Source organism: Panicum virgatum, chromosome 8N (genome assembly GCF_016808335.1).
Source record: "Panicum virgatum strain AP13 chromosome 8N, P.virgatum_v5, whole genome shotgun sequence".
Classification (NCBI taxonomy): Eukaryota; Viridiplantae; Streptophyta; class Magnoliopsida; order Poales; family Poaceae; genus Panicum; species Panicum virgatum.
The window spans coordinates 38,076,349-38,148,242 of NC_053152.1; the positions used below are offsets into that span (position 1 = coordinate 38,076,349).

The 71,894-nt window shown below is 46.2% G+C and overlaps 2 protein-coding genes, 1 long non-coding RNA gene and 3 pseudogenes across 4 annotated transcripts in view; 2 read left to right on the forward strand and 4 right to left on the reverse strand.

The window, feature by feature from the left end:
• The first annotated feature begins 11,745 nt into the window (after nucleotides 1–11,745).
• On the forward strand, nucleotides 11,746–12,878 carry LOC120684472 (annotated as a pseudogene).
• Nucleotides 12,826–14,473, reverse strand: LOC120684471 (annotated as a pseudogene).
• Nucleotides 14,474–17,716: 3,243 nt separating this feature from the next.
• Nucleotides 17,717–23,807, reverse strand: LOC120685020 (annotated as a pseudogene).
• Nucleotides 23,808–38,534: 14,727 nt separating this feature from the next.
• LOC120686342 (kinesin-like protein KIN-7L) lies at nucleotides 38,535–45,048 on the forward strand. The gene is made up of 14 exons (XM_039968540.1): nucleotides 38,535–38,769; nucleotides 38,894–39,102; nucleotides 39,227–39,340; nucleotides 39,425–39,506; nucleotides 39,596–39,663; nucleotides 39,767–39,829; nucleotides 39,926–40,068; nucleotides 40,668–40,770; nucleotides 40,882–40,962; nucleotides 41,996–42,064; nucleotides 42,151–42,210; nucleotides 42,344–42,493; nucleotides 42,712–42,942; nucleotides 44,300–45,048. The coding sequence occupies exons 1-14, from the start codon at nucleotides 38,613–38,615 to the stop codon at nucleotides 44,774–44,776; spliced, it is 2,007 nt and encodes a 668-aa protein (XP_039824474.1). The 5' UTR covers nucleotides 38,535–38,612; the 3' UTR covers nucleotides 44,777–45,048.
• Nucleotides 45,049–66,354: 21,306 nt separating this feature from the next.
• On the reverse strand, nucleotides 66,355–68,566 carry LOC120686581. The gene is made up of 5 exons (XR_005680260.1): nucleotides 68,475–68,566; nucleotides 68,230–68,396; nucleotides 67,976–68,105; nucleotides 67,326–67,868; nucleotides 66,355–66,677 (listed from the first exon to the last, which is right to left on the reverse strand). It is a non-coding gene; the product is annotated as an uncharacterized LOC120686581 (long non-coding RNA).
• A 2,887-nt stretch (nucleotides 68,567–71,453) lies between these two features.
• The window catches only part of LOC120686943 (probable phospholipase A2 homolog 2), a 1,611-nt gene continuing 1,170 nt past the window's right edge, over nucleotides 71,454–71,894 (reverse strand). For both annotated transcript variants that reach the window (XM_039969140.1, XM_039969139.1), the window contains one exon: nucleotides 71,454–71,894. This exon is cut by the window's right edge and continues 130 nt beyond it. In XM_039969140.1, the coding sequence (XP_039825074.1) occupies nucleotides 71,846–71,894 (49 nt within the window). In that variant the 3' untranslated portion in view covers nucleotides 71,454–71,845.

The window sequence follows — 71,894 nt, forward strand, 5'->3', positions numbered from 1 at the left end:
AGGGAAACGTGCAACGCTCTGCTGCAGTGGAGGCCTGATAACCCAACGCCCTGGCTGAGGGACTTTCGGAGGAGTTTGGGAAGCAACATTCTGCACTATGCGATACCTCTGTGGCTGCGCACTAGAGGGTCCAGCTGGCGCTTTCCTCTTTTTCTCAGCACGGTGAGCCATGATACAATCTTCTTGAGTGAGTGCGAGATTAACCAGCTCGTTGTATGTGTCTACCCTAATGGGGTTTAGTCGTTCCTTGAGCTTGGTGTTTAAGCCTCTACGAAAACGATCACGCTTCTTAACATCTGTGTCAGCATGATAGCCTGCATACTGACAGAGATTGTTGAAAGCTTGGGCATATTGGAGAACTGTGCGTGTCCCTTGAGTAAGAGCCAGGAACTCATTCAGCTTCCTGTCCATGAGTCCTTCTGGAATATGGTGGCCCCTGAATGCAGCCTTGAATTCATCCCAAGTGACAACTTGATCAGCTGGGAGCATGCCAAGGTAGTTATCCCACCAAAGACATGCCGAACCGCGAAGCTGTTGCGCGGCAAAGCGAGCTTTGTTTTGTTCTGAGCATGGTGCCAGAAGTAGTGAAAACTTGGACTCAATTGTGCGAATCCAAGCGTCTGCATCCAGTGGCTCTTCTGTCTTATTGAACAGAGGGGGCTGAGTTGCCAAGAATTCCGGGTAACCAGCCGCTTGAGGTTGATGAACATTGGGTCCACCCCGTTGCTGTTGCTGTTGTTGTTGCCCCTGGACGAGTTGACGGAGTAACTCGGTTTGGGCGGCCAGATATTCCGCAAAGTTGGGTGGCGGTGGTGGCGGTCGCTGCGAACTGCTACCATTCGCGTCCCCGAAACCCTCAGGGTTGCCACGTGTCGCTCCCACCATCTGGAATGGCAAATTCACTCATTAGTAGGATGACATATGACAATCCCCAAGAACAGAAGGGTAAGCGCGGAAAAGTAGAACTGAAAGGAGCACGATAACAATAGGGACAGCAATGCTGTTTGTTACAAGAAAATTCATAACTTGCACTCTGTTCATCGAAATGCGCCCAAATTTTTACAGAAGATAGATATTTTATCATACTACAACTTTGGTATTCAACTCCAAAGCTAAATCGACAGTTAAGGTGGGCGAAAAATTCAATTTCTACTGCTCTGTCCAATCTGTTTTTCAGCAGGCCGAGGTGCAATGTTCGGGCCATAACTTTTGACACACAGGTCTAAAAATGCTGAAATTTGGTGAGCACTTAGATCATGAAATTCCCAACCACTTTGGTATTCAACACACAGCCCAGAAATGCAAGGAAACATGGATAAAAATTCAGACAAGTTTCTGCAGCGATAGACTCCACTGCAATTAAACCATTACAACCATGCATCAAGTTCTTAGCTACAGCCTAAACGATTAAGATACTTTTACATAGGAGTGGTACTCTTTGACAAAAGCGAGGTACTCAACTCTTAGTTAGCCTATTACATCACCATCCAAGGTTAGGCTACCCTACAGAGGAGTATGCGCGAACGACTACTTAAGACATCATCTAAAAGTCGTCCAGGTTGTTGACGGAAGACTCGCTCCTCACTGGAGAGTGAGCTCCCGGAAGTGGTGGCAGGGGCACTCCAGACATAGTGTCAAGTCCTGAGATACCCTGAACCTCCTGGGGCTCCTCCTCCATGGCCTCGGGCTGGGCCTGCTGAGCCTCCAACATCTCAATGTGATCAAAGGCAGCATTCAACTGAACCTGCTGGGCGGTGAACTGCTGCTCCAGAAGTGCAAAGTCAGCATCCCTGTTGTCCAAGAGAACATCACGCTCCTCAATCAGACCCTCCAGTTGGCCAACATGGGCATCCAAATCCTTGATCTGCTCATTCTTAGCAATCACTATCTCGTGGCTAGTCCGTGCAGAAGCAATGATCTGGGTCATGGCCTTGGCCTGTAAAGTTTGCAAGCGGTAGAGTGCATTCATGCACTTCACTGTCATGGAGATAGTCTCTGCAGCTCTGTTCTGCTGAAGGTACCCAGTGTGTCCGACCCGACTAAGCCAGTTAGGGTCATTGGGCTGCTCTGCTGGGAAGAGGCCAATAGGAGCTAGTGTGACAGTTGCATAATTCTTTTCACAAAACTTGTTGAGTGCTGTCATGGCTGCAACTTCCCAAGTGTCAACCAGACGGTGTCCAACTACCTCCAGCTCCAAGGAAGCCCAGTGATCTGGAAAAGGGTGGGGAGCATGAGTCATGCGCACGCGACAGCGCGCAACTCCCATCTCATGGAACTCCTCGCCCACATAGCGCGGGGGACTGGGATATCCGGCATCACGCATCACTTCCCAAAGAATGGAGGGAAAACCCTGCCAGTGTGTGCACTCGGAGTGTGCACGCCCATCCTCATCAAACACCAGGAGAGCAGGGGCAGCCATCTGTACAAATAGATATGCACAAGTGAGTGATGGCTGAAACAGAATTTGGGTAGTGCACGAAAACGAGTATAACTGAAAACACGGAGCTCTAAAAATTCTCAAAATTTCCAGGAACATTCCTTAGGTTCTTAGAACAACTTTTCTAGTCAACTCAAGAGCTAGATCAGAGCCTAAGGAGGTCTTATCCTTATAGTTTTGCTTTGCTGTCAGCCCGAAATTTTCAGGGACCAGAGAGCCAGTAAACTGAGTGCTGAGGACAAATTACTAAGCCTAAAATTACCAAATTTTTACAGAAGCTTGGTAAGCAAATTTGGCACAAGTTTTGTGTTGAACACTTCTGCAGAAATTATCTCTAGGAAGGCCTAAAAATTCGTGCAACCCAAGTGCTCAAAGCTGACAGAAAAACTGGGTGTCAAAGTTTCTAATGTGCCCCAATATATACAAGTCGAAGAATTCCCAAATTTAAACAGCAACTAGTAGACAAGTTTTGGAGCAAAATTATCCACTAGCGCCTCTACAAATAAGGTCTTCTACTATGCCAAATAATTCATCTTCCACGATATAGCAGAAATGACAGATTTCTAGATAGACCTTAATTGAGAGAAGAGGAACCGTGCTCACGTGCAAACCTTAACCTTCCCAACTAACCCACATCTATTTTCATTGACTTTCAATTTTATGAGCATGATGCATGCATGACCTAATCGTCCTCCCAAAGAAAACAATTGCCAAATAGCTTTGGACTTACGGGGTTAGCACCGGTGGCATGGCACAATTTACGTCTCTCCCTATATATATATTTCAAGCCGAGTTCTAACCGTTCTTAACTTACGTAATCGCGGTTAGTGTACCTGCAGAAAATTGACAGATATATATATTCATTGAACCTTTCATGCCAGCACACATGAAAGCGTCCCCATACATTACCGCTCACTATAGAAGCGGCATCCATGCGTCCCACACTGCATGGACAGTGCTCATACGCTACCGAGGCGACGTATTCACGGTTTTTCTTTTACTCCCAATATAATCGACTGATGGTCGGTATATTGGCAGCAGCTCAAGTAGGCCACTGCTTGAGCACAGCATTCGGTTCGCATCACCGACGGGAAGGTCAAACTCCCTCAGCTGACTGAGTATACTTTACTCCCAATATAGCCAACTAATAGTTGGTATATTGGCAGCACCTCAAGTAAGCCACTGCTTGAGGGCAGCGTTCGGCTCGCATCACCGACGGGAAGGTCAGACTCCCTCAACTGACTGAGGATCCTTACCGTCTTACCTTAGCGTAGGTGCGTCGTTACATAATGTAAAGTACTGAATTTAAATACTGAAAGAAATGTGCTGGAAGTCAGTTGTAAATAAACCATAAGTTAATTAGCCACCTAGCAACTCCCATAATTCTCCCTAGGGCTTTACGTACTATGCACGATCCTTAACGAACCAACGTATTTACCAAACGTGATTATGTGGCTAAGTTTTAAGTAAAACTTTTATAACCTAGTCGCACTCTCGGGTGTGCGCTTTGTTCGGCTCTGATACCAGCTGTGGCAGTATCGCCCTAATTAATCTGGCTCAAGTGCGCTAACCATCATCTTAAAGACAATCCCGGCTAACACGCACTTCAAACGGAGTAATTCGGCAGTGCTGTCGGGTAAAGTCCCGAAGAATCCACCTGAGCGCCGATCGAACCCAAAGCTTACATGTAACCCACACGAAGGTGAGTCCAGAGAGTACAACATTTCACAAATATATTGAAAGGTACTTGAAATTCGAAAAGAAAGTAGTTCAGAGTTCACTGCAGCGGAAATAGAACGAGTTCTAAACGACGATACATGATGTCATGATGAAGCCCGTACATGACATCACTCGTCATTGCCATCGTTGGCCAGAGTCGTATCCCACTCCACCGACCAACCAGGGGGTAAGGTACACGGCCAAGTCAAGCTAGCAATCATGTCCTCAAAAGTATTACCTGAAATAAAAATTTAGCCACAAACAAGGCTGAGTATGCTAATACTCCGCAAGGCTTACCCGACTAGGATATAACTAACCCTCTAACTAGACATGCAAGGCTTTTGGCTTGAGGGGTTTGTCTTTGCCGAAAAGCAGTAAGTCCTTATTTTCCGATTTTAGCTTTCAAGTTCTATTAGGCTTAACCATTCTACATTAGCACCTATCCTAAAGCATACATGGTGGAAAGCAATTATTTTTCATCATTCGACCATATTTCTCATCATCATTGTTCCACTTCTTACTCTATGTGGCAAAAGGGTTAAGCAGTCTCAATATCCGTGAGAGACGGACGATTCGAATCGAATTTGTTAACCTGGCCAGGCAGACCTAAACACACGCATGGGGAATGCAATCACCCACGCGACTTTTCCCCTTTTTCCCCGGGCATGAAACAGGCCCACCGTCCTAGGGTGCCCTGCACCCGTGCGTGACCATAGACCAGACAGTGGGGAGTATGTTCCACGGCCGGTTCCATCAGGTACTTAAGCTTACCGATTACCATATTCTCGGCATGTGGTTAGTACGTTCAAACGCTTAACCACCACTACCACACACCGCGGCCTTATCCATTTTTACTAAACAGACGGGGTATCACAAGTACACAACCCCGCCCATAAACCTTATATTGCAGTGTGTAGTAATCATTCAACTCCTATAAGCTCGCGAGTGACAGGAAATCACTCGACTTCTACCGAACCATTAGCATAGCCAACTAGCGACCTACACATACTAGTGTTCAAGCATAGGTACCTAGAATCATGCAACTAAGGTTCCAAACAATTCCTGCAACTTAAATGCACAATAAACAGGAATACAAATAGTTGCATAATTTAAAATAGGTAGGTCATGCTCCGGGGCTTGCCTTCCTGAGCGGAGCTAGCCTTGGGCTCTTCTGAACTCGGGTTCAGGTCTTCAGTGGCTTCGGTTAGATTCACTTGAGCTTCACGCTGCTCACTCTCGGACTCTGGCACCAACTCGTACGTACCGTCAGGGAGAGTAGTCGAATCTATATGAAATGCATACGCGTGAGTTACTTTAGTGATAACGATGTATTCCATTCTTCATTTTTGAGTTGTAATCCAACGCAACTCAAGATGATTTATAAAATATTCTGTTACATTATTTGGGCAACCGTTTATAGAGTAATAATCATTATACTGACTTCACAAGGTAACTCGGATGGGTTTTCTCTTTTATCCTTATGCAGCAAAAGAAAGATTTTTCTTATTTATCACTAGGTTAAGCATGTCCTTATTATAAATAAAGTTACACAGAGATTCTGGGATTGAAATTTTTATGTAAGATACATATCTAAATAACTTGCCTACTGTGAAATTTTCAGCCCATTTCATGCAGCCTATTAACCACGAAAAATAAAACAAACAGCTACTGCTGGAAAAAAAATGAATTTTACAGGCCAAAATCTGCAAGTGCTGGTACTGAAATTTTAACTGACGGTTGTATACCTAAAGATAAGCCTACCATAAATTTTTCACATTCAAATAAGCACTGTACAGGGCATGAAAAATAGTACAATGTATTGCTGCATGGATCAAAACTAATTTCTACAGACTGTTCTAGCAAGTTACAGAGCCTCATATTTTACTAGAACGGTTACTTTCTCAAGGTTAACCCCTAGAAAAATTATTAGAATTTTTCATGCACAGAAACTATTTTTAATGATTTAGTGTAGCTATCCTCACCAAAAATCATTTGGTCCAGATTGACTTAACTAAAAATTCTCAAACTTTTTATGTATGCTCTTGGAACTAAAATACAAGTACTGTAAAAGTTTGAACCCATGAAACATATCATAACACCCTGGGTAAATAAAACTATCCCTCCTAGGCATACAACAAGAGTTAAATAAAATGATAGCTAGGCATGTAAACTGTCCACGAAATTTTTACACAAGCTTATACATCTAACATGTAACCTACCGACCAAAAATGGCTAATATCTCATGCTTGTAAATTGAGATCTAATATAAAGTACATTTTCTTTGTATTTTAAATGAAATAGAAACTATTGAGAGAATGAAAAAGTGCATGTAGAAAAAATTGTAGATCTCTTTGCAAAGATTCCAGAACAATTGAGTTTGCAGTTTTCTGATTTTTCTACGATTTTTAAAAGAATTTACTAGTTTGCTGTTTTTCAAAACAAAAAGAAAAAGGAAATGTAATCTTGCATTTAGGCCCCTGGAACTTTGTTTCCTTCTAACCCGTGGTCCCTGGGTGGCCTTGGAACAGAGGAGGGCACGGCGGTGCTTTTCCCGGCGAGGAGGGTCACCGGGGGTGGGGGCCCGTAGGGGGAGAGCAAGAGGACGTCGGTGCGAACCTAATGGCGGTCTCGGGTTGGGCCGGGATGGCCTGTAGCGGCGGCGCCGCGAAAGGGGGCGGCGGCGGTGGGTCTGTGCCGCGGCGGCGGCTCGCCGGCGGTGCAGGGATGGGGCGTCCGGGCTTGGGGGCTTCGGTGGGAGGTGAGGAAGGGGGCTGTGGGCTCGAATTGGGTTGAGGAGGGGCGGAGGCGGAGCTCCACGGGAGCAGGCGGCCGGTGGCAGCTCGGTGCCGCGGCGGCGGCTCCATGGCGATGGAGGAGGGACGAGGCCGGGCCGCGCGGCTCCAGTAGGGCGGTGTGGTGGTGGTTTGGAGCTCGGTGGAGGCGGGAATGGGGCGGAGGGGCGAAGGGGCGAGCTTGAGCTCGGTGCGCACGGGGGGGGGGGGGGTGTTCTGGCCGTTTAAAGTGACCAAGGGATGAGAGGAAGGAGGTTTGGGGGCCAACGGCGCGCGGCATTGATGGCCGGCCGCGGTCAGCGGCTCGGCAGCGGCAGTGCGGGGCAGCGGGCGGGGCAGGCAGTGGCGAGGCCGGTTTGGGCGCCACGGCGACGATGGCGGCGCGTCGCCGAGCGCTTGGCGCGGCGCGCGCGTCAACGGGCAGGGCGCGGCAGCGAGCGGCATCCGGGAGCGTGCGCACTCGAGTGGGGCAGGGGTAAGCGGCGAGGCCTGGCGGCAGCGCGCAGCAGCAGGCGCAGCGAGCGCGCCACAGCGGTGCAGCAGCACGAGCGAGTGCTCTCGAGCACCCAGCGTGCGCGGCGTCAACGCAGAGAGAGGAAAGGGGGAGAGAGAAAGAGAGTAGAGAGAGAAAGAGTGAGTCCAAGTGTTGACTTGATCCAAATTCAAAATTTTCCATGGGAACTCGAAAAATTTTGAACATAAAAGTTGTTCAAAATTCAATTTCCTACAACTTTCCTTTCAGGCAAAACTTCGTTTGAGCAACGATGTGGAAGTTTAAAATTTGAATTCAAGTTTAAATGAAAACCACTGTTTCTCGGGGCTAACTCAAAATTTCATGTTGTAACTTGAAAAACTTTGAACACGAAAGTCGTTTATCTTGTGAAACTCTACAACTTTCATGTTGGGCAAAAGTTCATTTGAGCAAAGGTGCGAGAGTTGACTTTTTGGTGTATTTAAACGGAATGTGGACTTTTAATTAAACACCAAACTAGGGTTAACGGTGTCATTTGAAGTTAATTGTATGTTTAAAACAATGCTAAACACCGGAGGTGTCACACTTCTGACCCACTGAACTTGGTGAACTCTGGGAGCCGATACTTGGGTGGCAACGGGATCAAGTCGTAATCACTTGGATACGGCTTAGAAGCCGATCGCCTTTCTCTTGGGCAGGATGCCGAACTGGTCCCTTAATATTGCACTGATCTGATGCATACTAAGAATTCCTGGGGTCGAGGGTTCAGCACTCGGCCCGGTAGCGTACTTCGCTAGCCATGCCTGCTTCTCTGCATCTGTTCCTGAAGCTCATGTACTCACCAGCTGTCCCGCACGCGTTGAACTGATGCTGTCAGGTATGTACATGCATGTGTAGCCGTGCGGGATCTCCTTAGGCGGCTCGTTCAGGAACTGGCCTTCTCCAGGGTCACCGCCGATCTTGTAGACGACGTAGATCGGCGAACCCTGCGGTCCTGGATTTGCAAGCGAGTACGATATTGGCGGCCTGGACTGAAGTGAGGCCTCTCCCCTGTGACTCCCTAGGATTGGTCCTGATGGGGAGTACTGGTTCTTGATCACCTCCTGGACAACACGATGTGCCACACGCTCGAGCTCATTCACCAGGCTTTCTGAGTGCCGATGAAGCGCGTGAGCCACCATGTAGTTCATCTCCTGGCGTAGGGCTCTGGTGCGCTCTTCTGACGGTACGAACAAGTCAACGTTGTCGAGAGCGCCTTCAGGTGAGAACCCCTTCCACCAGATGCCATGGTTGCGGGTCCTCTCGAAAGAGCCGATGAGATCGGCTTCGAACTGAGCTTTGACCTCATCATATTTTTGCTTGTGTTCTGGAGTCAGCTCTTCATACGTGACATGTTTGGTGACCGGCGGAATCGGTGCTTGGTCCTGAGGTCCTGTCATCTCTGCGGTGGGTGTTGTTGCTGATGAATGTCCCACCGGGTGTGCCAGAATGTGTTGTCGGTCAAAAACCACCGGCGAGTAGCGACAGGCAACACGAAGAGCCGGGAGGTCGCCGGGGCGCTGGCAGGCACTGCTCCCTCGTCAACGGCCGCAATCCTAGCACACGCCGCGGCTTTCTAAGACGCAGGGCGTGCCACCTGACCTATACCCGATCAGGAAGGTGCGAACGTGCTTGCAACGATTTGCCTGCATACACAAACACGTGGAAACGTAAGTCCGAGCCGTGGTCGGCTCCCCGGAACGACTCTTGCATCGGCTTTAAAGAGCCGATCGAGTCCCGGTGTCAGATTGGATATGCTTGTATCCGGATATTGGTAAATAACGCAAATAACTGTAAAGCTGCTTCAATTAAATCTAACTAATCTAATCCACGACGGTAAAAGCCTCACTGCTAGATCAGAACATCCTACACGTAATTAGGCCTAATGAGCGTAATAGATAACCAAACCTTAACCATAAAAGAGGCCTAAGAATAAGCGAAAGCCGATTACCGGATCAATCCCTATTAAGATCAAAGAAAAGCATCTAATACGTCACCGGATCATCCAACCCGTTTGCAAGGCCTAACCTAGCAGATATTACGCCAACTCTTGAATATAAGAGCAACCCATAACGGACTAGATCTACTAGATATAATGGAAGCAGGGTGTTATCTCCGTACAACTAATTCTATGCAACAAGAATTAGCATAAGATTGAAACGTGACTTGCAGAGAGATAACATGATATTCCTAGATGATAAGCAACAAAAGCACGATAGATCTACTAAAGCCATGTTACAAACATCAGGATAACTAGCATTACTCGCCATAAAAAATGCTTCAGTACGAGTAATACCAAGGTAAAAGCAAGAACAACGCTGCCCTGATCGCAAGAAGTGATCAGGGCAGCATGGCACTTACTTGGATGAAACCTTAGAATTAGGGGTGGCGGTGCGCCGAGAGTTGTTGATTGCAAACGTGATGACGTTTCCTTTTTACGAATAACATAAGGTACATATTTATAGTCCGGAGACTTGGGAAACAATCTAAACTAATATGTTCATATCGGACTCTAACTCAATCTGAACTAAATCTAAAGATACATGTCCCACATGGCCCAAATGCTCACGCAGGAGCTAATTCATCAGCCTCCTTCAACTTCTTTATTAAGCCCAACTCACTCGCAGCCCATTAATTAACCTGTTAATTTATGGCGATAACACCCGTGCGGGTCCATGGCGGTCCTCGTGCGCAGCCCTCCTTTACCCTCCCGGCAGCCAGTACGGCCCTCCTCCTCCCTCCCGGCGGCTCGCGCAGATCCATGGTGGGTGTAGCGGTCGGGACGAGGAACGGCGCACGGCCGCCGGCTCCGCCGTCCCCATCCCCTGCACGCGGGAGCAGCCGTCCCCATCCGCGCCGGCACGCACCTCGCGTCGGATCAACGCCGGCCACCCCCTTCTCTCTCCTCTCCCTCGCCGACGCAGGCCATGGCACGCGGCGGCGGTGGCGATGCACGTGGCGGTGGGGGTGGCCGGGCCACGTCGGCCAGGGCTTCCGCGTCGGTGGCCTCAGGCGGATCCAACGGCGGCACGTGCACCGGGTCCGGATCCTGGTCCTGGTGCTCCTCCCGCTCGTCGCCGAGCATGCGTTCCCCCTCTCCCTCCCCGGCGCGGGAGGAGCGGCCTTGCCGGGCGGCCGAGCGACCGCGGCTGGCCGACCGCGGCGCTGCACGGTCGAGAGGAGAGGCCTCGGCCCATGGCTCCTCCTCCCTCCCTCCTTCCCTTGCTCCTTTGCCGCCCGGCCCACCCCCACGGCTCCTCCATGCGGTGGGCGGCCGGCGGCCGACGGGCGCGGGGCCGAGCTACCGCTCCCCTGCTCCCTCCGCGGCGGAGCTGGGGAACCTCCTCACGTTGAGACGCGGAGCCTCCTACCTATTCCTTCCACCTGTCCTCGTGCGAGCGTTGACCAGGAGCTCCCCCACCTCCCTCCGCCGGCGAGGCTCGCCGTCTCCTCCTTCTCCCTTCTTCCTCCCTCTCGCATGGCGGTGGCGCTTGCGACGTCCTGCGCGGGACCATGCCGGTGGCGGCCATGGTGCCGGCGGCCGGATCCGCCAAGCTCGACGGGCACGGGCGGCGGGCGAGCGGCCGCAACGTGGCAGCAGCAGCAGCACGCGCACGGCGGAGCGCTGCGTCGGCGGAGGCGGGCGCGGGAGCAACGGACGGAGGCGGGCCCCATGCATAGCGGACGGCCGCCAAACTCCATCCGCAACAATAGCGGACCGGGTAGTGAGCGCCGCTGCAGCAAAATAAACGCCATATGCGTACGCTATAGCTTTTACTGTTCCATTTACCGTCACCGGTGCAGACAACCTTACTGCGATTATCACCACACACCCCAAATGCAGCCCCCGTTCCACAAAATAAGGGTTTTTTTGGATTCAAGCCATTACAATTCTGCAAATTTGGAAAAATGCCATTACAATTCAGGTATTAGGAGAGATGCCATTACAATTTTTAGTCTCCTTGATCTATGCCATTTTCTACGTATGGAAGGAGCTCAGGCCCACTGACAGTCCCGTATACGAGTAGAGCAGCCCATGGCGTTAACTCTCCGTGCTGCCAGTTTGCTTTCGTCATCCCCGATCACCGCGTTGCCGGCAGAGACGGACGCCTGGGCGGCGGCGGCAGCGGCCTCCGTCGAGTCCCGGGAGGACTTGCTGAAAATCCAGAGCTTGGCGCTGGTCGGCGGGGGCAGCGGTTGCTGGTCCTCCCGCTGGCGCCTCTGGTCTTTGGCCTGCTCCTTCTTGCCTGCCCAGGAAGCTGCGGAGGCAGCGGTTGTTGGTCCTCCCGCTGGCGCCTCTGGTCTTTGGCCTGCTCCTTCTTGCCTGCCCAGGAAGCTACGGAACCACCGCGTCGCCTTGCCCATCGCCGGACTTGTGGGCGGGCGGTCGCTGGTGTAGTGAGAGGAAGTGTGCGAGTACCACATCTTCTTCCCCACAGCTCTCCCCAAGCTTGCTCATCTGCTGGCCTCCTCCCGTCCCTTTCCAGTTTCCACCGATCGAGCTTCTTCTAGCTACCTGGTGCATATATGGGTTGGCTTGCGTGGACAGGCGGCGAGTGAGCCATGGAGATGGCCGGCATGGCGGCCGCGGTGGACAGCCTGGGCGCGGCGGCGGCGCGGCCGAGCCGGTATGAGTCACAGAAGCGGCGGGATTGGCAGACGTTCGGGCAGTACCTACGCAACCACCGCCCGCGCTGGAGCTGGCCCAATGCAGCGGCGCGCACATGCTCGAGTTCCTCCGCTACCTGGACCAGATAGGTAAGACCAAGGTGCACGCGCCGAGGTGCCCCTTCTTCAGCCACCCGTCCCCGCCGGCGACGTGCCCGTGCCCGCTCAAGCAGGCTTGGGGCAGCCTGGATGCGCTCCCCGGCCGCCTCCACGCCGCCTTCGAGGAGCACGGCTGCCACCCCGAGGTCTGCGACAGCCAGGCCAAGACGCGCGGCATCGCCTGCGAGAAGAAGCGCCGCAAGCGCCACCTGCCGTCGCACAGGCAGGCCAAGCGACAGCAAGACATCGGCCAGCACCACCACCACCAAAGGTTCCTGCATCTCCTCCGGTTCGAAGCGGCCACCGCAAATCCGCAGCTTGCCATCGCGGCTGCGGGACCTCCTGCGGGGGCGGGCGCGGGGCTCCTGCTGTGGTCAGGCCTCCGGCGATGGCTGCGGCGGCGCTGGGGTTGGCGCCAGTGGGAACAGAGAGGGAGATGTGAGCACCGGGTAAGGAGCCGTCGGCCGTCCGGGCAGACAGTTAACGCCGTGTCTTGGTCTGCCGTATACGGGCCTGTCAGTGGGCCCGAGCTCCTTCCATGCGTAGAAAATGGCATAGATTAAGGAGACCAAAAATTGTAATGGCATCTCTCCTAATACTTGAATTGTAATGGTGTTTCTCCAAACTTGCAGAATTGTAATGGCTTGGATCCCAAAAAAAACCCAAAAAAATGTACAGCACACGCTGGCACACTTCCGCCGCCGCCGTCGCCGTCACTGCGCGGCGGGGTAGTCGAAGGGCAGCGGCACGACGCTGTCGCTGAGCGGCGCGGCGCGGCGGAACCCGTAGGCGCGGAGCACCTGGTCGTCGGCGAACGCCAGCGCGCGGCGCATCCCCTCAGCGCACCGCCTCCGCGTGTACATCCGGTTGGGCTTGCCGCCGCAGGGCTGCACCCCGTGAAGTGCGCCACGAACGGCCGCCGCCACCCCTTCTGCCCGCCGCCCGCGGGGCCCGGCACGCCCGCCTCCCGCAGCGCCGCGCCCCGCGCCGCCGCGTACCGCGGGTGCTCCCGCTCCGCGCGCCGCCGCCGGAGCCCCGCCGCCGCCGCCGCCGCGGCGCCCCTCTCGGCGGCCGCGTACCACGCCGCGACGCCGTCTAGCCGCCCCACGATCTCCGCCCAGTACCCCTGGAAGTAGTACCCCGTCTCGAGGCGCGTCCGGTTGGCCCACCGCGCCACGCCGGGGCCCCTCGCCAGCAGATACACGAGCGCCGACTGGTCGTCGGCCTCGGCGTCGGGCTTCCCCGCCAGCTCCGCCCGCAGCGTCCGCCCCCACGCGGCATGCTCCGGGAACGCCGGCCCCATCCGCGCCCACGCATCCAGGAGGTCCAGCGCCCACTGGCAGTTCCGGATGAGGAACACGCCGGCGTTGAGCCCCACCCACGACCGCTCCTCGTACACCTCCGCCTCCCACCCGTACACCACCAGGTCCCTCCCGGCGTAGCGCTCAAGCGGGAGGGCGAAGTCCATGTCGGTGAAGACGGTGTCGGCGTCGACCCACCAGACCCACTCGGCCTCCGGGTGCGCCAGCATCGTGGCGCGCACGGCAGGGATCTTGGCCCAGTACGCCACCATGGACGGCTCCAACAGCGCGGTGTTGTAGAGGAGCTCGACCCCGTGGAGGCGGCAGTAGTCGAGTTTGTTCTTGAGGAAGCGGAGGAGGAGGTGGTCGCCGCCGGGCCCCGCGCAGGGCTCCGGCTGCGACCCGGACACCATGACCACGCGCCGGGCCACGGCGGCCGAGCCCGGGTCGAGGCCGCGGGTGCGCAGCCACGCCGCGCGCTTCGCGTCCCAGCCCGTGACGCGGCGGCCGCGCACGGAGTAGGACAGCGACGGGTCGTCGTAGAACGTGCGCGGGTCCTCCCCAACCGCCGCGGCGGCGGCTGGGGATGTGGAGGACGAGGACGAGGACGAGGAGGCAGAGGCTGGTAAGGGGATGGATACGACGTTGGGAGCGGGCGTGGGGGCGAGGACGGAGGCGGAGCAGAGGAGCGCGAGCGCGGCGGCCACGGCGCCCGCCGCGAACGCGACCGCCTCGCGGGCGCGCCCCGCCGGGAGCACGAGGCGGGCGGGCGGCGGGCGAGCGCCCTTGGCCGCCGATACGCCGCCGAAGGCCTCCGACGCCATGGAGGGGTGCGAGAAGAGAAGCCCAGGCAGGGAGCGGAGGCGCCTGCGCCGCTGGGGCTCGTGTTTCTAGGCGTGGAAAAGGGGGGCCAAAAGCCCAAGGACTGGGGCTGCAAGGGGGTGGGGGTGGGGTGGGCGCGGGTGGCGAGGCCTCGTGGCGGCGGCCTGGCGAGGCTTTTTTGACGGGGAGAGGAGCGAGGAAGGGGGGCGTGTGAGCGTGACGCCGAGTGAAACAGTGGCCGGGTCGCGGCATCCGCGGCCGGGAAAGCGGAGGCGGCCTCTTTTTTTTAGGCATCTCCAACGCGAGTAATTACGTTTACTTACCGATGTGGTTTAGCCGAGCGAGCCGTTTTGCCGTCGCCTCCCACGACGGCAAAAGCGCGTGCTCCGAGATCGAGTAGACACCCCCGCTCGCGTTGGGGAACCAAATCGCCGGCGGGATGGATCGGCTACGGCAGCAGCGATTTTGGCGCGCATCGCAGCAAAATCCCCCTCCTTGCGTGCGCTCTCCCCAAATCTGTGCCTGCATCGGCCCTCATATTTCAATCCCTGCTGCCCATTCGTCCACACTCGATCAGAAAGGTCGATTGGGCTGCCATGCCGCGGAAGGAGGAAACTGCTGCATGGGAGAGGAAGAGCAAGGCGCTGGAGCGGCACTGCGGCAGGCAGCAACGGATGGCCGGAAAGTTGTCCCGGCGGCGCTGGGCCGCAGCGGCGCCTCACCGGCGATTTGTGTATCTAAATCTAATCATGCGCTTGCATTCTTATGGATGCATGTGTACCGTGTCATTCGTATGTATGTAAGTGTAGTATATGCTCCATTGAAATAGTTTATTTTTCAAAGTGGTTAAATACCAAGAGTTCAAATGCTTTCTTATTCATATGGTACATAGCCATACAATGGTCTACACAACAATATTTATGGTTGATCATGGGCCGCATTCCAAACATTAAACAATCAAATAAACAGTAGTTGTCTGTGGGTTGGAGAAGCTGCCTGCTAAGTTATCTGTCTTACTAATTCCTAAAACTTGCAGACGGCAGCCGTCTATGGGTTGGAGATGTCCTTAGTGCCTCTCATCTTGGTACAGCTATAGTATCTGCTCATACACACACCCATTACACACACGCACACCACACACACCACCCGTGTACAAATAAATCTACAACTACACACAGATCTAAATCACGTCTTTTTTGAGATCACCGGAATCCACCGACTCCGTAGTCGACGGGCGCGTCGTAGTCTCTTTATGGTTCCACGCGTGAGAGGCACGGGCTTATAAAACATTCAAACGAAGACTGTGCAAAAAAATCGAGTAACTGTTTAAATAAACAGTACCCTCGGTGAGACACCCAAGTCCGATCCCACGGATCGAACTCGGGCGGGTAGCGCTCCCACCTGAGCGAGGTACCAACCGGGCAAGCGCCCGTTCTCCCCGGAGGCGGCCTCCTGCGCACGGGGGACCACTCGCCGCCGGCTGCGGGATGGCCGGATGCAAGGATGGATCCGGATGCCTGAACATCCGAATTATCCGTATTCGTATCCGCTTAAAATGTAAATATGGATATCCGTATCCGTATTCGAATTTATTATGAATGTCATATGGATGCATCCAAATTCGATTTTAAGAACTTTTCTCTATCCGATTCCATATTCGTATTCGAAGAATATCCGATCACATCCGTATCCATCCGTATCCGCAAAAAGAAAGTGACTAGTGAGACAATCTTAAACTTATCTTTATACCTATTATTTAATGATGTACACTATTTAAATTATTTAAAAAACTAGATAACTAATAATATATTTATTAAAATTAATAATGATATAAAAATTAACTTTAACTATTTAATATATTTATTTCATGATTAAAATTATTTAATACGAGTAAAATTAATTATTTATTTAATAATAAAATCTTTTTTTATATATCTTAATTATTAAGTATTTAAATATTTATTTATTTTATATTTATAATTAGTATTATATATTTAATATAAAAGCTATGCATAGATAATTATATTCTTTTTTATTAGCTATCTCCTAATTTGTTTTCTCCATACTTGTATAATGATTTTGATATACTATAAAATTATTGACAAAATAAATTGATACTCATGAGAGCTCTATGTTTCAAATCGAGAAGGTATCCGGATTTGTATCCGGATTCAAACTATCCGTTTTGTATTCGTATCCGATGAGATCCGCATTCGTATTCGTATCCGGATTAAAATGTGGTAAAAAGTGACATCCGAATCCGATTTCATCCGTATCCGATCCGAATCCATCCTTAGCCGGATGGGGTACCTGGAGCGGCCGAGCTGGTGGGGTCCACGGGGATGGGCACTGTGTCAGCCCAGTGTCGGCCGCGGCCGGGAGCACGTGACATGCGCGTGGCGCCGCGGGGTGAGTGAGGAGCCGAGCGGGGCGGGGACGCCGTGCAGTGACGGCTGGGGTTTTTGGGTAGGGTTTCGGTATAGGCTGTGTTCACTTCCTTTCTATTCTTCCAAACTTTCCATCACATCAAAATCACATCGAAACATTAAATATAGCAAATGACCCATGCATTAAATACTAAATATAGGTAAATAAAAAAACTAATTGCATAGTTTTGATATACGTTGCGAGACGAATCTTTTGAGCCTAGTTAGCCTATAATAGGACAATATTTACCACAAACAAACGAAAAGTGCTACAGTATACTACAGTGTTTGATGTGACTTTTCGTACCAATTTTTCAAGGATCTAAACACAGTCATAGAGCATAACAGTACGGTATTGGCTGCCTGGGTTACACGACCGAGCCGCCGAGCACAGGTCGGGGGCAGTTGGTAGTTGCAGGGTAGCAGGTGGTCGTTACACGATAGCCATGGTGAGTATAATTCTAGTTTTTTTTTTCCAGTAAAAAAACTCTTATACGTTGTTGCTCCATCAATTGGAGGGTGTTTGGTTGGTGAAAAAATTAGGATTTTGGTATTGTAACACTTTCGTTGTTATTTATCAATTAATGTCTAATCATGAACTAATTAGACTTAGAAGATTCGTCTCGTATGAATCAGTTAAACTATATAATTAGTTATTTTTTAACTGCATTTAATATTTCATGCATGTGTCCAGAATTTGATGGGACGAATACTAAAGAACTTTTTTGGAAACTAAACACCCCCTTGGTGGATGCTTGTAGTAATATACATTGTTAATGAAAAAGACACTGATGAATACAAATGTGACTGATAGGAGAGGTGTGGACTTGACATAAATTTTACAAGCTATGATAAAAAGAGATTAGTTCTTCCTACAAAGATAAATTAGTCCTAGCTCCTTGCCTCAAGACTACTTCCTTCGCTGGACCTGTCATCATCGGTCACATCACTAGAAACTCCTTTGCCGCTTGAATGCTCTCTAGTGTCATCTCAACTTGCCGCATTGTTGGCCGATCCTCACTGCTAAACTTTAACACACATCTGTGCCAACAGAGCGATATCGACAACTTCTCCATCAACCCTCCCTCGCGACTTGCCGGTCCAATATTTCATCTAGGTTGCCTTGTGAGAGGAGGGTAACAAAGTGGTTAACAAGATTGAAACCTTGACAGGATCTGTAGGAGACGGGCTGCTTCCTAGTAAGCAACTCTATGAGAAGTACACCAAAACTATAGACATCGCTCTTCTCAGTGAGGTGTCCGGTGATAAGGTAAGTAGGGTCCAAATATCCTAATGTCCCTTGCACATCTGTATGTACCACTTCTTCATCGATAGGAATATACATTGAAGCTCCAAAGTCAGATAACTTCACAGTTAACATGTCATCGAGGAGTATATTAGGAGACCTGATATCCCTATGGATTATTGGTGTTGATACAAGCGAGTGAAAATATGTGAGAGCTCTAGCAGTTTCAATTGCAACTCTTAGCCTATCCTTCCAAGATAATGATATTGAGTGTTCAACATGAAGATGATTGTGAAGGGTTCCATTGGAGATGAACTCATAGACAAGTAACGGAACTTCTGTCTCAAGGCAACATCCAATCAATTTTACAATGTTTCGGTGGTTTACCTGAGAAAGAATAGCAACCTCATTGATAAACTCAGTAATTTCTTTTTGTATCACAATATTTGACTTCTTAATTGCCACAACGTGTTGGCTTGATAAAATTCCCTTATAAACTGTGCCATGGCCTCCACCACCAAGCTTACGAGCTTTGTCAAAGTTGTTGGTAGCTGTTTCTAGCTCTTCTTCAGTAACTATCATTCTTTCTGCTATATCTGCTCTTTGGCATACCAATTGTTGTAGCAACTGCCCATGGTTTTGCTTGAAGAATCTTTGTCTCTGCTTCATTATCCTTCTTTTCTTAAGTTTTTGAAGTATAATCATGGTGCTCAAGGCTAGAATAAGAACCATTGCACCACTTCCAACCCCTAGGGCAATGCTTAGGCCTGAAAGTACATATATATGAGTTCTCCAAAATATATTTAAGGATAATATGAAACATAATTTTCTTCTATATCCACTTTGAGTTTCGATGCACTACAAAGAAACTTTATGAAATTGGTTGCAAATGATGTAACAAATACAAACACATTATTTTGTGGAAGTGATCATCTTATGAGTCACAATGTCAAATATGATAATCATACGCGCATACAGTATTATGAGAACAAGTGATCATTTACATACACTTCTTATTCATTTTTTAGTGGAAGTGATCATCTTATTTGTTTTTATTAAAACACTATTTTCTCTTGTATCTCTTTAGTTGGAACTTCTTTTGACTTACACACCGGTCCAGGTGATATACGGAAATGCTGGTTTGCTGGTTATTTCAATTGGACCTAGAATTCAAAATGTCAACATTTTTCTTTTTGGTATTATATTGAAACGGTAGAGTAATTATCTAGTTACTGATGCATTCTGGAAACAAGTAAGATCTTAATATATTAATAAACACTACTGCAATATTCTTTTTAGATGCGGTCGAAAAACATTTCCAGAGGTGGTCAAAGGCAATCGCCTCTGTTTGGAACAGAAAAATAAAAAAAGGAAAGGCTTGCCGAGCCCATCATGGGCCCACCGAACCCATCCTACCACGCCGCTCGGGGCCGCCGCCCCGACCGCCGCCGGTAGTCGCGCCGGGGCCGCCGCCCGCCGCGCCACTTGGGGCCGCCCTGAGCGTGCGGGCTCACCCAAGGCCACTGTGTCTGAGACGAGGCCGAGGCTGCCGCGCCGCCGCCGAGGCCACTACTCACCGGGGCCACCGGCGCTCGCCACCGTGAGCCTGCTGTGCCACTCGCCAGGCCGCTGCGCCAAGACCGTCGTTCGCCGCCCTGAGCGTGCGGGCTCACCTGAGGCCGCCACGCCGCTCGCCCATCGCGCCGCCGCCGAGGCCGCCTGAGCCGAGGCCAGCTGCCGCGGCCGCCTGAGAGGAGCGGAAGGAGGGCGTGGATCTGAGCATAGGAAGGGAGCGAGAGATTGGAGGGAGAGAGAGATTGGAGTTAGGGTTTGGCTCGGGTATATGAGCTTTATTGGGCTCGGCCTATTAACTGAGCAGTTTTCTATAACGTGTCCGCCTCTGAAATAGGGGTATTAACAGAGGCGGTCACGTTAAAGATGTCCGTCTGTATTAATCGATTTTGCAAGGCGGTTTCTGTAACCGCCTAAGTTAATAGGGAATGACCGCCTTTGTTAATGCTGGGCATTAACAGAGGCGGTTATTTTTTGTGCCCATCTGAGAGCTCCAAAAAAATATCACTGTTAATTTATTTTTCTAGTAGTGAAAAAGAATCTCCTTTTAGAGCCTCCATGTTCATCCTTATTAGAGAACATACGGAGAGAAATCCATAAAAAAATCCAACAAAATATGTGTACATGGAGGCCCCCGTCCGAACCACCACCGAGCCACCCCACATCCCTTATCTTATGAGAGAGGATCCGCCAGGGAACCACCCCGACAACAAGACAGGTGGAGAAATGCTAGATCCGGGTGCGGCGACGCCAGATTTAGGTTCCATCTGCCCAAGGCTGAGCGCCGCCAGCACCTAGGTTGTTAGTGACCAAGAGAGGGGGGGCACATAGAGGAGATGATCGCGCCTAGCTGCTGCACTCTAGTTGCAGCCGAACAGACTTCCACAGTGAGCTCCCGCAGCTGCGAGCTGGTGGGGCGGAATGGGTGGGGCGCAGCCCTGCCGTCCGAGTCGCCCGGCCCCGGTCCCTAGGGATGATGAGTCTACAGATGGGAGTTTCATTTAGGGATGAAAGCGGGCATGGAAAAATCCCGTAATGACGACACCGTATACCGATCGTATTCCGTTTTTGTAGGAAAAACAGGAACATGAAACAGGAAGAAACAACAGGAACATGAACGAAATCAGGAAGAGGGTATTCCCGACCGTATTCGCGGATCCCGTATATACACACAAAAATCCCTGCGGTATTTCCCGAATTTGTACAGACCAAACTTAGTATTCAGCCCACAACTCTTTACTCACTCCACCACCCTCCCACCCTGCACGTCCAGCGGCCCACGGCCCAAGGCATGCAGCGTGCAGCTGCCTGTGGGCCTGTGCGCCTGTGCGCTGTGTGCGCGCCGAGCGCCGGCTGTGCGCTTGTGCGCTGTGATGTGGCTCTGTGCTGGCTGTGCCTCTATGCGCCTGTGCCTTGTGTGAGGATGGGAAACGGATACCGAATATCCCAATTATCCGATATCTGTATCAATTTAAACATCAATATGGATATTCGTATTCGAATTAAATATGGTAGTAAAGTGGATACATCCGAATTCGATTTTCATTGATTTTCTCTATCCGATTCCACATCCGTATTCGACAATATCCGACACTATTCGTATCCGTTTCATTAAAAAACTATTTAAAAATTATATTTATTTCTCATCACCCACATTATTAATTTTATATTAAATTTACTTTTATGTATTCTTATTTTATCTTCAAATTACCTCTATATTTTTTATTTATATATAATAAAAATTATTTATATGTTTATTGCAATATACTTTTTTTCTAATTTTATTTATGTGTATTTATTTATTAACATATTTATTGATAAATAAATTATTTTTAACTAGCTATATTTATTATAATATTATTATACTTTAGTTTGTACTATAATGATTTTATAATCTAAAACTATTAATAAAGAAAATAGCTAAACATTAGCTCATATATCAAGCCAATATCCGAATTCGAATCCGAATCCGAATCCGAGGCATTCGTTTTGTATTCGTATCCGATAATATCCAAATTCGTATTCGTATTCGATTTAAAATGTGATAAAAAGTGCTATCCGAATCCGATTCCATGCGAATCCGATCTGCTTCCATTCTTACTGGTTGTTCCTGTGCCCATTCCCAAGGCGTGCTGTGTGCTGTGCCTATGCGCCTATGCGCTGCAGCAGGCCTGCAGTGCTGTGTGTTATGCTTGTGCGCCTACATTTGCTGCTATACTGATAGAGTATGTATGGTGAGTCTTTGACTGAACAGCCAACTGTAGGTTGCCAAGTGCTAACTATATTATCTCATTATACATCTCTTGTTTGTGTATAATATATACTTAGTTGTAGCTATTTTGTTGAGCTTAATGTATGAAGTGGTTATGATGGTGTTCCCGTTATAAATTACCGATTTCCGATCGTAATCAACATATTCCCGATCGAAATATTCTGTTCTCGGTATCCCGTAGTACCAATTTCGTTTTCCTCACTACTAAAAAACAAGCCTTAGGTCCACCCCAAAAGTACCGCATAGGTACCGGTTCATCTCCGTACCGGTACTTTTGGGGTGGATGAAATTTATGAATGAGCCTTAGGTACCGGTTGGTGTTACCAACCGGTACCTTAGGCTCATCCATTGGTTACTTTAAAAGGAAAATATCTCCTACTCGATCAGAACAACTGTGTAGCTGAGATGGTAAAGCAGCAACGTGCGAGGCTAGAGGTCGCGAGTCCCAACCAAAGAGAATATTTTGCGTGAATTTTGAAGGCTTAGGCACCGGTTGTTTTACCCGGTACCAAAGGCTGAGCCTTTGGTACCACTTTGGGGGTACCGGTTCAAAAAACCGGTACCAAAGGCATTCTCCAACCGGTGCCAAATGCAGTTTTTATGGTAGTGCCCATCCGACTTTCCCGTTCATGATCCCGTTCCCGGCCAAAAAATATAGGAAATGAAATGGTTAAGAAGTTTTCCCGATAGTTCCCGACCGTTTTCATCCCTAGTTTTGTTAATTACCTTGAGAAGATTTTACACAACCGTGTACCATGGAAGCGTTGCCTTGAAATCCTCGGCGGCATCGGCACTCAAACGTCCCAAGCATGTTGTTACATTCGCCGTAGCAACCATAGTGTTTTGGATCAGCGCACTCGTCGATGTCTAAGCCGCCGCCAGACGCAAAGTAAACCACAAGGAACGCAGATGAGAACAGGAGAAAGGTTGTCACAAATCGTTAGTACACACTACACATGATACCAACCTTGACATCCGTCGGCGAGGTAAGGGTTGCCATGGTAGCCCGGTAAGCACCGGCACTTGTAACCACGGTGGAAGGGCTTGTCCACTTCGTTGCAAGAGCTATGCTTGCTCTTGCATGCGCTGCTGGCACCGTCCTTGGGGCATCTGGAAGTGGCGGCGCTATCCGAAGACGATGGCCCCAGCGTCGAGTCCATCGCCCATTCCAGCAGCACCGGAACCATGGATAGATCCGGCGGCGGGGCTTCGTGAAGCTGCTTTCCTCCGCCGATCATCATCCGGCACCAGGCTTGTTGCATCCAGCTCTTCTCAGCAATGGTCACGAAGCTCTGGATCCCCGGGTCGACGTCACCGATCAAGGCCACCCAACCGTAATGGACGATGTAGGTGCTGTACAACGAGGGGATGGCCGCCTTGCAGCAGCCGGTGCCGTGGCACTCGTGGCAGCCGCCGCCGCCGTCGAGTGATCCCCACCCGCGGCGCTGGCTGTTCAGCGAGCAGAATGAGGAGCACCCCGTGATGAGCGGCGCGTCGCGTCGCGGCTGAGCTCGTGCAGCGTGGCCTGCACGTTGCAGCCGGTGACGAAGAAATCGTTGCGTCCGAACGCCAGGACGAGAGGCCCACGGCCGCCGCTGAGGAATCCCATCCCGAAGGAACTCAGGTCGAGGGTCGAATTGAAGCCACCGGTTACGATGACCTCATTGAGGACGCGCACGGTGGCCTCGTCGAGAGATACGTCGGTGACCTGGACCCCCTGGACGAACAGCCTCGGCGGGCTGTACGTGTGGTCGCAGGTGAGGTTGAAGCCAGTTGAGAGGGAGCAGTTGGCGCCGATGCCGAACGGGTACGGCACGGTCACGTTGGCGCAGCTGGTCGGGCATCCTGGCAGCCCCAACGGAGCCGCCGATCCCGCCGCCGCCGTGGCCAGGACAGCCGCGACGACACTGATCAGCAGCGCCGGCGGCGATGTCCACTCCATGGATTGCCTCAACTCAATTTTGGTAATGCGTGGTGGCCACCCTTTTTCTCGCCCGATATAGTCACATAATATATATAGGGGCGTTTGCAGACAGCAGGCCGTATTCTGATCCTAACGAGGAAACCAATGCGTGCGGGCATGGATGTACAGGGGCGTAGACGAGGGGGGGGGGAGCCAGGGGCCAAGCCACATGGCTCCCAAATTTACATTGAATCCGCCCCTGTTGATGTGCCCGGTCTTTAAGCCGGGCCGTCGCTAGTGTCTGTTCCGGCGCGTATGTAGTACTCCCTCCGTCCAAAAAAATAAGTCATTTTAGAAATTTTAGGACAGATTATCAAGAAGGTAAAATAACTATGTTTGCCCCTATTTATTACCCTTATTTGGCACTAATTGATTCTTGCATACACATGCACTTTCCAAATAGGGTAGGATGACATATTTTTTGGGACAAATTTTGAATTCTAGAATGACTTATTTTTTGGGACGGAAGGAGTATAGGAGATGACGGACTGCATGATGACATGTTCAGTTTTTTAGGGGTTGACGAAGTGTTCCGAGCATTTTCAGCAAAGCTTCTATTATGTGTTTAGTTGGTGAAAAAAATTGGATTTCGTTGTTAGTTGACAAATAATGTCCAATTATGGACTAATTAGGCTTAAAGAATTCGAGCCGTGCTAATCAGTTAGATTGTGTAATTAGTTATTTTTTCAACTGCATTTAATACTCCATATATGTATCTGAAGATTCGATGTAACGAGTAATGTGCAAAAATTTTTGGGATGTAAATAGGACAGGTGCAAACCAACCTCTTCGTGTAACCATGCAAACTTCTAATCTGAATCATATGACCAACATCAAAGGGGCATGGGTGGATTGGGTAATTTTACACTTAACCGCCTGCCTCTAATAACACTTTAGCAAATCTCTCCTCCCACTCCCCCTGCGCATGCCCCTTAAATGTTGATTATATGGCCTAAGTTTGCATGGTTTCACGAAGAGGTTGGTTTGCACATGATACATTGTCCTACTGGCCTGTTTGGCAGGGCTCCGGCTCCTCCAAAAATGGCTCCAGCTCCGGCTCCTCTGGCGGAGCAGCTTCTGTGAAGGAGTGGGGCCGTTTTCGAAAACTTTTGGCAAAACGGCTCCTCCGGGTTGTATAAAATATATAGAAAGATAAAATATCCATAATACCCTTCCTTTTCTATTTTCTTTTTTCATTTTACCATTTATTTTTTATTTTTATTTCCCTCTTTCTCTTTCCTCCTTACCCTATCTCCCTCCCGTCGCCTCTTCCTCCTTCCAGCGCCATCGGCCACCTCGCCCTATCCTCCCCGTGGCCCGCAAAGGGCCGCAACCGCCAGCTAGCCACCTCCTCCCTGCGGCCCCTCCTCGCAGCCCTTGCCTGCGGCCTCCGGCCAGCAATCTACTCCCTCCGGCGCCTCCCATGGCCTTTGCCCGCGGCCGCCGGCCCAGCCACCTCCCTGCTACCCCTCCCTGCTGCCCCTGCCGTGGCCGCTGCCGGCCAACTTCTCCCTGACCCTACAGGCCGCGCCCTGCGGCCACCACCTCCCCATGGCCGCCGCCGGCCACCATCTCCCCATGGACGCCGCCTCCAAGCTCTCGGTCGCCGACACCACCTCTTTCTCCTCCGTTGCCGCCGCTCGGTCTCCCGCCCGGAGCCCGCCGTCATAGCCGGCCGCCTCAACCTCCTCCCTGCGGCTGCCCGCGGCCGCTGCCGGCCATCTCCTCCCTAGCGCCACCGTCTGTCTCAACGGCCCCACTCAAAGGCAAGGCGGGGAAAGGGTGAGGAGCACCCGCGCGGAGCCGGGCGGATCCACCATTTTCTGGCTCCGCCTTGCTCAATCCGCTCCAGTGAGCGTGATTTTAGGGGCTCCAAGGAGCTCCAAGCTTGGAGTTGTTGCCAAAATTACCATTTGGGAGGGCTCCAGCAGAAGCTGGTTTTGGAGCCGGAGCTAAAGCCCTCCCAAATAGGGCCTTAAATCCCCACTCAAAAAGTAGGCACGCAGATGAAAAAACATGTTCCGATCCATCAGAGACCTTACTCCGGTCCCTACTATAGGGAGGCTTCTACTTTCCTCCCCTGAGCCCCTAGGCTTCTACTTTTCTCCCCTGAGCCCCTTCTCCCACGAGCCTCTAGGGATGCCCCTACTCTCGTGCCACTCCTCTCTCCTCCGTGTAGTTCCTTCGAGACGCAGCACTGACTGCCGTTGGGCCTCTACTCCTTCACGCCGCCGCAGTGGCCCAAGAGGCGGCAGGCGAGCTGGAGGAGCCCGCGCAGCGGCGACGAAGGGAGCACGCGCGGCGAGCGAGCTGAAGGAGCGCGCATGATGGTGAGCCCGGGAGCACGGCGGCAGGCAAGCTCGAGGAGAGCGGCGGCGGGCAAGCCAGAGGAGCGCGCGTGGTGGGCTAGCTGGAAGAGTGCGTGTGGCGGCGAGCCAGGGAGCGCGGCGGCTAGCGTGCATGAGGAGCGCACGCGGCGGCGAGCAGGGTAGACTGAAGAGAGAGCAGTGTGGGAGAAAGAAGAGAGAAAAGGAAAAGGATAAGATAATTAAACATAGTTGCTATATATCATTGAGAAGTAGAGGCCGAAAAGTAGAAGCTACTGTTGGAGTCAAGTGTAAAAAATTGAAGGCCCCTAAGAGTAGGAGTCTCTACTTGACAAATAGAGGCTAATGCTGGAGTTGCTATAGCTAGCAGGTTCTATCTATATGTATGTATAGGAGTTGACATGTTCTGTTAGCATATGTAGTCCTCCTACCAAAGAGTCTGTTGCTGCTGAATCCATTCAGAGTAGTAGTGAAGGGAAGGCTTTAGCAGAGCCAAGACGTGAAAGTCGCGAGCGTAGGCCCAACACCAGAGTGGCAAGGCTCACAATGGGTTTATGGCATGTTTGAATGTTATGGTTTTATTAGAAAACTTTAGTAGAGCGTGAAATTGCAGTTAATTTAATAAGCCGAAGACATGCAAAATCATGGTTTGGAGAAAAGAGGTCTCGAGAGTTTTTGAACTCCAAAATGGCTATGACTTAGACAATACCACGGTATTAACAATCGGAAGGTTTGGTTGCATACAAACACTCATGAGGTTTCCAAAACCAAACTATTTTGCAAAGCAAAAAAATTCCAAAACCAAACTATTTTGCAAAGCAAAAAAGTTCAGTTTACCCCAACTAAAGTCTGAATAATTTCCTAAACTATAATTTGGATCAATTTACCCTCAAACTATGCTATTTAGTTTATTTTGCCCCATAATATAATTAATATTTTTTTCTACATACACAAGTTGATTTTGAGTTTCAAATTTTGCAGGGTAGTAGTGGACATTACAATGAATATTAAAAAGTTATTAGACTCCAATAATTAATTTATTACTAAATATCCTAACCTATCAAATAATAATAAAAATTTATGATGTAGTTTTTCTAACATGTGTTATGATATGTACTATGATCTTCTAAAATTTTAACTTAAAACTTCACCTATGCATGGATAAATGAAAAAGACAAATTGTATTAGAGGGTAATTTGAACCAAAGGTCAAAGTTTAGGGGTAAAATCAACTAAGATGATAGTTTAGGGATTATCCAGACTTTGGCTATAGTTTTGGGGAGAATTCTTTTTATTTACCCTATCTTGAGTTAAATGGTGCCCATACAAGAGCACTTAATATCATTTTTTAGAGGATCGGAGATAGGGATTTTATATCTTTAATGTAAAATATTTACATCAATGAATACAGGAGGGAAGCCAAGCCACACATGTCGACCTGCTCCAAATTGACATTCAAGCTTAGCAGGACAGGAGCCTCTCTATTAAAATCCCTAACTTCATGTGTGAATAGCACACAATCAAAAGTCATTGATCTCCAATGAATATCCTGAAGGATCATCAAGGCATCTCCTTAAAGCTGGGTATCCCCACGCCATCCCGCTTGCATTTTGACCGGTGACGGAAAATAACTCTTATACTCTTAATTACTTGTTGCCTATATGTACGTGGATGGATACAGGCGCCTCCGCTACTACTTATGTGGTGGTCCATTAATTGGTGGATGCATGTAGCAATATATTGTTAATAAAAAAAGACATTGATGAAGATAAATGTTACTGATATCAATGTTATCCTAAACACTAAACGGTAAACAGTCGGTCACCCTTTGTTTAGCGTTCAAGCCGTTTAAACGGTGTTTGAACAGAATTAAACGGCCCAAACCCTTTGTCATTGTAACACTAAAATATACATATTGATGTACATAGATGTCAAATATACTAGAAAGTCTACATATTTGCACAGGTAAAATGTAAGTATTGTACCAAATAATCTTTTTGGAAGAAATCTAAAACCCACAACACTTCATGTACTTATGATGCTAATTGGTTTGATATTGATTGTGGTAGTTGTAATCCTCCTTTTGACTAAATTATAAATTAAATAGTCATTTAGATCATCTAATCACGTTTAACTCAACTCTATTTAGACAGCTTAGACGGGTTTAAACGGTCCAACTGTTTAATTTACCGCTTAGGGCATAAACGACACGGGTGGCCTCTATTTACCGTTTAAATGTTGTTTAAACGGAATAAACGGTCGTTTAGGCGAACAGAACTGATATGAGAAGTGTGAACTTGATATATTTTACAAGCTGTATCTTAAAAAGAGGTTAGTTCTTTCTCCAAACATAAATTAGCCTGAACTCCTTGCCCCAAGGTTACTTCCTTTGCTAGACCTGTCGTCATCGGTCACATCAGTAGGAAATTCCATTGTTACTTCCTTCGCTAGACCTGCCGTCGTCATCTATAACGAGACAGCACTGGCTCTGATACCACTATAGGAATATGGGGTAGCAAAAACAAAAATTTTCTACCGCATAAACTAGGATTACTGCAGTTATAGATCACGAGATTACCACTAGACGTAAGGTTGCGAAACTTCTGTAGCGCGTCGGTGTAGTGTAGATGGAAGCTGGCAGTGCAGTTGCGTGAACCTCCTCACGAACGGCTCGTCCTTATGTAGCAAGCGCAGCACCTCCACGAAGTCCACACGTACGGGAAGAAGCATCGCTCTCCAGATTGCTAGATCCGCGAGAACAAACTAGGACTTGATGCGCGGGAGGAGGAGCAACAGAAAGAGGGAGGAGGGCGCCAACTGAGGGGCGGCTAGGGCTGCTACAGATGGGGCGCCCCCCTCCTCCCCTCCTTTTATAGCCTTGGTGGGCGCCCCTAGATGGGCCCTAGTGGGCCCCACCATGGGCGCCAACTTCAGGTGGGCTGCTCTAAGCCCCCACCAAAGGTCCAACTCTATGGGTCTCTCTAGGCTCATTAGTGCATCAAAGCCCAGTCTAATTTGAATCTCATCCTCATTAGGCTTCTGGCCCTTAAGTGTGTGACCCTATGGGCTCATGCGTGAGTAGACATGGCTTAGTACTCCTACTGGCCAATAGTTGATAGCGGTCTCTAGCAAGATGTGTCAACTCCTAAGCACGCGTGATTCATATCTGTCGAGCCGTCACAATCTTATACATGTTGTTCCCTTTGCCTCATGATATTTGGTCTAGCTTGAAGCCGATCACTCTTTCTCGATCCTGTGATTCGGAATCCTTGGTTAACTCTGAACCCTAGCATGGCCATGCATTTTCTGATCCAAATCACTCGAGGGGCCCAGAGATATCTCTCTCTTGTAGAGAGGGGCAAATCTCGTCTTGACCGACCATGTCTCACAGCATACTTCTTGACAGACCCGAAAGCCACCTTTATAACTACCCAGTTACGGTGCAGTGTTTGTCGGCTCACATCTTGAGTACATACGATGATATCAGGTCTTAGGACACAACGTACATATTGTGTAATGAGAAGTCATCATCTCGTGTTGGGTCAATTCAATCTCATGTCTCACATGAGCCCACATTATTAGTTTGACATCCATATGTCTATGACTTGTGAAATGTAGTCAATCAACTAATACATGTGCTAGTCTAATATTCATGTGTGTCCTCACATGAACTCCGACTAGGAACACTTTAGAATATTCATACAAATAAAGAGTTTTACAAATACTTCACATAAGCATTAATCAATACAAGTTGTCATCCATGAATATTCAAGGAACACTTTATTAATCATGAATATAAGGAAATATGATTGCCTCTAGGGCATATTTCCAACACCAATCACTAGATCTCGCGTGCGACAATTGAATTTAGAGATGAGCTCGTTCCTAAGCACTTCTTTATATGAGTTTGAGAATAGATTGCTACCTAATCATTATATTATTAATAGGAGCCTTGTAGAGGGCTAGGAGATATGTGGAGAAGGGCTTGGAGGTGATGACGACCAGCAAGGGGCGTGCAAGTCCAGTTGGAAGCCCAAATCAAGTTGACTTAGAGTTTGTCTCAGAGTCCAGAGCAGTCTGCGCTAAAACGGACGCCCAAATCGTCTACGGGCTTAGTTTTGTACATTCTACATATGCACAGAAAGCTAAGAAGATAAACATTCCAATTGAATCAGTCTCATGCCCAAATTCGTCCGGAATCATCAATAATCATCAAAGCAATTTGACATCCAGAATCTGTCTCGGTGCTACAACTCCATCTTTTGGGCCGTTGGGCCGTGTATTGTTTTGGGTCCATTAGGGACGTGACCAGACGGTTGAGGTCATCCCTAACTCTTTATATTCAGTAGCTGTCACCCTAGTTAGGATATGGAGGTTTTGCTTAGATTAATCTATCAAGAACAATGCCGTCATCGGTTTGTGAAACCCCACATTCAAGTGCTTAATTCAAGGATATTTCTACAGTTGAGTGTGTTCTTCCTTGTTCTTGCTTGTGTTCTTCGATTTGCATGTAAGGATTACCCTTCGTGGCGAGGTCAATTGGCTGTGCACGGTTGATAACCAAGAGACGACATGGTGCTTCGATTGCGGGCTCTGGACTTATTGATCGAAAGTTGGATGCTGTGTTGTCAACCAATCAATAGTTATGCTCCTGACTAAAGATAGGGCACCCTCACATTCCCATCAAGTGGTAATCAGAGACTTAGATATACCGTCAGGTTTGCACTTCCACCATACTTGTTTTTGCCTTCATCCCACAATCCACCATTAGCCCTAGTTTCGCCTTTGACTTTGCCACTGTTTTTTTTCATCCTAGAACCTCACTCTTAGCCTTTGCACAATTTAGTTTCGGAGTTTGTTGTATTGAGTTTGTGTCCTAAGTTGAGTTTGGCTGCTGGCTTAGCTTGTTTCATCCACCAGGTCGTCGATACATCCATCCGCTGCCTTTCCATTGTGCAAATCCTAGCTGCAACCCTCTCCAAAACCATAATTCGGAGGTCTCACTTCAAATGGACATAGCTTTTTCATACGAACTTGAAATAGGGTGAACTTTTTTCCTAAAATTAGGCAGAATTAAATTTTTCACAACTGTGATAAAGGCGAAACCAGTTAGGCCAAAATTAGAATCCTAAAATTCCCTTTGGAAGATAGAGATCTCAAATCCGAAGTTGAATTTTTCTTTTTCAATGTATCTTCCAGATTTTCTGTAGACCAAAGCTTATTAATGATTTAAGTGAAATCTTGTGAGCCTCCATTTTTTGTGCTCTTGGACACATTGAAAAAATACAAAAAGAAAAAAGTGTGAAGAAATGAGCAAAAAAAAAAAGAATAAAACAGCAGTGGGAGCACATAGAAGAGGAACCACTTGTGAGCTAGCCTTTGCTTCATTTTGTGCTGAGTTACTTTGTTGCAACGATCTGGTTTCATTCTAAGAACATGTTTAGGCCAGCAACTAGGCTAGTGCTTTGGATACTTATTCATCATTACTATCTTCTTCTAAATTGTGTTCCAGATATACTAATATTGTTGCCTTCCCAAGCTCCACATACCTTTCTGGTTTCTGCAAGAATGTGAGCTTTGCAATCGTTGTGCTACTCTCTCAAGATAAGAACTAGCCACCGGTTGGCCATCCTGTGCTTTGTGGCGGTAAAAGCCTAGTAAGAGCTTGGTAATAAGACGCTTCCTTTTGCTGATTTGAGAGGCACCACCACACCTGAGTAGTAGTTGATAGGGATAACCTTCAATGTTTGTTTCAGTTCTCTTTTTATCTACAATGGTAGGTGATATTGGAGATGGCGATGGTAACCCCAAGGATTTCAATGAATGTGTCAGCCAAGAGCAATTGCAAGCTGTTGTCGAGAGAGCACAAGAATGAGGTAATCACAAAGGCAGTCACTAATGCGCTCAGTGGACTCAACATTGGCGCCAACATGGAGAGGCCAGATAGACGAATATCCACGCTAGCAGATAAGGTTACCTAGTTGGAAAACCGCATGGCAACCAATGATGATGTGCCAGAAGACGCTGTGTATGATGCCAATGGTAACATAGATCAAACATCTACATGTCAAGCACGACTACACCAATGTCTTCACAATAACACTCAAGGTTGGGTTGGCCATCAACAATATAATAATCATATGCATGATGATCCTTATGCTAAGATTAAGTTTTCAATACCATCTTTTTTGGGTCATTATGATGCTGAGGGATACCTTGATTGGGAGATGACAGTAGAACAAAAGTTTAGTTCCCACCTTCTTCCTGAGCAACATAGAGTTCGACAAGCTACGAGTTTAAGGACTTTGCTATTATCTGGTGGAATGGGCTAGCTTCACAAGATGCTTTACCTGGTACATGGGAACAACTTAAGGTAGCTATGCGTGATCGTTTTGATCCTCCCTCATATCATAGAGATTTATGTAAGAAACTGCAATGCTTAGAACAAGGAGAAAGATCTGTGTAGGATTACTATGGTGAACTTCAAAAGGTTTTGATGTGCAAGAGGCTAAGGATTCCATTTGTCACTTTTACTTGGGATTAAATCATGAAATTCAGGACATTGTTGATTATAAAGAATTTCACACTGTCAACCAGTTGTTCTAGTTTGCTATGCTTGTAGAAAAAGAATTGCAGGACACGTGCTTCGGAAGAATAGGAGCAATTTGAGCAGCTTCTTCGTGCCACGATCGACGACAACAACAGGGTCGATCAAGACATCGTTGAGCATAACTACATCACCAATAGCAAGCACTCGTTCTCCACCATCCACTGCTGCACAGACTATACCAGTGATGCCTTCACCATCAATAGTAGAGAAAGGTAAAAAAGTGGTGCAGGCACCTTCCAAGAGTTCATCTTCAGGAACTTCCATGGGTTGCGGTGCACTTCATTGTCACAAGTGCCAAGTGTGGGGACATGTGCAACGCAATTGTCCCAACCAATAGGCATACATAGCGACGACGGATGGAGGCTACGTGAGCACTTCTAATGTAGAAGATGATGCCGACACCGATGACAACGACAATGATGACCACGGCGAGGTGTTTGGTTCGGCGGAGACAGCCACCTACAGGAGCATTATTGTTAAGCGAGTTCTTAGCACACAAGTGGAGAAGCCGGACAAGTAGCAACGCCACAACTTGTTTCACACCTTCTTCATCATCAACAACTGGCATGCACGTGTCATCACCGACAGCGGGAGTTCCAACAACTTGGTGAAATCTGATTTGGTCAAAAAGCTTGGCTTGATCACACGCAAGCATCCACAGCCATACCATGTTGAGTGGCTGATTCGGGTAAAGTGAAGGTAACACAAACAGTAAGGAACCACTTTTCCATTGGTTCATATTCTGATTCTGCTGATTGTGATGTTGTACTTATCCAAACATGCTTTCTTTTATTGGGTTGTCTATGGGAATATGATACTGATGCACTTCATCATGGTAGAAGTAATAAGTACACTCTTATGCATAAAGGAAAGAAAATTACTTTACTACCAATGACCCCTGCTGAAATTTTGCATGATGATATAGAACAAGCTAAACTTGATAAGGAAGAACTTAATATTAAATCTGAAAATCAACAAGGCATTATATTGAAGGGTTCTGTTTTACTTGCAACAAAATCTGACCTTGCTGAAATTGATAACGTTGTGTGCTATGCTTTGATTTGCAGGAATGCTTTATTTTCCATTGATGATATAGCTACCACTTTGCTTCATGCTGTCACCAAACTTTTGCAGGAGTATAGCGACGTTTTCCCCAAAGAGATACCCCCGAGGCTGCCACCATTGAGGGGGATTGAGCATCAAATTGATTTGCTTCCAGGAGCAAGTTTACCAAACTACACTGCATATAGGACAAACCCGGAAGAGACTAAGGAGATTCAGTGACAGGTCCAAGATCTTTTGGACCGCGGGTATGTACGAGAAAGCCTTAGTCCTTGCGCTATTCTTGTTCTTTTGGCTCCTAAGAAAGATGTTACATGGCGTATGTGTTTTGATTGTCATGCTATTAATAACATAACCATACACTATCATCACCCTATTCTAAGATTAGATGACATGCTTGATGAATTGAGTGGAGCTATTATTTCTACAAAGATTGATTTGCGTAGTGACTACCACCAAATAAGAATGAAGTTGGGTGATGAATGGAAAACTGCTTTTAAGACTAAGTTTGCCTTGTATGAGTGGTGAGTAATGCCTTTTGGTTTGATCAATACGGTCACTACTTCTTTAGGCAATATATTGCATACCACAATGGTAAAAGTTTTTGTAATATTACATGGCAGTTATGACTTTTTAGTCCATTAACTTTGCAAGCATTGACATCAACACATTTCCTGATATTTGAGGCATAACCAGCGGACATCTTAACACCTTCTAAAAATTTGCAAAGAATTAATTATCAGAATCACCTAATATGTACAACACTGGTGGCAAATTGTATTTACCTTTCTCGAACATGCCTTCTCACCGTCCGTAGTTTTACCTACTAAACCAAGTAAAGTCCCTAGCAAGCTCTCACATATATTCTCTCAATATGCAGCACATCTAGATTATGGCGCATAAACAATAAATCCTAGTAAGGAAGATAAAAAAAACTCTTCCACCTCCAGTTGTGCCATCTAGTGTCCTCATCATGCTTCTTCCTCTTCCTGGATGTTGTGTTTCCAAATGTGACTTGCTCAAAACTCGGGTACTGCTCTAGTACTTGTTCACCACTGAGCAGCACTGGAGCTTCCCTCGTTTCAGCCTTGTTATTGATGCCGGCCTTGTTCCTTCATCACTTGTGGTCTATAGGCAAAAAAAGGCGATGCCCCATGTAGCAATGCTTTGAACTGTATTTTAACCACAAGTAATCAGTATCCTTGTTACAATAAGGACAAACAAACCTGCCTTCTATGATCCAACCAGATAACATCGCATATGCAGGAAACTTATTTTTTGTCCAAAGTAGTATTGCACATAGAGTGAAATTCTTCTTCACCTTCACATCCCAAGTATCAACTCCATTAACCAAGAGCTCTCATCAACCAGAGACTGCAAATATACATCGATGTTAATTCCTAGAGATTTAGGCCTAGGAATTAGCATCGACATCATCCAATAAAACTGTTTGAAGCACAACCAAGGAGGAAGGTTATAAAGAATTAGGATCGGTAGGTTGGGGAGGTCGAAGACATGACCATAAGAACCAGAACCAGAGCAGCTGCCAAGTGAATAATCCTCGCGCTGTTCATCTTCACGGGTGCCATGAGGAAGGGAGCATTTCTTCTGTGACGAGGAGGTAAGGATACTTACTTGTGCTGTATTGCAAATCAATATTCAGTGTATATCTCTCATTATTTATATCCTCTGCTATATATATATTGGAGTGCTTTGATATCGCATTATACTATAGTTTCATATCTTCTGATACTCTAATAAATGATGGGAATCCAAAAAAAAACTCCAGGTTTAAATGTATAGTTTAAATGTCCTATCTGCGCCGATGTTTCGATATCTCAATGGAGTATATACTAGGATATGATATATCAATTCCTGCACTTAAGTAAATGTATCATATCTGATATATCAATTCCTGCCACACTTGAATAAACAAACATTTAATCAATTTTGGTATATTCGCCGTGAAAAAATTCTTTTTGGTGACTTCACTGATATTATAGATAACACTTTTTTTTTGTCAATTCTGTTAAAATTCGAGCAGTTTGATCTAGAACAAAACTAAAATGATATATTTTAGAACAGAGCTAGTAGGACAGTAGACAGCCCACCCAACTCCAGCTTGAACAAAGATGTTCTTTTTTTTTGCGAGGATTGAACAAAGATGTTCAACTTGTTGGACTTGCGATTTCCATCTTTCAAGAAAAAAGGTTTCCGAAATCAAGCAACCGACATAGAGGTAGTTGGCGCAAAAAAGAAGTCACTCAAGATTACATTCACCTCCATGCTTTTGTTAATTTCAGTTTCTCCTTATTTTACACATTGATATCGCAAAAAATGCATAAATCCAAAATGCGAGAGGAGTGAATTGTCTCTCAAAGTAGGAATAGAAGAAAAAACAGCTAGGTATTAGCTTACATGACGCACGGAAGACGTGACAGGGGCTCCTATATATCTTCTGGAAGATGCATGGTTAAGCGGCGAATGTTGGGGAGAGAGGAAGTGGAGGAAGGAAGCTAGGGTTTGAGGTAGATCCAAGGGCTTGTATTGTTTGCACAAATCTCAAAGGCGAAACAGCCATTGTCGTCCCTAAACTATTGGCCAAGGCTCAGTTTGGTCCCCCCCCCCCAACTTTTAAATCGTCCACTTTAGTCCTCAAACTTTCTATTTCAATCTCAATCTCATCCATCCTCCTTGATTAGCCACCACGTGGACACAGGCTACTGCGTATTTCCATTCGCGCCCCTCGCTCCCCCGTTAAACTGGCCGTGGACTCACGACGTCATTTTCTTCGGTTTCTGCTCATTTGCATCTGTGAAGGCATCTACTGCTGGAGGTAGTGCTTATGTTGTCATTGAAACCAATGCTGAGCCATGCATCAAGTATCAAGTATTCAGGACTCAGGAGTGAGCCGCGAGCCCCTGAGCTTGATATCCTTTTGTATTTGATCCCTGTATGCAAATAAAATGATTTGATCTTTGTTTTTTTTGTTTGCTCATTGGATTTTCGAGTTACTTGGACAAAGGCCCTGTTTGGATCCATGGGTTAGAGTTAGATTTGGCTTTTTGGGGGCCATCTAACCCTAAGGTATCCAAACAAGAGGGTTAGAATGGGGTTATATGCATCTAACCCACCCCAAAAAACTATCCCCACTAAGGAGTGCTTATTTAGGTTAGATTAGGTGCGCCCCACCTTTTTCCCCCTCTCTCTTCCCTCCTCGGATCCTTCTGCGCCCGATTCACCGCCTCCACCCCGATCCCCTTCTCGATCCAGCGTTGCAGCTCCTCTCCCGTGCCCTCCTATCATCGCTAGTCGCCGCCCCGTGTCCGCAGCCGGCCACCGTTCCCCGAGTCCGCCGGCGGCCCTCGAGTCTGCCACCGGCTGCCACTGCCCCCCCCCCCCCCCCGAGTCTGCCGTTGGCCACCTTGACCCCCCCTTCGCCGCCCCTCCGCTCGCCTAGCGGCGCACGTGGAGAGAGGAGCCAGTCGGAGGCGGTGGTGCAGGCGGAGCTGCTGCGTCTCCCCGCGCGCCTGCTCAAGTCGGACAGGTGACCGGTTGGTCGTGCAGAGGTCAAGGAGGCCGTGCGGGCGGTGGGGGACTGGCGCCCAGCGACGACCAAGGAGGGCGCGTGCCGCGTCCCCGCAGCGGAGCTAGAGGCTCGTCCTACCCAAGCACGGCAGCGGTAACCGTATACTCGTGCCGGCCTCGGACCTGGGGAGACACCTTGGTTGCTTGCTGGGCTGTGCTAACGGCGGCTCCGACTTCTCCTTCTCCGTCGGCGGAGAGGCGACCAAGCTGCTCCAGCATCTGTTCACGGCGGCGGACATGTACGCCATGGATAGGAAGAGGCCGGCAGCGGCGATGAGGTGGAAGGGGGGGGGCCCTGCAAGCGACCAATGGGTCCCTGCTAGTAGATGCAAGGCAGCGAGAGTGGGAGAGCAGAGGAAGATGATTTGTTTGTGTCATTTGGCTGCGGGAGAAGGTCACACAAGAGCTAGCCACACCAGATCCAGCTGGAAAGAGGCTTTAAAGTGCCAAATGATTGGAAAAGTGTATTTATTGTCCATCTAACCCTTGCATCCAAACACCTCTTTGGCTAGAGTTAGTCCAGAGTTAGTCATGAGCTAGAAACTAACTCTAACCTCTAACTGAGTTAGAGTATCCAAACAGGGCCAAACTAGGAACCCAAATCCGAATTATCATTCTTTTTGTTGTTGTTTTCTAAAGAATGACGGCTGCTAGTTTCAATGACCCAGTCCCAACATTAATTTCAGTGACAACAGAAGCACTACCTCTAGTAGATGCCTTTGCAGATGCAAAATGAGTAGAAACGGAAGAAAACGACACCATGAGTCCGCGGCCAGTTTAACGAGGGAGCGAGGGGCACGAATGGAAAATACGTAGCAACCTGTGTTCACGTGGTGGCTAATCAAGGGGGATGGATGAGATTGGGACTGAAATCAAAAGTTTGAGGGCTAAATGGACAATTTAGAAGTTGAGGGACCAAATTGAGACTTGGCCAATAATTTAGGGACAACAATGGCTATTTCACCAATCTCAAACAGTAAAAGATGTACAGGATTGGTGGAGGTGACATGCTCCTAAATGGGCCCAGTAACCTAAGCCTAATGAGCCCAGCCCAGCCCACCTCACAGGCCTCACCACGCACGCTCCTCCCCTTTTTTTCCCGTGCCCCCGCTCCTCCACGCTCACACCACCGAAATTTGAAATCCCCACCCCGAACCAGGCAGGCACGCCGCCCGTTGTCCTCACCGCCGCCGCATCCATGGAGAAGATCTCCGTCGCCGTCCGCTTCCGCCCTCCCAACCCAGCCGCCGCCGACCCCTCAAAAGGCGGCGACCGCGAGTGGCGCATCGACGACACCCGCGTCACCCTCGTCCACCGCGCCGCCGGCCCCGTTCCCGGCGCACCCTTCGTCTTCGGTAAGGATCCCTCCTCCGTTCTCCCTCTCCCTCGCCTCCGCTGCCGCTCCCTGTTCCTATCCCCGATTCCCCGTGCGCTCGTGGCTCCTTCCTTGGGTTGATGGCTAGCCGGTTGGCTCCGCAGACCACGTGTTCGACAGGACCGCCACCAACGAGCGGGTCTACGGCACGGTCGTCCGGGACCTCATCGGCGCCGTCGTCGACGGCTTCAACGCCACCGCCTTCGCCTACGGGCAGACCAGCAGCGGCAAGACGTTCACCATGAACGGCTCCGACGCCGACCCTGGCATCATCCCGCGCGCCGTCCGCGACGTCTTCGACACCGTGCGTCAGGTGAGCGGCTTGTTCGATCAACCTCTCGCCGAACAAGAGATGATGCCCTTGTTAGATTGGTGGTGGGTGTGGTGTGGCTATTGCCGCGATGGATTAATTTGTTGGGTCTGGGGCTCCGGAGCAGACGGACGACCGCGAGTTCCTCGTCAGGGTGTCCTACATGGAGATCTACAATGAGGAGATCAACGACCTCTTGACACTTGAGGGCCGGCGGTTGCCGATTAAAGAGAACCTGGAGGTAAATGCAAGGAGTCATTTGGGGATTATCCTCATATTTCTGGACAGGTTTCTGTAACAGTGAACATTTGTTGTTTGCCTATAGCGTGGAGTATATGTAGCTGGTTTGCGGGAGGAGATCGTGAACAGCGCAGAACAAGTGTTGGAGCTCCTCCAGCTTGGAGAAGGCACATTTCTGTTCACATGCTATTATATTTTCAACAATTTGGAAACATGTTTTGCCGTCGGTGACTTGTTTTCTTTTTCTTCTTCCCAGTGAACAGGCATTTTGGGGAGACAAACATGAACGCCCGGAGTAGTCGGTCACACACTATTTTCAGAATGGTATAGAATTTTGAATCGTCAACTAATTCGAATCTGTTTCGGGACCATTTGCGTAGCTTCACTGAAACTGAATTTGTAACTTTATTTTTTCTGTTGGTCTCAGGTCATTGAAAGCAGTGCTAAGAATCAGATAGACTCTGAAGATCCTATCCGTGTCTCTGTTTTGGTGTGTGCGCTTCCCAGTCTATATCGATGTATCATGTATATAGTAAAAAAAAACTTTTGTCGAGAATATGTGATTAATCCTGTTGTTTAATTTTAGAATTTGGTGGACTTAGCTGGGTCAGAAAGAAACAACAAGACCGGAACTGAAGGTGTGCGTTTGAATGAGGCAGGGCATATTAACAAGAGCTTGTTGATGCTTGGGAATGTCATCAATAAGTTAAGTGAGAATGGAAAGCAAAGGTATGTCTATTGAGGATTGCGTGATAGTCTTCCTCCCATGTTTCCCAAATTTACCACCTTTTGTCAGGCTGTACTGAATTTGACTGCAAATCAATCAAAAAGACATGTACTTCATTATATCTCATTTTAGATAATTCTATCTTTGCTGCCTTCTAATGTCCGATATTGAGTTGACCTTCTATCAGCACCTCAAGTGTTAGGATGAATTAGTTGGTATATCAAACTCATTAATTCACTATCCAAAGTAGAAGTTGTCACTTTCTTTTCCACCTTTGGAGATTTTTGAACCATGTCAGTGTTCTGAGTGAAAAAGATGATACATTCACCTAGGTAAAGAAACACTTTTTTCCTTTTTCGTATGGTGCAGTTCCTCTGCTCTACTGCAATCAAACTGCTTTACAATTTTTGCTTCTATGGCTGGATTATTGCCTCGATGTTCTTAGAGTTATCAGTGTTAAATCATTGACTAGCTTATGCAAGAAAAGGATAATTCATATTGCCTTCACTCTATCTACTGTCTACAGAATGATATGATCATACGAAACTTTGTAAGATCCATAATTCCGTGGTACTTAACTGACAATTTTTTTTTGATGCAGAGGGCACATTCCCTATCGTGATAGTAAGTTGACTCGCATTCTCCAACCTGCACTTGGAGGCAATGCAAAAACTTCTATCATCTGCACTGCTGCACCAGAAGAGGTTTGTCTATACATTTATAATTGTTGCATTCTGAGTACTATACCTTCCTGTACTAACTAGCATCTTCTTTATTTTTGCATATTCTAAACAAAATTACCATTTAACCTGCAGATGCACATTGACGAAACTAGAGGAACCCTTAAATTTGCAAGTAGAGCTAAATGTGTCAGCAATTGTGCCCAAGTAAATGAGGTATGTGTTAAAGCTTCTAAGGCCAGTCGCAGTGCAAGTTTCATAGAGGTTTCATGCACATTAAATGAGGTGCCACATAGGCAAAAATGATGACATGGCAAGAAATTTATGAAGAGAGAGAAGAAATGGGTTTCATCTAGATGAAACTTGGGTTGCACTGTTAGAAGCTCAATTCTAACTCTCATTGAGCTGAGAGGATGACAATGAACTTGGGGCAATTTTCTGGTTTTCTCATATTCACAAACTCAAAGCCATACCAACCCAAGGGGCTGGGGATACATATTTATAGCTGGCTGGGCAGCCAGGATGCTAGTCTAAGATTCTAGTCTAAAAGCTAGTCTAAGATGCTAACTACTGCTGTCCTAGATGGGGCAGCAAGACCACCATGCTACTGTCCACGAGGACTGTCCTAGATGCTAATTGACTATTGTCCTGCCTCCCAAAGGCAGTCCAAGATGCTGTGCTCTAGGGACAGCAATGCAGCAGGAAAGGTGCTGCAGCCCCACAAGTACAGAGCCCCACAAAGACCAGAGTACAAAGACTTATCCATCATGCACTATTTCCAAGACTATGAAATTTGATGAAACTAGCATTGGGGGCTATAGAATTTCATCTCATCTGATTTCACCCAATCACGTTCATAGTAATTGAAAGGATGGCTCACCTATGAAATCATGAAATGAAACTATGCATTGGGAGGCCCCATTTCATCCATAGTTTCAAAAGCCTTTTGATGATATATCACTCTTGGTAATCGTGTATTGAAATTTTGCACTGGGATTAGCCTAAATAAAATTTTGAGTTGTCCTATGTCCAACATACAAGTAAATGAACTTGTGTTCTAAGTTGTCTATATCCACTGCTCTACTATGTTTCATTGAATGTGAAAAATGTTAGTACAGATTGTTGGAATTTATCCATATAAAGGTTTTGGTGCTAGTCCAAACAGTGATCCTGCCTATATCTTGTGAAATAAATATAGTTATTCAATTTTAATTTGTTAGCATGGTTAACATGGTTGCCTATATGACAGATTCTAACAGATGCTGCTCTGCTGAAGAGGCAAAAACGAGAAATTGAAGAACTGCGTAAAAAGCTGCAGGTAGTTGCTCTTAGTTTGATATCTCGCTCCATAAGAGTAGGTATGATATTGTTACTTGTCTTGATGCACTTTTCATGAGTTTTCAGGGTTCCCATTCTGAAGGGTTGGAGCAGGTTGTACTAAAACTACGCAATGATATGCACAAGGTGGGTAAACACTACTGTCCAGAACCTATGTTTCTCATTTATTTTGGGGTGCAGCACACACCTGCTCATTTAATAACTCACCTAAAATAAACTACTTAAATTAGTTAAAGTTATCTATAATCTTTTCATGTAGTCTGAGCTTGAGCGTGATCGTTTGGCAATGGAACTTGAAGAGGAAAGGAAGTTACGGATGACCCTAGAGCACCATTTGACTGAGCAACAGAAGCTAGAGGGCCTCGATAACACCAGCATATCAGCAGACCAGTTTACTGATTCGACCCAGGTATATTTAATGGAAAATAAGCCTTGTAACAAATATTTCAATCTTGTAATATCTCATTTCACATGCTGGTGCTATTAGGGAAAGCTAAAGCTCTCCACACAGCATATTTATTGATGGTCCATCTCCATCACCACATTCATCCACTTCCTTCCATTGCAACTAACTTGTAATATGCAAGTTCCAGATATTAATGGAACTATTTGATTTTCCCGTTGCAGCTAGATGCACTGAAAACTCCAGATTCCAAGTATACACCTGATGGATTTGTTGCACATCGCTCACGCTATTCAAACGATGTCGAGTTCAGCCCATTGCCTGAAAATTTGGATAATGTTGCCAATGATGATCTATGGGCGTGCCTGAACAAAGGTTGTGTTACTGATCTTGACATGCTGGAGATGACACCTGGTCTGAAACGCGAGGCATCCTTGCTACAAGATGCAACATCAGTATGTTACTCTGCCAACCTTGTCCTATGTTTACAACTATTTAAGTTGGTTCAAATATATAACTTCCCAGATTTTTGTGTATTTTATCTCAGGAAAGTGATTAGGACAGAAATTATTACAAAAATTTAGATTACCAAGGAAGAACTACAAAAATTTGTATTCAGCAGCACCCTAATTTGAGCCATATAGGACCAGAACTTGGATGGCAGGGATTTAACACCCATATCTCCCACGAACCTACTGATACAGTTCCACTTCTCAGTGGGTCACATTAAAAAACAACCCACTGAGAAGTGGAACTGTATCAGCAGAAGTGGAACATTTTCTAATCGGTACCTCTTATCATTATCCATTAGTGCCACTTGAAGGTCCAAATTAACACCATCCAGCGGTGCCATTCCCAAACTTAATAATGCATAGCATACATGCTAATTTTGGATACATGATGTACTTTGTTCATGCTAATAAACTGGCAAAATGGTATTCTCTGTAAGATATACATGCTCAGTACTGATGAAGTCAGGGGATATGCTTTCAGTTCTGCGATATCCTAGAGGTTTGAATTTCGGTTGACTAAACTTATTTCTGAGTCATGTTAGTACATAAATTGTATGGAAAGCGTTGAACTTAGTGATATCTTAACCCCTATATTCAATGCATGTGCCAAGGAGGCTATCTACTCACATTTTTTACATTACTGAATTTGCTGTTAAATTCAGCTACAACCCATTTATCCATTTGCCAACCTGTTTCTTGTGTTCCATCTACCCACAAGCTTGAACCATTAGGTACATCTTTTCCGTTTGCGCTCTGCATACTTAAACATCAAATTGGGTCTTCATCATCAATTCCATCTTCATATATGCACACAGGCTGCCTCATTATGTAACAGTCAACATAAGCAACAATGTGATCTTTTAGCTACTTATTATCTATCGCTACTTGCTAAGCATCAGCTAGTTAAATAAGCTCACTTCCAACATTGACGTGCTAGTTTCTTAACAAAACGGACAACCTTGGATCTAAATTTCTAATTATGGTAAGCCATCTGAAGTTTGGATGGTTTAGATAGCTTTGCTTCAAGAAAGACTACGACCTATAGCACCTTGCAGTATGGTTGAGGCAAGCTGCTCTCGGTCACTTCTAAATCGCAATCGGAGTAAGTTGCTCCATTGTAGCCACTTAGGCCTGTCACGTGTTTCCTTTCTCTGCTTCATATATTTCTGGGCCCTTACAGGGTGATGAGGATGGTTTTTCTAGTATATTTACTTCTTCACCCTTCTGTTTCTCTGCCTATTTCTATGCTGGAACTGAGAAATGACCTATTTCTCCTCCATTTCTTGTGCTCTGCTTTCAGGCTGCGCCATTGGAGGAGCCTACTGACGCAAGGTGCCAAAGGTTAGAAAAGGACTGTGTCTCTGACCGGCAACAGCTGGAGGAATCGAATGTGAGATGCGCAGCCCTCGAGGCGGAGTGTGACCTGCTGAGGGACAAGAACTCGTCCCTGCAGCAGGAGCTCTCTGACTCTAAGCGGGAGGCCAGCCTTCTCGTCTCAGAGAAGCAGGCGCAGCTGGATGACTCGGTAGCCAGGTGTGCGGCGCTTGAGAGGGAGCTCTGCGTGTGTAGGCAGGACGCCGAGCGCCTCGCCACCGAGAAGCAGGAGCTGGCTGGTGAGCTGGGCGTGGAGAGGCAGAAGATGGAGGAGCTGAAGCAGGACATCCGGGTGATTAGCCGGGCCTTCTCGCAGCGGGAAGGGCAGCTCACGTCGCTGTACACCAAGTCCAAGGCCATCCTGGAGAACTGCAAGGCCTCGCACGCCGCTACCCTGTCTTGATGGCTGAGCGAGACGCGCGGGGGCACTGCTGGGTAAGGAATGTCTCTGCAACCGTGTGTTGGCTTTAGGTGTGCTGGATTTGTGTTGTGTGAAAAGTTCGTTCGGTGGAATACTGGTAACAAGTGTTTGCAAGCGGTATGTAAGTTGTGTCAACTTGAAGGGTTTGCCACTAGCGTTCTGTGAGCGTCAAATGTATTTGACCTGGGAACGAGCTGTGCTAAGTATTGTTATAAACCAGTCAGATTGCCTTTAGTGTACAAGCATTCACAAAAGTATAGATTTGTCACTTGTTTAAAAAAGAGAAAAGGTCACTTGTTGATTTGTCCACTATTCCGTACTCATTGCTTTGGGTACGCCTCCAGCTCCCTCCCTCCTCCCGGCCTAGAGCTCCCTCCCTTCTCCCTCCCGACCTCGAGCTCCCTCCTCCCTCTGCAGCGTGGCGATGGCGGCGGCCATGGCGACGCGGAGGCCCGCACACGGCAGCGGTCCGGTGGAGGCCCGCCTCAAGCTTGGCCGCCTCGAGCTTAGCCGCTTCGAGCTCGGCGGATCTGCGGGCACGACCGGCACTGCTCCCTCTCTCGCGTCGGAGCCGGGGCGGCCGCGGCGGGGCTCCTCGGCTGCGCGTGGCGGATCCGGGCCTCCCTCTCTTCCTCCTCTCTCACGCCGGCCTCCCCGCCCGTGATCTCCCCGCATCACCGCTGGACCAAGCGCCGCCGGCCGAATCTAGGCGCACCCGGCTGGATCCAAGCGCTGCCGGTCACCGCGCGTGCTCGAGCGAGGCGTCCCCGAGAGCCGCGTCCAGGAACCGGCGCCTCCGCCTCCGCATCCAGGAACCGGCACCGCCAGCAGCCCTCCCCACCCGCCACTCCGCATCCACGGCTAGCCGCAGCACTCGCCCAGCCGTGCCCCCTCCTTGGCACCCGAATGCGGCCGCCGAGAGATGGCCGGCGTGGCTCCGGTGGGTGGGCGACACGAATACCCCGACGCGGCCTCGATTCGGTGGGTGTGGCCCTGGCGGAGAGCGGCGTGGCCTCTGGCCGACTCGGCGGCGCGCCGGTGCGTCCATCGGGCGCCTCCGCCTCGGCGGACTCCTCTCTCCTCCGACGACGGCGAGATTCCCGGTGGAGGGAGAAGATGCGGCGCCCAGTGGAGCTGGGTTGAAGGGGTCCAAGCGGGACCCACGCGAACCTAAGGTGGTGCGGCAGGTCGGCGCGCGCGGCTCTGCGGGGAAGCGAGCAAATGGAGAATCACGCCCCGCGTCGGCTTTCCTTTACCCGCGACGTGTCGCCCGCGGAGCGTTCCGGCTGCTCCCAGCCCTTCATCTCTAGGGTGTATAGTCTATACAGTATTTCTGTTGTTTGGGCTCAATTTTTTTTTTGAGTAAAGGGCTCAAATAGATTCAATCCGACCCAATTATATGTATACATATATGTATATACATATTAGCTAGAAATTTTTTATCTAGCTATACTGGTTCCGCCCCTGCAGTCAATGCACATGTGTTATTATTGACCAGGCTATAGGTTGTGCCAAGGCTAGCTCACGGCTCTCATCACCCCCAAAGGCCAAAACCTGTTATATTCATAAACTCTTAGTTTCTTATCAAGATCGAATCTAGGCACATGAATCGGGTATACGGTATGTGTTCTGAGTAGGTGACAAGTAATTCATCCCTAATCTAATACAAGAAAGAGAGAGAGAGAGAGGGGTGAGGTGAGGGCGCAGACAGTCGGACGGAGGTGGCGCAGACGAGCTCGAGCTCTGGTGCACCATGGCGCCGATGGCAGCGAGGAAGTCAGGGTCGTCAAAGTGTGGATCTGGCGGCGGAGATGGGCGACGCAGGTACCGGTAGCCCTCGGGCCTCCACCGGGACTGGCCGTGGATGGCAGTGGCGATGGGGAGCGATGTGGTGGCGGCTTCCCGTCAGCCTCGCGCTGCCCTTGATCAGTAGGGTGAGGGTTGTGGTGGCAGGGAACCTTGTGTTCCGTACCCCGGCCCCCCTTCCGTTCTATATAACGCGGGCTGTTGGAATTAGAGGCCAATTACGGTTTATTTTAATTCAAAAAATAAGAGTATAAATCATGACATATCTATAGATAAAAATAAGAGTATGATCCAACATGCTTGTAACGAAAACAATAAACATGAACATGAAGTTCAGAAAGTACCCAGAGGCGGGGCCGGTTCTGAAGGAAACAGATGCGCCGTTACCCGACATCGCTAGTCGAGCATGTTCGATGTAGCCGATCAAAGTTGATGCCGTGCAGGTGTTCACGGTGCAGAGGCGACGCCGAGAAGTAGACGAGGTAGTCGTTCGCAACGAGCAGTCGTGCCGATGCGCTCCCCCAAAAACTTGATCGCCCTCAACTCGGTGCAGAGTCTCGAAGAGGACGGAGTTTCGGAGGCCTACTCTTCTAGCAAGTCTGTGGGCCCAGACTTACTAGAATGGAGATACTTTGATGCAGCAAAAGTGTGGAGACGAGTGCGCGTTCAAAATCCAAACCATGAGTGACTCTTGCTATTTATTTGCAGCTCAGGAAACGAACGGGTGCAAAAACACCAACAGCCAGGCCGCTTAGCGTGAGGAGTAAAAAGCTCAAGATGGAGGAGTTAACTCTTGAGCCTTACGAAGAGCACAAAACCCTTTCATCAATTCTATAACTCCCTCCATTAGTCACATTTGATTCTCATATAACTCACATGAGAGTAAGTGGTGCATGCATGGAAGAGACTCCTGTAACCCCCTCTATTAGCTCTCTATTAGCTAGCATTTAACTTGGCTCATTAGAAGATGAAACATCTTCCAACCAACGTTAATAGCATTGAGTTTCAGTCATGCCATGACATGCACACACTGCATCGGCTCAGCGCACAAAATATTTACTCCCAACGGCAATTAGTGTGTCAAAATCAATGCCATGCATCATGCACCACACACGTTACTTCCGGCCATAATTAGCATTCTCAAAGCGCAATATTTAATATGGATTTTAGAATTTGTTTGATTTAATTAAATAAAATATGAGCCAAGCCCATATTAAATCTAACAATCCCCACCAAATTCTAAAACACATGTTAAATGTTCTCAAATCCACTATTTTTTAATATACCAAACTTTTAATGAAGATTGTTAAGTTGAATATTCGTTTACAACAGGGGTTACACTCATTCACAACTGAATAATGGATTAAACCTTGAATTGACAATTTTGTGCGAAATGAGTTTCACCAAAGTCCTTTTCTGGTACTAGGCTGCAACAAGAATCCACTCTGGTTGAAGCATATAAGTCATACTTCGAGGCCTTTCATGAGTCTCTAGAAATTACCCGATCTCATAGACACTGACTAGCAGCCGAACTCATATAGGTGTGTTCCTCAAAAGATGTTTCTGCAGGACAACATCTTTGCTTCCAAGAAGCCACTTGGATCACATTAGGGTATTCACCAACCTGCTATGCAGCAAAAGGAGAAAGTGCATCTTTAACGGAGTGGCTTTATACAATAGTATTCTCCTTCTCAGTTAGTAAATAGTTTGTTTCGCTGTCCTAATTCACGGGATCTCCAATCAAATAGAATAGGTTACCACTATGACATAACTCTATGTGGGTCTCAGTCCCATCCCCCTCGATGCCTCATCAATCACATTCCGTGAGAGACCTTTAGTAAATGGATCTGCCAGATTTTTAGCAGTTTGAACGTAGTCCAATGCTATTACTCTAGAGTTTCTTATTTTTCTGACAGATTTCAACTGCCTTTTCACATGCCTTGATGACTTCATATTGTCTTTTGAACTGTTCACTTTGACAATCACAGTTTGATTATCACAATTCATTAGGATAGCCGGTATTGGTTTTTCAACCACCGGCAGATCCATCAACAACTCACGAAGCCACTCAGCCTCAACTATGGCGGTATCCAATGGTGTGAGTTCTGCTTCCATTGTTGACATCGTTAAGATGGTCTGCTTGCAAGACTTCCAGAAAACAGCGCCACCTCCAAGTGTGAACCCATATCCACTTGTGGCTTTTATCTCATCGGCATCAGATATCCAGTTCGAATCACTATAACCCTCAAGTACCTTAGGATACCCAGAATAGTGAATTCCATAGCTCGTAGTGCCATTTAGATAGCGCATCACTCTCTCAAGAGCCTTCCAATGTTCATCTCCAGGAATTGAGACAAACCTGCTGAGTTTGCTCACAGCAAACGAAATGTCAGGTCTCGTGGTGCTAGCTAAATACATTAGCGAGCCAATGATTTGAGAATATCTCAATTGATCTCTTGTGGTTCTTTGATTCTTTCGCAACATCACACTAGGATCGTAAGGCATGGGAGCATATTTGCAGTCACTATATCCAAAGCGATTTAAGATCTTCTCCACATAGTGAGACTGCACAAGTGTAACCCCACCATTGCCTTCTCTTAGTAGCTTAATGTTGAAAATCACATCAGCCACTCCCATATCTTTCATCTCAAAACTTTGAGACAAAAAGTTCTTAACTTCCTCAATCACATTGAGGTTAGTTCCAAAGGTTAGTATGTCATCGACATACAAGCACATGATCACTCCTTGTCCCCCACCAAAATGATAGTACACACTTATCGGCCTCATTCACAATAAAGCCTGCTGACGTGAGAGTTCTATCAAATTTCTCATGCCATTGCTTAGGTGCTTGTTTCAGGCCATACAAAGATTTTAATAGCTTGACCTTCTGCGACGTATCCATCAGGCTGATCTAAATAAATTTCCTCATCCAACTCTCCGTTAAGGAAAGCTGTCTTAACGTCTATCTGATGAACAAGAAGACCATGTGAGGCAGCTAGAGATAGTAGTACTCGAATGGTAGTCAGTCTAGTGACAGGTGAATAAGTGTCAAAGAAATCTTCGTCTTCTTTCTGGGTATAACCCTTAGCCACAAGTTTTGCTTTGTACTTTTCAATAGTACCATCAGGCCTAAACTTTTTCTTAAACACCCACTTGCATCCTACAGGTTTGCACCCATATGGACGATCAACTACCTCCCATATCCCATTAGACATTATGGAATCCATCTCACTTTTGATTGCTTCCTTCCAATAGTCAGCATCAGGTGATCCGTAAGCCTTAGCAATGGTTCTTGGAGTGTCATCTACAAGGTACACAATGAAGTCATCACCAAAAGACTTTGCAGTACTTTGTCGCTTGCTCTTTCGAGTTACTTCATTGACATCCTTCTCATTATTTCCCTCAAGTGGTTGGTCAACGTGTACTATTTCATCATTATTTTTAGGAGTTTCACAAAATTCATGACTAGAACTGCTAGGTGTTTCTTTCATTGGAAAAATATTCTCAAAGAACGTAACATCTCTGGACTCCATGATTGTGCCAACATGCATGTCCGGTATTCCAGATTTAATTATCAAGAATCTATATCCAAGACTGTGAAAAGCATAGCCTAGGAAAACATAATCAACTGTTTTCGGCCCGAGCTTGCGTTTCTTAGCAATTGGTACATTAACCTTTGCTAAGCAGCCCTAAGGACGCAAGTATGAGAGTGTTAATCTTTTATTTTCCCATTCCTCGAATGGTGTCTTCTCTTTGTTTTTCATAGGAACTCTCTTAAGAGTATGACAAGCAGTGAACATGGCTTCACCCCACCATTCTGAAGGAAGTCCTGTTATTTCTAACATGGCATTGACCATCTTAGTTAGAGTGCGACTCTTCCTCTCGGCCACTCCATTTGACTCAGGAGAATATGGTGGTGTTCTCTCATGAATAATGCCATGCTCCTCACAAAACAAATTGAATTCATTTGAAAAATACTCTCCACCTCAATCCAATCTAACATGTTTTATTTTCCTCTCAAGTTGATTTTCAACTTCGGCTTTATAGATCTTGAAAAAATGAAACACCTCATCTTTGGATTTAAGCAAGTACACATAGCAATATCTAGTTGAATCATCTATCAAAGTCATGAAATATTTCTTCCCTCCTTTAGTCAACACAATATTCATCTTGCATAAATCAGAATGAATGAGTTCTAAAGGTGCCAAGTTTCTTGCCTCTGCAGCCTTGTGAGGCTTGCGTAGTTGCTTAGATTGCACACATACTTGACATTTAGAATTCTTGACCAAAGTTAATTTCGGAATTAAACTCAAAATGGCAAGCCGCAACATACAACTAAAATTCACATGACAAAGCTGTGAATGCCAAATATTAGATGCATCATCGTTACACACATAATTCACAACTTTATTACAAGAGTCTGACAACGATAGGCAAAACAAACCATCACATTCATATCCTTTGCCAACAAAGGAACCATATTTAGACAACACACATTTGTTCAACTCAAACACCAACTTATAACCATCCTTACAAAGAAGAGATCCACTGACAAGATTTTTATTTATTGAGGGGACATGATGCACGTTCTTCAATCGCACGGTCTTTCCCGAAGTAAACTTCAGATCGACCGTACCAACACCACGAACAGCCGCATTCGAGCCGTTTCCCATCAACACGGATCCAGTCCTTATGACCTGGTAAGAAGAAAATAGAGAAATATCAGCACATACATATATATTAGCCCAGGTGTCAATCCACCAATTTGGTAAATGACAAACTGAAAGAACAGTAGCATGATTACCATAACCTAAAGTTCCCTTCTCAGCATCGCCAATAGCAACATTTGCAGACTTCTTCTGCCCATGCTTGAAAGTGCATCTAGGCCCCTAAATGATTTTGGTGATTTTTAACAATCACAATTTGGGGATATGATGCTTTCAAGAAAGTGTGTGCAGGAATAAAATGAGAAAATCAAGAAGAAGATGAAAAGAAGGTCCCCAATTTCAAATTAAGTATGGTGGATCTTATAGGAGATTTAATTTTAATTTTCGGTTTGAATTTGAGTATAGGTTCACCGTACTATCAAGTGGGACGCATTTGATTGAATTTTAGGTTGTCAAAATACTTCAAGTTGAGATGATATTCTTGAGAGTCACGCACTCCACTCACAAAACTCTCTGCACAAAGTTTCTGCACAGGGTCGGATGATCCGGCCTTGGTCCGGATGATCCGGCCGAACAGTGAATTTCGGCACTGAGCAAGTCCGGATGATCCGGCCTTAGCCTGGATGATCTGGGCCTGGGGTTTTTGTGAGCGCCTGGTAGTGCCAGGCCGGATGATCCGGCCCTACAACGGATGATCCGGACCTGGGAATTCAACTGTGTTTTAGCCTATTCTGTCACTACCCCGGATGATCCGAGGTTACTCTGGATGATCCAGGAACCACCAGAAAACACACAACGGTCACTTTCGGGGGTGGGAGTATATATACCCCTTCACCCCCTTCATTTACTTCTCTCTCTCCCCAACCAACAGCGCCTCCAAAGCATTCAATACTTCATTTCTCTCCATCCTAGATCTTGATTCTTGCAAGGAAACACCTAGGGATTGAGAGGAAGTGAGATTTGAGGTGTGATTTGAGAGCACTCCGTGAGCTAGCACTTGTTCATCTCAAGAAGCATTTGAAGCAACCTTTGATTCGTCGATTCACGTTTGTTACTCTTGGAGCTTGGCTCCTAGACGGTTAGAGGTGCCGGTGAGCTTCCATTCCTTTGTGGTTGAGCCCCGGAAGTTTGTGTTACCCGTCCTTTGTGGACATTTGCTAGTGAGCATCTCAATCCTCCTAAGTGGTTGATTGAGTGAGGGAAAGGGTTATAGGGAAAGCCTGCTCTTTGTGAGCGCCTCAACGGAGACGTAGCTCCTTTGTGGAGTGAATTTCAGGATAAATCTTGTGTCCCATTCCTTTATTGTTGTATTATTGTTCTTGAGCTAATCTTGACTTGATCTACTCGTTAGTTGTCTTTCCTTTGTACTAAAGTGATTCACAGGCTTGATTACTTTATTTGTCAACTTTGTATTCAAAGGGAATCGTCAAAAGCTAAGTAAATTTCAAATTTCGTGATAGATTCTTCCCCCCTGTCGGATCATCCGATCCTACGCCGGATCATCCGGGCCTGAGAAGGACTGGATCATCCGGTCCTAACGTTTTTCTACCATGTTTTTCAGGAAATTTTTAAACAGCCCTATTCACCCCCTCCCCCTCTAGGCCTAGTGTCGATCCTTTCAATTGGTATTAGAGTCTAATCTCTTGATTAAGGCTTAATCACTAAGGGAAAACACTATGGCCAGTGAGACGTTCGAAAGTGGTGCTCCCTCCGCATACGAAGTCAATGATAGTGACTTCGAAGTTAGCGATGTTGAAGGTGACATGACTGAGGAAGAAAGGGCAACCAAGCGAAAAGAGAAGATAAAGAAGAAGATGAATGAGAGAGTTGAAAAGAAGGCTCTAGCTCTTTTCAATGAAAAGATGAAGTTGAAAAATGAGAAGAAGAGTCAACAAGATTTTCACGCAATGTCTCATACATATAAGAGTTTAAATTTTCAATCCTCCAACCTTTGTTTCTCTACCATTCCAATGGGCAAACCTCCTCGCTTTGATGGAACCGACTATGCACGTTGGAGTGATGACATGCAAGTGTATTTATATGGACTTAACCCACATCTTTGGATCATTGTATGTGTTGGTGTGCCTCAACTTGGAGAAGGCAAAGTGGTTACTCCGGAACATGAGCATGATTTGTTTCGTAATGCCTAAGCCGTGAGAGTCATTAAAAGTTCTATTTGCACAATGGAGTACAACAAAGTAAGAGGAATGATAGTGCAAAAGAGATTTGGAAAACTCTCCAAATGTCACATGAAGGCAATGATGAAGTCAAGGAAGGAAAGATGGATCTTCTCCAAGGAGAGTTGGAAGCATTTGTCATGAAAAAGGATGAAACCCTTCAACAAATGCATGATAGGCTCACTCTTCTAGTTACCGAGTGTAAGGATCACCGGGGTGTCCGACTCTAGAGGGGGAGGGGGTGAATAGGGTCACTAATCGCTTTCTATCCTAGGGCTCAATCTATTTGCATGAGATAAACCTAACACGTCCTACACATGCTAGTTATGACTAAGGTTTATCTATGCTACTCTCTACTTACCCCTAAAAGACTTGCAACCTATAGCCAATCCTAATCAAACTAACTAGGAAAGTAAAGGCATGCAAGATAGAGTAAATGCGGAAATGTAATACGGTAAGTAAAGAGGTAAGGGAGAGAATATGTAAACTCCCGTGAAGACACCAAGACACACGATTTAACGTGGTTCGGTTAGGACACCAAGTCCCTCCCTACGTCCACAGCCACTTGTCCAATAAGAACAAGTATGATGCCAAGTCTCTTCGATTGATCACCGTCTTGCGTTCGCCACCAAGGCTTCCGGCAAGCAAAGGCTAAGTGGCGCCAAGTCACCAAGATAAGGCCACCGCCACCGTCTTTCTCAAAGCGTCACCAACGACACCGTCTTCACTATTGGAGCTTCTCACCAAGAGGGGTCTCCTTCCCCGCACAAAGTGTCATTGCCTCTCCACACCAAGTCGGAGGGTCACACGACGAGTACACGATTGCTTGCCACAGCAAGACTTTGCTCAAGGGAGCTCTCGCAAGAACTAATCCATATACAAGTGCACAAGGCACTCTCTCAAAGCTTCTCACAAGCTAGATATGACACTAAGCTTTGCTAGGATAGTTGGAGATGTTAGTTTGCTTGGGCAACACTTCCTTCAACTTTTCTGGCGTCCAACCTTATGCAGCAACCGGCCTTGGGGGTATATATAGCCCACACACCCCAAAAGAACCGTTGGAAAAGTGGCTGACAAAAAGCGCTATCACCGGTTAAACCAATGATCCACTTTGTGTCATCACCGGTTTAAGTGGTGAGCACCTTTTTCCAACTAGCCGTTATACTTCAACGGCTACCTTAATCAACCGACGTAATTAACCGGTGAATGTATCTTCATCGCCGGTTTAACCGGTGCATGTAACTGTCTTCATTTTGATCTTTTCGACTTGGGCCTAGCTACGCCTATCTTCTCTTTGTCATTACTTAAACCTAAAAGCCTGAGAATGGTCATCTTAACAATCATATTAGTCCAAGTGTTGTGTTGTAAATATCAATCACCAAAACATTATATTGAAATATGGCATGAGAGGCCATTTTCCCTACACCGAGATTAAAACTCTTGGTAGCAAAGATTGGGATGATTTTAAGGTCACTAAGAAGATGCTTAGAGCATATGCACCCAAAAATCCAATGTTTGCAACCTGCATTAGAGGCAAAGAATCATATAGAAAGATGGAGCCAATCAACTTGTTGAATGAGTTGCAATTTCATGAGATGAATGCTCTAGATGTTACCAAGTCAATTGATCAAGATGAAGTCAAGACTATTGCTCTCAAGGCCGAACCTAGCAAGACGGTTGAAACAAGTGAGAAGCCGCCAAAGCAAAAGAAGAAAGTTGAGTCAAGTGATGGAGATAGCACCGAAGAAATAGCCATGATGGTGAAAAACTTCAAGAAGTTTATGAAGAAAAGAAACTTCAAGAGAGGGACCAAACAAAGAACATGCTACAAGTGTGGTGAAAAGGATCACTTCATAGCGGATTGTCCTCTCAATGACAATGATGAAAATGAAGACAAGAAATATAAGGGCAAGAGCAAGGACAAGAGTTATGACAAGGAGAAAAAGTACAAAGAAAAGAGCAAAGAGTACAATAAGAAGCATGGCAAGGCTCATGTTGGTGAAGAATGGGAGTCTAGTGACGACTCCGACAATGAGGACACGGCACTTGCCTTGCTCTCTACATCATCAACACCAAAGCTCTTCAACAACCTCTCCGATGATGGAGATGATGGCCCTATGTGTCTTATGGCCAAAGGGGCTAAGGTATCAAACTATGCCAACCCTCCATCTTCCCCTACCTTCACATCTAGTGAAGTAGAAAATGATTTAGAGGAAGAGGAGGTCCAACTCAAAGAGAACATGATAAAGAAGTTTGGCAAACTAGGTTATAAACAAATTAAAAAACTCATGGAGAAATTAGAGAAAAAGAAAGAGATTCTTAGAGAACAAGAAGAATTGTTCATTCTTTAGAAGGAGAGAAACCTTGCTCTAGAAGAATCTTTAGCCAAAGAAAAAGACAAAGTCGAGAAATTGGCAACGGACTTGTCTCTTGCCAATAGCTCAAATGTGAGGATGTCAAAGGATCATGCCTTGGCAAATGATTCACTTGCTAGCCTAAAGAATGCTCATAGTGAACTTCAAGAGAGGCATTCATGCCTTGAAGATATATACAAAAATCTTGAAGTGAACTATAGCACTCTTTGGGAGAGAACCAAGTCTAATTCCAAAGCTACTCTTGACTCTAATGCCTCCACTAGCAAAGGGTGCTCGTAATGTCATAATCATGATATAAATGCTTGTGTTACTAACCTTGCAAAGCTAGAAGAAGCAATCAAGGCCAAAGATGCTCAAATCTACAAGTTGAACATGCTAGTTGGAAAGGGAAACCTTAAGCCAAAGAGTGATTTTGAGTCACACCCGGCTTATAACACGGCTCAAAGGTTTCCAAGCATTAATGATGGACTTGGTCACACAAGAGGAAACAATGCAAATGGTTCTAAGGTTGTGAATGGCAAGTCCAACCCACTTTGGAAGAAAGGAGCAAACCTTGGTGACTTGATGAACATGGCTCACCGTGACACAAAGATGAGTGTTGACCAAGGTAAGAACAAGGTTGAGAATACAACGAAGGTCAACACAGGCAACAAGAATGTGTCATCTCCAATATCATGCAACTACACAACTGACTACACCGTGGTGATTCAAAATGGGAAGATGGTGATCAAGTACATTGGTGCTCACACAAGGAAGTTGAGGAGTGTGTGGGTGCCCAAGATGGCTTATACTAACCTCAAAGGACCCAAACAAGTTTGGGTACCTAAACCTTGAGCCTTACTTTGTTTTGTAGGCATACTTCTCCGGTGGAAGTACATGGTTGATTGATAGTGGTTGTTCAAATCATATGACCGGGGAGAAGGACTTGTTCACCTCATTAGAAACGGATGATATACCCAAAGAAACTATTGTCTTTGGAGACAATAGCAAAGGAGAAGTAATTGGTTTGGGTAAAATTGCTCTTGCTCATAATAATTCAATTAATGATGTTTATTGGGTTGAAAAGTTGGGATACAATTTGTTGTCTGTCTCACAACTTTGTTTGATGGGCTACAATTATCTCTTTACTAACGAGGGTGTGACTGTCACTAGAAGGGAGGATTCCTCTATTGCTTTTACAGGTCATTTAAAGGGCAAAGTTTATCTTGTTGACTTCTCTAAGGAGAAAATTGAGCCCAAGACTTGTTTAGTGCCAAAATCCGACTTGGGTTGGTTTTGGCATCGCCGTCTAGCCCATGTTGGTATGAGGAACTTGGCCAAATTTTAAAAGAGCGGGCACATCCTAGGACTAACCAATGTTGTATTTGAGAAAAATAGGTTGTGCAGTGCATGTCAAGCCGGAAAACAAGTTGGTGCTCCACATCCTCCCAAGAACATCTTGACATCATCAAGACCATTGAAGCTTCTACACATGGATCTATTTGGGCCAATCACCTACATTAATATTGGCAGTAACAAATATGGTCTTGTTATTGTTGATGATTTTTCTCGTTTCACTTGGGTATTCTTTGTGCATGACAAAAGCGAAGTACAAGAAATTCATTAGAAGAGCTCAAAATGAATTTGAGTTGAAGATCAAGAATGTTAGAAGCGACAATGGCTCGGAATTCCGAAACACCAATGTTGAAGAATTTCTTGATGAAGAGGGAATCAAGCATGAATTCTCCGCTCCATATACACCTCAACAAAATGGTATTGTGGAAATGAAGAATAGGACATCGATTGAAGCCGCAAGAAACATGCTTGATGAGTACAATACTCCAGATATCTTTTGGGCCGAAGCAATCAACAAGGCGTGTCATGCCATCAATCGTCTCTATATCCACAAGTATTTGGGCAAGACATCCTACGAAATAATCACCGGTAACAAGCCTAAGGTGCACTACTTTAGGGTTTTTGGTTGCAAATGTTACATAATTAACAAGAAAACCAAAAGCTCAAAGTTTGCACCAAAGGATGATGAAGATTTTCTACTTGGTTATGGTACTAATGAACATGCCTATCGTGTTTTCAACAAAACCACCGGTGTTGTTGAGACCACGGTAGATGTGAAGTTTGATAAATCCAACGGCTCTCAAGTAGAGTAAGTTGATATAAACCTTGTAGATGATGAAGAACCTCCAAATTTATCAACCATGAGGATGTGCTTAGGTGAAGTAAGGCCACGAGAAGAAGTAGAAATGCTACGGTTGAAGTAAGAAATGACGACCCATCATCATCCACTAGAGTTGAGCCATCTAGCTCTCAAGTCCCTCAAGATCAAAGTCACGATCATGGTGACGATCATGATCATGGCATGGATCAAGGGGGAGCACAAGGTGAAGAAGCTCAAGAAGAAGTACCTCAAGTTGTAAGAGATGATGATGGTGAACCTATTCAACTACAACACCAAGTGTCTCATCCAAGAGTGCATCAAAGTGTACAACGGGATCATCTCGATGACAATATTCTTGGGAATATCCGAAGAGGAGTAACTACTCATTCTCGTTTAGCAAGTTTTTGTGAATATTACTTGTTTGTTTCTTCTTTGGAACCTCTTAAGATAGACGAAGCACTTGGTGATCCGGATTTGGTAATGGCTATGCAAGAAGAGTTGAACAACTTCACAAGAAATGAAGTTTGGGAATTAGTGCCAAGACCCAAGCAAAATGTCATTAGAACCAAGTGGGTTTTTCGGAACAAGCAAGATGGACACAACATTGTCACAAGGAACAAGGCTAGATTGGTTGCTCAAGATTTCACTCAAATTGAAGGATTGGATTTTGGTGAAACGTATGCTCCGGTGGCTAGACTTGAATCAATTCGGATATTGCTAGCCTATGCCGCTCATCATGATTTCAAGTTATATCAAATGGATGTCAAGAGTGCCTTTTTGAATGGACCACTCTCCGAGCTAGTCTATGTAGAGCAACCCCCGGGCTTTGAAGACCCCAAGCATCCCGACTACGTGTTCAAGCTCCATAAGGCGCTCTATGGGCTTAAGCAAGCTCCTAGAGTATGGTATGAATGCCTTAGGGAATTTCTTCTCAAGAACGGCTTTGTAATGGGCAAAGCCGATTCAACTCTCTTTACTCAAAAAGTAGATAAAGATATCTTTGTTTATCAAATTTATATTGATGACATTATCTTTGGTTCTACTAACGAAAAGTTTTGTGAAGAGTTTAGTAGAATTATGACCAAGAGATTCGAGATGTCCATGATGGGTGAATTGAAGTTCTTCCTTGGTTTTTAAATCAAGCAAATGAAGGAAGGGACTTTCATATGTTAAAGTAAATATACAAATGATATGCTCAAGAAGTTTGTTATGTTTAGTGTGTGCATGTGTGCAAGATTTTAAGCTAATCCTAAGGAATGTCATTTGATAGCTGTTAAAAGAATCTTGAGATATTTAGTGTTAACTCCAAACCTTGGCTTGTGGTATCTCAAGGGCTCCACTTTTGATTTACTTGGCTATTCCGATTCGGATGACGCCGGCTGCAAAGTTGATCGAAAGAGTACAACGGGGACTTGCCAATTTCTTGGTCAGTCCTTGGTGTCTTGGAGCTCTAAGAAACAAAATTTCGTTGCGCTATCCACCGCTGAGGCCGAGTATGTTGCAGCCGGTGCTTGTTGTGCTCAACTACTTTGGATGAGACAAACCTTGAGTGACTTTGGTTGTGAGTATAAAAAGATATCTCTCTTGTGTGACAATGAGAGTGCCATCAAACTAGCCAACAACCCCGTCCAACACTCAAGAACCAAGCACATTGACATAAGACATCACTTCCTAAGAGATAACGAAACCAAAGGAAATATCGCCATATGTCATGTGAGTACTGATAATCAACTAGCCGATATCTTCACAAAGCCCCTTGATGAGCAAAGGTTTTGTTTTCTTCAAAGTGAGATAAATATCTTGGATTCTCGTAACTTGGCTTGACATGTTGCACATATCTTGTATTGTTGCCTAGACTAGAGAAAAATGCTATTTGTGTGAGTTATTTTCAAAATTTTTGATGTTATGATCATTGGATCATTCCTTACCTCAAATGATCATTGTTATGTATTGTTGATTGTGCCTGATCATTTTGAGTTAAGGATCTTATTTGTCCATACATTATTCTCTATCACTTCGGATCAATGTCTCTCATCAAATCTATCTAAATTGGCAAAACTCTCTGGTAGAACCCGGATGATCCGGCCCAACCTCGGATCATCCGGTCCATTCGGCCAAAACCTTTATGCGTAAACCCGGATGATCCGGCCCTACCCCGGATCATCCGGCCCGTGCGCCCAGACTTCTCTGGTCATGTCCGGATGATCCGGCCTTACCCCGGATCATCCGACCCTGGCAGTTCCAGTATAAATAGGGCCGGCGGCGGGGGTGCCCTAATCCCTCTTTTTTTTTCACCGCCGCCACCCTTTTCTCCCCAAAAGCTCCAGGCGGCAATCTCATTTTTGGACCAAGGATTTGTTGGGCTTTCTTGTGCCTTTGATTCTCAATGTCTCGGAAGATACGGACCCCTCCGGAACTCCTTCGATTCGCGCGGCAATCTCAAAGGTATTTCATTTAAAATCCTCTCGCCCCAATCTCTCAATGTAGGAAGTTATAGGTGATTTCCTCCGGTGAATCATCTCCTTTATCTATCTAGAGGTCATGCCTAGAGTTTCATAAGATTTCGTTGGTTAGATCCTCGGATTCATGAATTTGAAGTTCTTCCCGAGCAGAGCTGGATGATCCGGCGTATGCCCGGATGATCCGTACCTGGACAGGTCCGGATGATCCAGACCATACCCGGATGATCCGGCTGTGCCCGGAAAGAACCACTTGTTCATTGAATTCTTCAATTCCTTCTCAATCATATCCTAAATCTTGGCTACTTATCTTGTGTTCTAGATGGTGAAAACCAAAGTGAGCAAGAAGAAGGGTCCTCCCACTGATTCCGACAGTGATGATGATTATATGGGGAGCTCTGATGAGAAAGTTCACACTAGGCCGCAAAGCACTAAGAAGGGCGCGACCAAGAGAAATGTCAGAGGTCGTGGTTCAGCAAATCCACCAGGACGAGGCAGAGATACTGGGAGAACTTCTAGAGGGCAATCTAGCTCTGCTATAGCTGATCCTAATAATCCTAGGATTGAGCCAGATGATAATTTTGATCTTTCATATCTTGAAAATATCATGGCTACTATTGCTCGTCCAACACGTGATCGTTGTAACCCTCCCATGGTTAACTACAAGAAGGGTGGAAATTCTGTTGAGAATTTGAGGTATAGTGATGATCCAACTGATGTTGAGCGTAGCTTTCGTGGTGATTCTCGCTTTTGGTTCCCACATCAGGCTGATTGGTATGAGTCAGTAATTATGACCAAGAAGCATGTCACCACAGAGATGAAGTGGATTGACTGGAACTATTTGAAGAGGTTAGCTTCACCACTCAAGGAGGTAGTTGATGTTTATATGATTGTTGTCAAGAGATGGACTTGATTGATATCATGAGTTTCCCTTGCCCCTGGAATGAAGAAATTGTGGCCCAATTCTATGCCACACTTCATATTAGTGACTGTGGAAGGATCTTTCAGTTTCTCATTGGAGGAAAACGGTTCACTTACACCATGGCTCACTTTAGTACATTGTTTGGTCACACTGGAAGCCAAGTTAGTTATGGTGGTGGATTTATTGTGGATCATGATGAATCCAAGGTGGATTTGCATGAAGGTAATGAACTTGACCCCTCCAAGATGCACTTCATGTATGATCGGGCTTATGGTGAGATTGTGCTTGGGCAAGTCAAGGGCCTCACTCCATTTTATAGATTGCTTAACACTTTGTTTTGTTTCACTCTCACTCCTAGAGGGGGTGACTCAGACAACATCGGCTCCTGGAAAGCGCAAGTTTGCAGTTATGGAGTTCATTTGGAATGAAATCATATCTTGTTCATTGGATTCCTCTAGTGTATGTCACTATGCTCCTTACATTTTTCATATGATCAAGACAGTGACTCAGCTCAACATTGTGCACAGTACTTCTCATGTTTCATATCATTCAAGCAAAGGCAAGATTGAGCAGGCTTTTCACATTGACACTCACAGCACTGGGATTACTCCTTCTGGACCTTTTCCTGGTGCTTATCCATCTACATTTGCTCCTGGTGCATCATCTTCTGGAGCGGCTCCTTCATCTTCTAGGGGAGCTCGTTCATCTTCTCGTGCCGCACCTGCAGGACCATCGCAAGGCTTCCAAAGGCAAGAAAGGCAAGTTGGATTTCATTGCTCAATGAATTTTTGCTTGCTTCAACATGTGTCGCCGGAACTCCCAGGAGATCCGTGAGCATAGAAGATACATGGATGAGGAACTCGTTAAGTTGGAGAAAAGGCAAAAGGAAATCATGGCCAAAGTTGATCTTCCTTACTCTCCAGTTCGTGAGCCTAGAGACTTTCCTACTCCTCCAAGGGTCTACAATCTATGGGATGACTTTGTACCTCAAGAAAATCCCTTTGATGATGTTGAGCATGACTATGGAGGTCAAGAAATGCCGGGTCCAACTCATGATGAGGAGGAGGAAGAAGAAGAAGGTGATGATGAGGAGATTGAGTCCGACGGTGATGGAGATGTCGATGATGACGACGACGACGAGTAGCTTCCTTTTTGGCACTTGATGCCAAAGGGGGAGTGAATTTGGCGCTTGGAGGCCCCTCATCCGCTTGGAGACCACTCATCCGCTTTTCATCATTTTATCTATCTTATTTATGTTATTGACATGTAAGAACTATGTGTTGGTGTTATGTGTGGTGTGCCACGTGAACAATTTCAGTTTGTAAGACTAAATTTGCTAGTGTGATGTTGAACCTTTTATTTATCTATGATGTGATGCTTATGGATGATGTAATGTTACTTTTCACTTTATTGTTGTGTTGATTTTGTCATATGCATCACGGTTATTTCATCAAACAAAAGCACATGTATGCAATGATGCAGGGGGAGCTCACTTAAATATGTGCTTTGGCATTTGAGGCCCTTTTGAAATATTTATGCACATATTTAGGGGGAGCTCTTCTATCTCTTGATTAGAATTCTTGTATTTTATTTCTCCCTTTTTGAGCCCAAATTGGTATTGTCATCAATCACCAAAAAAGGGGAGATTGAAAGTGCATCTAGGCCCCTAAATGATTTTTCTGATTTTTAACAATCACAATTTGGGGATATGATGCTTTCAAGAAAGTGTGTGCAGGAATAAAATGAGAAAATCAAGAAGAAAATGAAAAGAAGGTCCCCGATTTCAAATTAATTATGGTGGATCCTATAGAAGATTTAATTTTAATTTTCGGTTTGAATTTGAGTATAGGTTCAACGTACTATCAAGGAGGATGCATTTGATTGAATTTTAGGTTGTCAAAATGCTTCAAGTTGAGATGATATTCTTGAGAGTCACGCACTCCACTCACAAAACTCTCTGCACAAAGTTTCTGCACAGGGTCGGATGATCCGGCCGAACAGTGAATTTCGGCACTGAGCAAGTCCGGATGATCCAGCCTTAGCCTGGATGATCCGGACCTGGGGTTTTTGTGAGCGCCTGGTAGTGCCAGGCCGGATGATCCGGCCCTACACCGGATGATCCGGCCCTACACCGGATGATCCGGACCTAGGAATTCAAGTGTGTTTTAGCCTATTCTGTCACTACCCCGGATGATCCGAGGTTACTCCGGATGATCCGGGAACCACCAGAAAACACACAACGGTCACTTTCGGGGGTGGGAGTATATATACCCCTTCACTCCCTTCATTTACTTCTCTCTCTCTTCCCGACCAACCACGCCTCCGAAGCATTCAATACTTCATTTCTCTCCATCCTAGAGCTTGATTCTTGCAAGGAAACACCTAGGGATTGAGAAGAAGTGAGATTTGAGGTGTGATTTGAGAGCACTCCATGAGCTAGCACTTGTTCATCTCAAGAAGCATTTGAAGCAACCTTTGATTCGTCGATTCGTGTTTGTTACTCTTGGAGCTTGGCTCCTAGATGGTTAGAGGTGCCGGTGAGCTTCCATTCCTTTGTGGTTGAGCCCCGTAAATTTGTATTACCCGTCCTTTGTGGACATTTGCTAGTGAGCATCTCAATCCTCCTAAGTGGTTGATTGAGTGAGGAAAAGGGTTATAGGGCAACCCTGCTCTTTGTGAGCACCCTAATGGAGACGTAGCTCCTTTGTGGAGTGAACTTCTGAATAAATCTTGTGTCCCTTTCATTTATTGTTATATTTATTGTTCTTGAGCTAATCTTGACTTGATCTACTCGTTAGTTGCCTTTCCTTTGTACTAAAGTGATTCACAGGCTTGGTTACTTTATTTGTCAACTTTGTATTCAAAGGGAATCGTCAAAAGCTAAGTAAATTTCAAATCTCGTGATAGATTCTTCCCCCCTGTTAGATCATCCGACCCTATGCCAGATCATCCGGGCCTGAGAAGGACCGGATCATCCAACCTAGGGCCGGATCATCCGGGCCTGACGTTTTTCTGCCAAGTTTTTCAGAAAATTTTTAAATAGGTCTATTCACCCCCCCCCCCCCTCCTCTAGGCCTAGTGTCGATCCTTTCAGTGCTGCTGCTTATCCTTGCGGTCCTTGCAGTCCCGAGCATAATGCTCAGAACTACCGCACACATAACATTTCCCGTTGTTGTTCTTCTTCTTGAAGTTGGTAGTCTGGACAGACTTCGGCTTAAACTCAGCCTTCCCTTTTCTCTTGTTCTTGTGGGATTTGAAGTTCTTCTTCTGCACCACGTGGGCGCTAGAACCTCCCTCATTGCCATGACTATGTGTGTCCTTTGCTCTCGCCTTTTCTTCGACATCAAGAGAACAAATGAGATTCACCACCGTGAACTCTTGCCTCTTATGCTTCAGAGAAGTAGCAAAGTTTCTCCATGAAGGAGGTAACTTGGCAATGATACCTCTAGCCACAAACTTATCCGGCAACGAGCAATTGAAATTATCAAGTTCCTTAGCAAGCGTATGTATCTCATGAGCCTGTTCAACTACAGAACTGTCATCAACCATCGTGTAGTCATAGTACTGCTCCATGAGATACAACTCGCTGCCCGCATCTGAAACTCCATAATTTGCCTGAAGTGTATCCCATATTTCTTTTCCAGAGGTAAGCCGTAGGTACGTATCAATAATGTTCTCTCCAAGAACACTGATCACGGCACCTCTGAACAGACTGTTTGCAGTCTTAAACGCCTTCTCCTCATCGAGAATGCATGGTCCAAGAGAAGGACCCTCAGTGATATGCCAAACACTCATAGCCGTGAGCCACCGCTCAAGCTTGCCTACCCATCTCTTGTAATTTGTTCTATCAAACTCATTTGGTTTAAGTTGCGTAGCAAAACCAGCAACTGAAAATTGCCTATCAAGTTTTTGGATTATTGGAGTTAGAGGCCAATTACGGTTCACTTTAATTCAAAAATGAGAGTATAAATCATGACATATCTATAGATAAAAATAGGAGTATGATCCAACATGCTTGTAACGAAAACAATAAACATGAACATGAAGTTCAGAAAGTATCCAGAGACGGGGCCAGTTCCGAAGGAAACAGATGCGCCGTTACCCGACATCGCTAGTCGAGCCTGTTCGATGTATCCAATCAAAGTCGATGCCGTGCAGGTGTTCGCGGTGCAGAGGCGACGCCAGGAAGTAGACGAGGTAGTCGTTCGCAATGAGCAGTCGCACCGATGCGCTCCCCAAAAACTTGATCGCCCTCAACTCGGTGCAGAGTCTCGAAGAGGACGGAGTTTCGGAGGCCTGCTCTTCTAGCAAGTCTGTGCGCCCAGACTTACTAGAACGGAGATACTTTGATGCAGCAAAAGTGTGGAGACGAGTGTGTGTTCAAAATCCAAACCATGAGTGAGTCTTGCTATTTATTTGCAGCTCAGGGAACGAACGGGTGCAAAAACACCAACAGCTAGGCCGCTTAGTGTGAGGAGTAAAAAGCTCAAGGTGGAGTTAACTCTTGAGCCTTACGAAGAGCACAAAACTCTTTCATCAATTCTGTAACTCTCTCCATTAGTCACATTTGATTCTCATATAACTCACGTGAGAGTAACACTACAAGAAACCATTTATTTCGTGACGGAATAATTTCGTCATAGATCGTTGAAAATTCGTCATAAAATTTTGTCCGTGACGTTTTCGAGCAGCGTCATGTATTGAGCATCACAGATTAAATCGAATGACGTTTTCTTCGAAATCGTCACAGATCAGCGCAATCTGTGACGTTTTTTTACCGTCATAAAACACTCTTAGGGCTGTGCATCCAAGCCCAGGCCCATCATCTGTGACAAAATTAAACGTCACAGATGTGTTGCCATGTGGCAGCCAGCATGGCTAGTGACGTGGATAAATGACGATGATGGCCCATTGGTTAGCAGGCCTATTTTTGAATTGAGCGAGTCAGTTGGGCCATTTTTTGAACCACTATCAAATCAAAGCCCACCAAAAAGACACATTGAAAATTGAGCCCATCAATTCAATCCAATTTCTCATACCATACACCAAAATGATCATTACAGCCCAAAATACATATCAAATTTTAGCAGCCCAAAATAAGAGATACAATCTCATGTTTACATTGAAAAGAGATACAACAGCCCAAAATACACACCAGCAACACCTACAGCACCAAAAATCGAAGCACCAGATACAAGTAGCAATTTGATTCCAGAAGCAAAGGAGCAAATGTTCCAGAGCACCAACACTCCAACAGGATCTGCAACACCAACAATAGAGCACATAGGTTTTCACGCTCAGCTTGCTCTGTAGTAATGCAACCTGCCAAGGGAAAAGAAATACTTATGATTAGTTCAATCATCTCATCAGATTTAAGTCTAAACAAAGTGACATAGCTGCTAAGGTGAATTTTGAACATTAACTCTCCACTAGTCATATTAAACCTATAGTTTCAGAAAACAAAAACTTGTTGTAATCATGTTACAAGTATAGATCCAAAATACATCAATATTCAAGAACACTATCTGACAGTAATCTCACTCACTGAAGATAAAGCATGTGCATTTGATTGTGGCAATAAAAACATAAGGTCTAAAATAACCTATAACCATTTGTAATCAGGTAATTAACTATTTGTGAATCAGGAAATCCTTGCCCCCATTCAAAAATGGCTTTCTGAATTGAGTGCCAGCTTGGTATAAGTGGCAAACTTTCACCAAGCAAAAAGGAAAATAACTGTGTTAGGGAACCTGAATTTGGAATTGTGTTCAATCATTCTGCATAAAGAAATATTATCTTCAGAATCACTAACCTTAAATGGACTCATGGTAGTGTGTATGAAAGCTAGTATGGTGTTGTAGCAGAAACATAATAGTAAGGAGAACCAAGGATAGCATACTCCATGATTTTGCATTGCTCAGCGACGCATGCAGATGATTGATTATTGCTGTAATTTACATGCTAAGTTACCTAGATGAATTGAAACAATGGTGTGACACCTCTTCTTGGCAGCCTCAGCATGAATGTCCTGCAATCACATACTGCTGCATATCACAACCTCTGAACTTTCGTTTAATGTCAAGTGGCCATTATATGAAATCAATTATACACAAGTACTACATCCCATCCTAACTGTAGTTCTTGACTATAAGCAACCAGGCATGGTAAATACCATTATCTACAACTGAAGTGATACTTTATAAATCCTATGTAATAACAGTCCTATGGTGCAAAATCCATCCTGAATTAGACTACTATATCTTGTCAAAAGATGGAAAACACATACATGAACTCAATTCAAATGCACTGATACGCAGTCCATTGCCAATTAGGATATACTAGACCACATTAGGATAAAATAAATAAACAAAAAAGCTCATGAAAACAATATTGCAGTGCGAGTACTAGCCTCACTTGACATAAACAATGATCAATTAGAAATCAAATTATCTTTCTTCCCTGTGTGATGACCAGCCATTCTCATCACTTGCTCCTGCACAACCTTTGCTCCATCTGCACATGGCCTCAAGCACATAATTATAATCTATGGTCACATAATTCTCATCACTCTGACTAGTAGTACTAATAGTACACCTTAAAAGATTTAACATGTCACTCACATCTGGAACATCTGCTAGTAGCTGCCTCAACAGGCTCTGGTTTTGCAACAGCGCGGATCGCAGAGAATGATTCCTGCGCCCACTGCAGCACCTGGTCGAACAGCTTGAGGTTGATGCCCCTGAGGACCTCCTGGTGGCAATCGACAAGGACCCAAAGAAAGCAATTCCACAGGATGAGAAACCGTGCCCTACTCATAAGAGCTCGTCAAAATCGAGACGCGGAATGGAATTAAGGAGATGCGAGAGGGGTATACATCGATGGTGGACTGGATCCTGGACCAGATTCGTCAACATCACGGGTCCTCTTCGCGGATTTGGGGTTGGGGGAAGATGGGAGCGAGGCATCAATCCGCCGCCGAGCCCGGGAGGACGGCACCGACGAAGCGGCGGCCGCGGATGCCTTGTGGAGGACGAAGAACGGCTGCAAGAAGAAAGGGGAAGAAACGCGTAAGGCGCCAGTTTAGCATCCATGAACGGCGGGGCCGGGAAGAAGGCGAACCTAGATATTGTTGGCGGCGGTGAGGGGAGCGTCGCCGGGGGGCGCGGCCATGGCTGGGGCGCAGACCTTGCGAACGGAACGGAACGCTGTTTCGATTCGAGGAGGACGCCGGCTCACGCGCGGGCGCCAGCGCGAGGAGGCCAGGGACGAGCGGCGGCTCCAGCGGTGGTGGAGGAGGAACCACCGGGTGATCTGAGGAGGAGGCGCGGCGGATCTGAGGGGAGGGAAGAGAGGGGGAGGGGGTTTCGGTCGGAGGAGAGCGGGGACGAGTGGAGAGCTAGGGTTTTCGATGGTGACTAGCCTTTTATACTGTTTGAGAGTGATTCTAACCATTGAATTGTCAATGAATGGTCAGAAATAACTGGGCCGGGAAGATCGAGCCAAAAACAGCCCATATCTATCTCAGTTTAATATTTTCTTTTTCTTTTTCCATTTAAAACACTCTTGTGAAGTAACTTGCAAAAAAAATATCTTGAATATCAGTACACTTTTTAAATGTATTAGACAGCATATGTTGTCATGTGGAAATTTCAAGAATTTTTGAATAGATTTAGTATTTTCTATCATTTAAATGAATTTCTACAAGCTTATCGAAAGTAATTCCAAGCTGAACTATAATGTAGTATAATGAATGGAAAAATGATATTCATGTTATTGAGTCCAATTTGAGGCATTGTTGAAGAATTGAAAGGAAAATTCGAACATCTTGTTCACGAAACATGACAACGAACGTGCACGCCAAATAGGTTTTAAATTCTATAAAAATCAAACGAAGTCTGAAAATTATGAGATTTGTCAGGATATCATACATGGAGGCTGTGATAAAAAATTGAGCAGGTTTCGTAAAAATTGTCACGTACATTGCTTACAAAACTAAGCATCTCCGAAGAAGTTCCATAGACATGAGAAGGATTCGATAAGATTTTGAGTCACAGTGATGATCGAATTAGGTTTTCACTTCAAAACTTTTTGTATAGGCAATATACATGATGGATTGTCTCAGGTAAAAGTTTGGTTATTTTTTGAGTCCGTTTGATAATTTTAAATTTTTTTGCAACTCCTGTATACTCCTAAACCCGGATACAAATAAAATGAACTCAATATGGGGACACATATCCACGAGAGGCGCAGTGGTTCGGCTTCCTCCTCTCTAACGCGGGGGCGCGGGTTCGACTAACCCATGCGCTGCATTTTTTTAATTTAGTTGGAATAAAACATGTCATACGCTGTGTTCTTCATTGCAGGGCCACGTTTCAACAGTACTATCTAAAACGTTTATTACCCAAAACAAACATCAACGAATGCTCGGCGCACTGGCTAGGGCGTCCATGTCTTCTACCGGTGACCCGGGTTCGAATACCCCTCACTCAATACACCTCTTTTTTTCTCCAAATTTAGCTCTGTTGTGCGATCTAGTATAAATAAAATTTAACGAATTAATATAAGGATAACGAAGTGATAGCTCAGTGGTTATTGCTTTGCTCCTTCAAGCCCGCAGTCCTCGTTCGACTCTCGCTCGGGACATGCTATTTTGGTTTTCTTTTTTGTATTGTTTTTTCCCTTTTATTTACCACAAGCGCGCAAGTGGGAGGCTGCTGTTCTGGTTTTCTTATTATTTCTTGGATTGCTTTTTTTTCACTTTTACCACAAGCGCAGTTGGTAAAGGTGTGTGTTTCTTTTGCTCAACACTAGGGTTCGATTCCCATTAGCCTCAAGTTTTTTTTTCCAAATTTTGAAGCGCAGATATTAATATATAAACAGTAATACGAAAGACGCTAACATGTGATTTTGTGAAGTTTTAGAATAGTGGTATGGCGCTGTAGTCTGGTCTAAGAGACCAAGGTTCAAACGTCATATCCTCTCATTTTTCCTATTTTTTTATCTTTATTTTTTTTGGTGAGCGGCTGTTTGGCTTTTTTATCAACAATTTACTCTCCTAATCACATATTGGTTTTTTATCCTCTCCTAATCCCTGTGCGAGGCCTTTTTTTCTTTTTATATTTTTGATTTCTCACCTTGTGATGCCTTTTTTATTTTTCCTTTTGTATTTTTGTTTTCTCACCTTGTGCTATGATAGTAATTCTAAATTTATTAATTGCGACGGATTTGCTAAAACGTCACAGGTTTTGGGCTCATTCATGACGAAATCAATAAACCATCACTGTGTTATGGGCCTTATAGACATAGTTGCAGATCCGTGACGATATCTGAAAACGTTACGAAAATTTCGTCAAAAATCGTCACAGATTAAATGGTTTCTTATAGTGTAAGTAGTGCATGCATGGAAGAGACTCCTGTAAGGCAGTCCCAATGCAAGAAACCACCGCAGTTTTCATAGCATAGGATATCGTATCAAGAAACTACTTCTTCACATTGTAAAAATTTCTACCAACTTCAGACAAAATATGGACCAATCATCCACCATATTCCAGTATCTGCTCTCCGGATCCTCTGTGCGCGGCGGCGTGTGGGTGCGCGCTCGGCAGCCGGCAGCGTGCGGGTGCGCGCGCGAGCTGCAGCGCACCAGATCCGGAGGATGGCTTTGGGAAGCGGTCATTTCTTCCTAATGGGTTTTCTCTCGTTTCTTTGCGTCTTGATACTAGAGACGACGTCGTTTCTTCCTGAGGAAACGATTTCTATCTCTCTCCGTGATAACTGCTTTGACACATCAGCAAACATCTGCAAATGAGTGAGCTGTCACCGTAGTTAATAGAGATAGAAACAGCTATAAATGCCGCGTTGGGACTGCCCTTAGCTCTCCATTAGCTAGCATTTAACTTGGCTCGTTAGAAGATGAAACATCTTCCAACCAACGTTAATAGCATTGAGTTTCAGTCATGCCATGACATGCACACACTGCATCGGCTCAGCGCACAAAATATTTACTCCCAGCGGCAATTAGTGTGTCAAAATCAATCCCATGCATCATGCACCACACACGTTACTTCTGGCCATAATTAGCATTCTCAAAGCGCAATATTTAATATGGATTTTAGAATTTGTTTGATTTAATTAAATAAAATATGAGCCAAGCCCATATTAAATCTAACACAGGCGACGGGAGCCCACCAGTTATATGGACTGGACGCCCCTGATCAGGGCGCATCAAGGAGTCTGGCATGATATTTGGATCAGGCCTGGAGATCAACTCCAACAAAACCATGCTTGATCTAAATCGCACTGTATCTGATCTTTACAGATTGGGGAGAAAAAAAAGAAAAGAGAAAAGGGACGAGACGACGACAACCACGTCGTCCGAGTCGTCTACACGTACGTACACCAGCCTTTTTTTAAGCCACCGGCTCCAGCCACCGCTTTCCCTTTCGACCGCCTGCGCGTGTCCGCGTCAGCCACGTCACCCTGCTGTCAGGCTACGGCCTGTGGAGGATGCCCTTGGCGTACACGGCGGCCTCCACGACG

What these genes read in the sequence shown, in the direction of transcription:
- LOC120686342 (XM_039968540.1), top strand. Translation starts at nt 38,613, where the DNA reads ATGGAGAAGATCTCCGTCGCCGTCCGCTTCCGCCCTCCCAACCCAGCC. An exon ending in GCACTGCTGCACCAGAAGAG is followed by an intron (nt 40,771 to 40,881) that starts GTTTGTCTATAC and finishes TTTAACCTGCAG; the next exon opens with ATGCACATTGACGAAACTAG. An exon ending in ATTGTGCCCAAGTAAATGAG is followed by an intron (nt 40,963 to 41,995) that starts GTATGTGTTAAA and finishes CCTATATGACAG; the next exon opens with ATTCTAACAGATGCTGCTCT.